At 34.3% G+C, this 72089-nt stretch overlaps 1 pseudogene; it reads left to right on the top strand.

The window, feature by feature from the left end:
• The first annotated feature begins 52234 nt into the window (after positions 1-52234).
• LOC149144214 (iron-sulfur cluster assembly SufBD family protein ABCI8, chloroplastic pseudogene) lies at positions 52235-63708 on the top strand (annotated as a pseudogene).
• Positions 63709-72089: the final 8381 nt, after the last annotated feature.

Genomic DNA, 72089 nt, shown 5'->3' with positions numbered 1-72089 from the left:
CACTCCAACCACAGACAAATGACAGACAAAAGTAGTCAACAAGAATTTGGCGTAGCTTTTGAGGGGATACAACTATAAGCATCCACAGACCTAGGATGAAAATCTGGTATATATGAAACATTATTACAACAGAGAAATTCACACTTCTACAGGAAATTCCCCATTTGAAACATGTTTTGAATATTTTCCACCTTCAACTTTTGATATTGCATATGGGAAGCAAGGAGGAGTGAGGGAAGATCTTATAGGAGATACCTTGAGGACTGAAAATTATATAGATAAGATCAAGTAGATCCATCTAGAGGTACAAGGGACATTGCATAAGTTGCAAGATAAATATAAGGCTAGGCATTATCGACATATGATGGAGAAATCATTTAAGGTGGGAGACAAATTATGCCTATAGTTGAACAAGGAGAGGCTATAGGGACCTAGTAGGAAAATCAAGGCTCTGAGGCATGGTCCCTTCAAGATACTAAAAAAGGTGGGTGATAATGCCTATTGACTCCTTTTACCACCATATATGCACATTTACTCAATTGTGAATGTAGATAATCTGAAACTCTATAAGTCTTTTAGGAAAAGGAATAGGTCCTACCTTCTATGGAGGATTTATAACTAGATGCTCAGGTAGAGTTGACAGAAGATACAATTTTGGAGAAGAGGTCCAAAACTACAATACAATGATAGCATTACCTTTGGGAAATTAGGTTGAAAGGGCAACGTATAGGCAAAGCAAAATGGTACACCAGAGAGAAGGTGGATGAAACATTTCCTCACCTCATTCATTAGAAGCTTTTGGGGAAAAATACTCAAAAATTGGTGAGGTGTGATCTGGATTAGATCATTATATATTTTTCATCCATCACAATGCATTTAGAGTGGAAAATGTGGCGGAATCAACTCAGGGGACCACTTTTGACTGGTGGAATCTAGTTTGACAAATCATGGTCTAAAACCTTCCAAGAGTGTTTTGAGGAATCAAACAACATTTTTTAGGGGTAAAAAATTTCTACTTTAGCTTCACACCTATTTTTCCTATTCTACACACACATACCTTTCCAACGACGGAAGAATGACATCAATCAGAGTTCACATGTGAAATTTAAGCCACTCATAAGTTGACCTTCATGTTTTCACAACCATAGTTTGAGAGGATGTCATGTTAGCCCCCATTATTCATTAAAAAAGAGGCTAGCCATGTTATTATGATATAGAAACCTCTAAAAGAGTCTATATTGTAACTCTAGTTAATAGTTGAGGTAGTCAAACCTAACCACTTGTAGGTTATTCGGTTGTGTCATAACCAACCACTAGGAGGAAAAGGTGTTCCATTATTTCAAGTCCATTTGTTCCATAGTTGAGAAAAAATAACCAAGAGGCATAGGAGGTAGAGCACACATAGAGGATTTGTGCACCATAGCGACCCATTGGCCACAAACCATACTTCTTTGTACTTACAACAATATTTCCTGTGAAAAATCCATGATTCTAATACGCTTGAAACTATTCTTCTAACTGATGTAGTTTATTTGTCTTATGTTATTTAATTAAAAACAAATAATGAATAGCTCACTACTGCAATCTTCACAATTAAAAATTAACATTGCGAAAAATAAATCAAGAACTAAAAAATAGAAGCACACACATAAAATGACACCAATTTTTGGACTAATGTCCCTGGAAATACTCCGCAGGGAAAAACAGTGCAATAGATAAGGGCTTATACTTTATTATCTTCAAAATGAGAGAGTACATAGATATGCTTTTCAAACACTGGAAAATCCCCATTAAATGTTCTCCACCCTTCCAACCAGAAGATCTACTTGGAAATCCTTTGCTTTACTTGTAAAATCAAACCCGACCTCCTTCAGTAAATGCACACAAAAAACGTTGTTGTGGGAAATATGCACTAGCTGGAAATTGAGATTATGTTGATCCTGCACTCACACTAGGTAAATCACACTATCCTCTAGATTTGATCCCCGACAACTAGAAATATGACCTGATTCCCAAATTTGTGCACTAGAGAACTCGCATCCACTGGTACGACCTTCCAGCAAAATAAATCAACCTTACCTTTGACACTAGAAATATGTGTAAATCTCCATTGGAAATATCTCTCCAATTATTGCTAAACCCTCTCACTGGTGCCCTATTGGATCAAACTCTTACCTCATTGAATATTATGCATTGGGAAATTCACACTGCCCTGCTCTCTGGCTCCTTCGATGTGTCTTCTATAAGCCCCATCGACTCGCTCTTATAATTCTCTTGTTGGAGCACCAATAGCCAAGATCTCATCATGATCGATGGCTCAAATCATATTAGACTCTGTCAAATTACTTTTGAGAATTCTCTAGATCAAAAGTCGATTTCCTTAATTAATAGTCTTTAACTAAACACTTTTCCTAAATTAAACTTAGGAAGTATTTAAATGATGGCTAATTAATTTAATTGAGGTGTTTTAGAGTCATATCTAATGCAACCATTTCTAGATATCAGAAATCTCATGTTCCTTAGTCTCTCTGGCACCTTAGAGACTGGAAAATTTGTTCAATGCTACTATAATATCGAAAAACTAACACTCCCTCTTAGTGAGGAATGTGTTCTCCTCTCTCCATCAATGCATTTTACATATTGTAGCCGAACTAATTACACAATGGTGTCTCACATCTGTTACACCTTATTTCTTCACATGTCATTCATCTGACTCCCTGTCACTGGAAATCACTGTGAAGAAACCAACTATTGTATCTGTGTTGTTACCATCTCTGCAACTGTGTATGTATCTCTTCGAAATGTGAAGCTTTAAGATTCCATATGGATGATCCCTCTAAATCTAGACTCCCTTTGAGTCTCTATCTCCCAGTGCGAAATCATTCTAGCTGGAATTACATATGCACCCTGAAATTGAGTAATTCGCACTACTTATGCCACTACAACTAGTTATGCATTGTCCCTCAAGTACTAATTGCAACTAGCTCTGTTAATATTGATCCTCTTGTTATTGAATATTGTGGGCCCTTGTCTCAAAGGTACTAATCCATGTGACGAATACATAACAAATGGATATGATCCACTGATCAGCCCTCCATGGTTAGATCTAGACCTCTTGCTTCTCCTCCTTACGATCCTTCCAAATCTCGATATAATAGAGTGTCACACTCCTCCATATAAAGATAATGTTGCAAACATCACAATTTCATCCTCCATCCTAGAAGAAAAATCTTTGATCTCACTCCTCCAACTAGAAAACCAATTTGGAAACACTAAGTTTCGTCTGCAAAAACCAACTCGGGCTCCTTCTGTAGGTTCACACCCTCTACTTGCAATTCGCACTAAATCCTGCAACTTGCAAAATTTCCTACAAATCATCATTGAAGCTGAGAATGTTTCTATAAATTTATTCCACTGAATACACTACCTTCATATGACCTTCAAAGCTAATGGCATCTCCTCCAGCAAGTATTACAACAACTGAAAATGGAATTATTGCTTTAGATCTGCTAACTAGGAAAACTAGCTATTTTGTTTCTTTCTTTGAACTTCTTTGCAAAATGATTTTTTCCTTCTCTAAATATGAGAATATTGGATAAATAAACTGGAAATCACTTTCTCCCCAACAAACTAAATCAGATTTCCTCTACTACATGAACTCACCCTAGAATGCACAGGTCTAGTCCTACACTGGCAGATTTGTTCTTGTACTAGCCATAAGTGACCTTCCCAAAAATCACACTATATACAATTTCCTTTTGGGAAACTCACATTTCTAGCACTGAAAATTATTGGATGGACTAGCAAGTCTACATGGCCTTCGGTTTCTACAATTTCAATCTCCCTTCCCTAGTTGGAAAAACATGAAACCCTCAGTGAAATTCTTCCCGTGTGCTTTCCTCTTACTTCCCTCTATAGATCTACTACTGCAAACCCCTGTTGTAATTATTTGCACCTAGATCTACTTTGTGAACTGAATAAGATGATAACTGGAATTACTTCCCAACAATACCACTTATTTTTGCCACAGATCTGAAGGAAAATCAAAATTTTCCTCCTCCTCAATCTGAAAATCGATTTTCTACTTCTCTACAAATCGAACCTTGGTTTGGCCTACAAAGGTCTAGATCATGTGTTTCAGATCTTCCACTAAAACTACACAATATTACTTCTTCCACCTCTAAGTCTTAGATATGATCAACCTCAGTCTGATACCATGTGAAAAATCCATGATTGTAATAAATTGGAAAGTATCCTTCTAATTGATGCATCTTATTTGTCTTTTGTTATTTAATTAATGAAAATTAACAAATAACTCATTACTACAATTCTCATAATTAAAAATAAACACTACGAAAAATAAATTAGTAACTTAGAAATAGAAGCATACATATAAATTAACACCAATATTTGGACTAATGTCCCCAAAAAAACCCTGAAGGGAAAATTGGTGCAGTAGATGAGGGTTTATATTCATTAGCAAATTAGAGAAAACCAATATTTGCTTGCCAAGCACTGGCAAAGCTTCATAATTTTTTCTCCACCACTCCCATTGGGATATTGACTTGGAAACCCTTTGTTTCCCATGTGAGATCAAACTTGGCATCCTCAAGAAAATGCACACAAAAAATGTTGTTACGGGAAATACGTACTAGCTAGAAACTGAGATTTTGCTCATCCTGCCCTTGCACTATGCAACTCTCACTATCCTTCGGTTTTGATCCCCAACAACTAGCAATACGATATGCTACCCAAATATTCTCATTGGAGAACTCACACCCACTGGTATGGCCTTCCTGCAAAAAATGTTAGCCTTCCCTCTAAATTTGGAAATCTATGGAAATCTATGGAAATCTCCCCTGAAATTCTCTCCATTTTTTTTGAACCCTCTCGTAAATTCTCTACTAGCTCAAACTCTTCCCTTGTTGAATATTGCACACTGGAAAATTTGCACTACCCTACTCTCTTGCATTTTCGATGTGTCTTCACCAAGCACCATTGACTTTCTCTGATAATTATTGTTGACACCTAATCATTAGGATTGGGTGAATAAGTGTAATTGATGTAAATAAATAATGGAAAATATTAATAGTCAATCGGAGATGAAATGAACAGTCTCTCCCTCATGTATATAATAAAGACCAACCTGAATGAATATAATGAATTGATTCAAGGAGTTACTGCCTGTTCTGACATGGTATCAGACCCAGTGCCATTTTTGGCTTCCCTCTACTTTGTAACTCCCTATTCTGCCTATGGTATTCTGAATCCTACTCAGACTAGCTAGCCTGGAAGCTCTGATGCTTTCACTGGCCTGAACGTATTATTCTATATTATTCCCTGCTACGCTGCTCCTGTCGCTACTCCACCTGCTATTCACTATTATTCTTTGACTATGTTGCTCCTACAAAACGCTCACTGACATAGTCTAATAACACTGCTCTTACTGTCGCCTGGAGGAGCCTCTGAGAAGGTCGGTCTAGTGATGGCCATTTGAAGGTTGTTCTGGTGACGGTGCCACAAAATATTCATTTGAAGGTCATTTTGGTGATGGCATTGTTATATGCAAATTTTTGTTTGACTGTGGTTGCGTCCTGCGACATTCTAGAGCTCAGCTTATACCACTAAATGATTATTGTCTATGCACGATTGAATAAACCATATACTCTCCCAAGATAGAATACACCATCCTAGCAGTTGGCTCTCCCAATATGCTGCATTTAGAATGGTATTCGCATACCTCCCCTTTGTTGTGCCTCCACCCATGACTCTATTGTCACGGCTCACATGGTAACTCCTATTTCCTGCCATTAAAACTCTGCTCTGCCCTCTGCCCGCTCAAATTTAGTTTCAGGTTCCTTTGGAATCTCGAAATGTTGAATTAAATTGCTGGTGTTGTGTTTGGGTTGAATGCTGGTCAAAATTCTTTAATGCTTTAACACAGTGTGATGCTTCTCAGCCTTTAATTGAAGATTGAATTCCAGTGTAATGTGTGGAGAGGCCGAAACTGTGTGTTAAACTTTGATGCTATGTGTGGGAACACCGTGAGAGTGCGTTGAATGTTATATGAAGCGAGGATATCATGGCATATCAATATGAAGATAAATGGTGTGTTTGATTGGTATGTTCACCTGTTGTTGTGCGTTGAAAAATGTTTTGAAGGTCGATAGTTACACTATTCATGCATTGGTGTAATGTCGTGTAATGGCTCTGCATTAAGGCCATCGTGAGACCATGTGCACAAACCACCTATTAATGAAGTGTTGCATTTTTCTGAAATCTGAGTTCTAATTATTGACTTGTGGTTGAATGAATCTTGGTGCATTAGGCCTAGTTTGAATACTCTATGTTTTTATTATAGTAATATGTTTCAATATAGTACTATCATACCAATGCCCCTTTAAATTGTAATTTTTTTATTTTTTTTGCAAAATTACCACCAGAATTGCATTTCTTGCCAGCAGAGGTATTTTTACAACACTCATTTTACAATGCATTAAATCATATCTATTGTGGGAATAGTTCTCACTGGCAAGTAGAACTATTATGAGTGGTCCAGGAAGATACAACACACCCTCATTTTCAATGAGTTGTGGAAACGAGTGTGTGTTGGAGACGGAGACAAAGAGCCAGAACAGCCTACCTCAGACAAAGAGTTCACCATTTGGGAAAATAAGAATAGTAAAGCCTATGCATTAATTGCAACATCTATAAGTGAAGAGGTGAGTCGCCATATTTCGCCATTTTCAACTGCTTTTGAAGCCTTAGAAAAGCTGAAAGAACTCTATGACTCACATTTTGCACTTGAAGTTGTTCAACTCATGATGAAACTCTTCACTCTCGAATTACAAAATAATGATCCTCTTTCTCTTGCATCTGAAGTAAAATCTATAATGCATGATATCAAAGCCACTAAGGTTGAATTGGATATTTCTCTTATCGCTTTTCTCAAGGCACTTTATCCTACTTAATCCAATTATCTTGAGTCATTGCAAGCAAATGGAAATCTCAAAGATATTACCTTTGACTCTCTTGTGAAAAAAATTGTTGCAAGAGAGAAAGCTTTTGGAAAGAAGACAACCCCTGAATCTTCTCAAGAGGTTGTGTGCCTTGCTCATAAAGAAAATAATCTTGCCCAAGATTCTTCCAGAGGAAGAGGTGGTCGAAGAGGAAGAGGAAGATATTCCAGATGTAGGGGGGGCAGACACTCTCAAGGAGAAAAGTCAGATATGCACTGCATACGCTACAAAAGAAATGGATCGCATGATGCCTCTACATGCAGGTTACCTTGGGACAAAATTGAGCAGCAAAGAAACCAACAGAAAGTTAAAACTAATGACACAGACAAAGGTAAAGCACCTGAATCTGCTCATTATGTTGTGGCACAATGTAATACTGGAGTAAATGAAGATTTATTTAATGCTTCACTTGCTTCTTGGAAAAATGATTGGTTGCTTGATTCAGGAGCAACTTGCGACATGACTCATAGAAAATATTTTTTTGAAGAATTTACTGACAATGTTGATGGAGCAGTATACTTTGCAGACCAATCAAAACTCAAGCCATCAGGGCTTAGCACAATCAGGCTTAAATTGCGTGGTCTTCTAGACTTTCTTCTGCATCATGTTCTATATATCCCACAACTGAAGAGAAAATTGTTGTCCTTGGTCCACATCTGCCAGCAAGGTCACTCCATTCATATGTTTGATGGCAAGCTTGAGGTGACAAAAGCATCTGACCACTCACTTGTCATGAGGGGAATAGAAGAAGAGAGGCTTCTCAAGCTACAACGTACCTCTGCTCGTGCACAACATTTCTCATACAACTCTCATTATGAATAAGGCACACTTCCATCAAGTTTATTATGACATGCTAGATTTGGACATTTGAACTATGATAGCCTCCGCTTGTTGAAGAAAAATGGTGTTGCTAGTTTGCCTACAATTCCTAGGAAACTTAAGCAATGTGATGCTTGTAGTCTAGGAAAGCATAGCAAACAATCTTTTCATGATTCACATTCAAGAGCACATAAAAAACTTGAACTCATTCATTCAGATTTATGTGGTCCAATGCCTGTTCCTTCTACAAATGGAAATAAATATATGATGACATTTATTGATGACTACACCAGAATGTGTTGGGTTTATTTATTTAAGAACAAATCTGATGCTTTTCAAACATTCAATAACTTTCATACATGGATTGAAAATGGTGCACAATCTCATATTGGTTTTATTTGCACTGATAATGGAAAAGAATATACTTCAAATGAATTTGAAACTATCTTCACCAACATGGGATAAAACATCAAACAATTGTTCCTTATAATCCCCAACATAACGGTGTAGCTGAAAAAATGAATAGGACAATCTTAAATATGGTGCGCTCCATGATGTTTTTCAAAAATTTAAAATTGATGTTTTGGGATGATGCAGTTCTATGTGTTGTATATATAAAGAATAGATGTCCATCTAATGCTATCAGAAACAAGACTCCCTATGAAATGTGGTATGGGCACATTCCTCGGTAAAGCATCTCAGGGTCTTTGGTTCCACATGTTATGCCTTGATACCGAAGGTCCATAGAAACAAACTTGGTGCAAGAATTCATAAGTGTATCTTCCTGGGGTATTCAAACACCTCCAAAGCATACCGTCTCTATGATGAAGTCAATAAAAATTTTGTTTTATCTAGAGATGTAATATTTCTTGAATCATCCAAAATTGATAATGTTGTTGAATGACAACTTGATCGCTTGGATAGATTCGCAAATGAAAAATCAGAAAAATCATTTCAAGAATTTGATAATCAGATTCCACATCTTGAAGGGGGGATTTCTATACTAGATCAACCTATGGAATCTTCTTCTGAAGCACTCTCTCCCCGCATGAAACTCCAACATTGGATAATACTTTAAGTGATGTGATTGATAGAATTGGGAGACTCAATCTTGATTCAGTCCCAACTCAATCAACGGAGTAGCCTGGACCATCTAAGAAAGGTCCCCCAAAGTGGCTGACAAAGACACTTGAAAGTGTTCATCCTGATGAGGTTGGAAAGACAGGAACTAGAAATTCAAACCGGAAAAATGGAGGTGATGTAGATGACTCTGATTCACCTATTGATATGGATGTTTCTTATGATTGTGAATTGAATTTGTCTACAGATTTTGAACCAACTTCCTTCAAAGAAGCTGCTTCTCATGATGAATGGAAAGAAGAAATGCAAAAGGAGTATGATGCCCTGATAAAGAATGGCACTTGGAAGCTGATTGATCCTCCATTAGGAACCAAACCAATTGGCTGCAAGTGGGTCTACAAGAACAAGTATAAAGTAGATGGCTCACTTGACAAGCACAAAGCCAGGCTTGTGGCAAAATTTTTTGCATAGAAGGAAGGGGTTGATTATGAGGAGACTTTTTCTCCCACAACAAAATGGGCTACCATCCGAACACTCTTTGCCCTAGCAGCTCAAAACGGTTGGAAAGTCCATCAAATGGATGTAGAAACTACTTTCTTGAATGGATATCTAAAAGAGAATGTTTTTATGTCCCAGCCTGAAGGATTTGATGTGAAAGGACATGAACATAAAGTATGCAAACTTGTGAAATCCTTGTATGGCCTCAAACAAGCACCGCGAGCCTGGTATGAAAAACTAATTCAGCATCTTCTGAAACTCAATTTCAAACATTATGATCTTGATGGTGTAGCATTATTTGTCAAGAAAGTTGGAAAGACGGTTGTATATCTTGTGGTATATGTCTATGATCTTTTGATGACAGGGAATAATGAAAGCTATATCACATCCATAAAGAAGGAATTGAGGAAAGGTTTTGAAATGACTGATTTGGGCTATGTTCATTACTATCTTGGTATTGAAGTAACTCAACATCCGAAGTCCATATTTCTTTCTCAAAAGAACTACATTGGAGATTTGTTGAACAGGTTTGGTATGACATAATGCAATCCTCTTACTACTCCAATGGAACAAAACTTAAAGCTCACATCCATTGAAGGAAAGGACTTTGAGGATGCAACAAAGTATAGACAACTTGTAGGAAGTCTCAACCACCTAACTACTACTAGACCATACATTTCGTTTGTTGTTGGAATCCTCTCCAGGTTTATGCAAAAGCCTTGTGAGGGACATTGGACTACTGCAAAAAGAGGTCTAAGGTACTTGAAGGGAACTCAAGACTTTAGAATCAAGTATACATAGTTGTACGACTTCAGCTTGATTGGATACTCTGATTCAAACTTCGATGGAGACAAAGAAACTGGGGTATCTCCTTCAGGTTATGCTATGAGTCTTGGATCAGGAGTTGTCTCCTAGACATCACAAACAATTAGTTCCAACAGATTCCACAACAGAGGCAGAATATGTGGTAGCAGCTGAGGCAACAAAAGAAATTTTGTGGCTCAGGAAAATTCTTGAAGATTTGTAGGTAAAAAAAGTACAATCAACTCCACTCATGCTTGACAATACCTTGACAATAAATTTGGCCAAGAACCCAAAGTTCCATGATCGAACTAAGCACATCAATACAAAATATCATCTGATTCGACATCATGTTGAGGCCAAACCAATCCATCTCCGCCGTTGTTCCACTAATGAGCAAATTGCAGACATCTTCACCAAAGCGCTTGGAAGAGAAAAGTTTGAATGATTCAGAACGATGCTTGGACTCACCAAAATCCCTTCAGATTAAGGGGGGAATGTTGACACTTAGTCATCAGGATTGGGTGAATAAGTGTAACTGATGTAAATAAATAATGGAAAATATGAAGAGTCACCGGGAGATGAAATGAACAGTTTCTCCCTCATGTATATAATAAAGACCAACCTGAATGAATATAATGAATTGATTCGAGGAGTTACTGCCTGGTCTGAATATAATGAATTTGTTGGAGCACCAACGACTAAGATCTCATCGTGATCGATGGATCAGATCATCTTAGACTCTGTCAAAATAATTTAAAGAATTCTCTAGTGCGAAAGTCAATTCCTTAATGAATACACTCTAATTAACCAGCTTTCCTAAGTTAAACTTAGGAAATATTTAAATGATGGCTAATAAATTTAATTAAGGTGTTTCAAAGTCATATATCACAGAACTATTTATGGGTGTTGGAGATCTCATGTTCCTTAGTCTCTCTGACACCTTAGAAACTAGAATAACTGTCTGATGCTATCATAATATCCAAAAACTAACATTTCCATTTAGAGAGAGAGTTGACCAGCCTCACCTTCCAACTAGGTTTTTCTTCCGAAAGGGTTTCCCATATCATATTTTATGAGAAATCTGTGTGTGATATTTTATTTCATTGCTCTCTATTTTATGCAAAATTTTAAATTCACATGCATGCATTATTAACAACAAATCTACAGATCCAGAAATCTAATAAAATTGTAATAATGTATAATTTCATACTTTAAATATAATTTCATCAGATATGTTGTGACAAACTACCCAGTGGAATATACACAACCTTTTATGAATTGAACAACAACTAGGAGAGTTGTAACAGAGAACGAGTAGCGTTCTTAAGTTCACAATAAAGAACCCTTATAGCAAAGAGGTTTCATTGAAAGTGTTCCAACTGATGTTGGAAAAAGTGGAGGACAGAGGAAATCCTCAAAAGAGTTGAAGAGAAAGAGTGAGGTTCTCGAAAGGTGAGTAGAGAGCAACATCCAAGAGGAGCAGAGGAAGCTCGAGAGGCTACAAAGGAGGTCAATCTGGGATACCAAAAGGCCAAGCCCAAGACAGTGAAGCTTTGTAAAGTTCTATGGAGGCTCGTTCATAGCTCATAGTGAGAATGGAGAATCTCAAAGATAAGGAGAAAGATATTACCATTGATGGTCATGGTAAGGGTTCAAATGAAGGCGAGAAGGGCATGGAGAAGGATTCCAAAGTAGATGGCACTAAGAGAAGGAAAATGAATGATCACGAGTTTGTTGAATGGTGTTGTCATTGATGTTAGCATTTGTTAATGAAGACTCTTAATATTTGTTTGAATTACATCAAGTTAGAATATCCACTGAAAGGATGGCTGAAAATCCTAGATCTAGGGTTTGTGTTCTCTGGACTAAGGATATACACCACTCTTGTTGAGGGTTTTGAATAAGTAGATCAATGTATTTTCCTTAGAAATCATCCTTGTTGGATTCTCCTCATCTAAATGTTTCTGTTGGTATGTGGCACGCCATGAAAGGCCCCACCATTTGTGAGTTAAGCCCTTGAAGATGAAGGACCCATCCTATGGGCTAAAACCCTAGCACCATCATGATGAGGCGTGGCATTAGAGATTGGCCTAACGAACAATTTCTCCATGGTCAAATGGAAATCAAATGAAGAAGTTTAATTAAAATTAAAACTAAAAGAAAAAGGAAATAATGATTTAATGATTAAAAATAAACATTATTGAAAATAAATAGGTCAACATTATTTTAAAGACCTCAAAAATGTTATCAATATTATAAAATATAACAAATCCTATTTAAAATAAATTAAAGTTATTAAACTCAAATGTCTACCTAACCTATGATATCCATTTCCCTAAAATATAGGAGTTTGATGCTTCAAAAAATCCCTCCCATAGTTTATAAATAAGCCACCTCTCCTTAAACAAATGTAATAATGAAATGAAAAACCTTTGGTGATATATCTCTGAAATTTTCAACCCCTATGAAGACATTGAATATCTGAAGAAGGATAAGGTTTCATTATACTTTGCTTGGAATTCGCTTGGGCACATCATTATTACAGGTTTGATCTAGGAATTGGTTGTAGGATTCATCGAAAGTTCGGTACGGTTTTTGAGCAGTACAAGAGCTCAAATCCTTGTCTATGTGGCCAAAAACTCAGTAAGAGCATAAAAATTATATAATCTCCATGTTTAAAGAACAATGGAGGTTAAAGGGTTTTCAGTTCACACTAAAAGGAAAATTGTTGAAGCAAGTTTGAGCTTGTGGTCTTAGAAATTTATGAATCTAATACAGTGAAATTAAGCCTATTCTAAAGCTTGCATCTAACATTCATTTTTTACCTATGAGACAATATTTTAGGGCATAAATTCAAGAATTGATTCAGAATCTATGGTTTTGACAGAGTTCAAACGTTAGACCAAAATTTTGTTGATCTGAAACAATCCTTTCATGAATTTCAGTGTCTCAACCTTCCCCAAATCTTCAATTTTTGTCGTTGTATCTAGGATCCCTGTTGTGCATCTAACTGAAACATTTCAAGATTGAAACCTTGTATTTCAAGCTATAATTTAAGACCTATTTGTTGTACCATTCACTGAAATATTGATCCTAAAAAGAGACCTAATATCACCTGTAGTTCACATTAAACCAACCTCATAGAACTGACTTCACTATCTTATCTCCTAGTTATGAAAGTTGGTTCAATTCAATTGTCAATTTATGAGATAATTTTAACTTGGTAGTAAAACAAATAACACCTTAAAATTGAATGTGACTCCGGTACAACGATATATGAAGAAACAATTTTGTATGGGTTACAACATGGATGATAGAAACATTTGACTTGGCAAAGAATCAACCTATATTCTTGATTGTTGAAACCTACAACGAAATATCTTCTCAAAAACAAACATGACATGGTTTTGATATGTACTTGTCCTATGCCTGACAAAAGGCCAACTACATCACATGGTCTTCTATTCACAATTGAATTTCCAAGGTGACTTGGCAAGCATATTGAGTTGGACTACATCCTCATTCTTTACTTCAACAATGCCTTCAATAGGCACCTTTTGACAGTGAAAGGTATAATGGATTATGATGATGATGATGATGATGATGATGGTTAACGTCCGCTGAGACCAAATAATGGTCTATCGGACCTAAAGAAACAAATTATCTATTTTGATTTAAGATTTTATTCCTATGCTCAAAAAGTTTGGAGAGAAGCCTCCCGAGCTCACTATAATTTTGACATTGTAAAAGACTAGGAAGGTCAGTATTGTAACAAAGATTGTGAGAGGTTCATGTTTCATTGGTTTATAGTAAGGGTAATCACATTGCAGTTACGAGTCTTGATGATTCTAAGTGAAAATACAAAGGCACTATATGTAGTGGCATTCCTCTTATTGACTGAAGTTGAAGATTTTTAGAAGAATATATTTCTGTCTATCGTAATTTTATCATCATCATAATTAGTCTCATGATTAGGAATTAATTTATATATTCTTTCTTACTTCATCAATAGTTATTCATTCTGAGATAAGGAGCAGTAAAGGTTTATGTTTCATCATTGTTGTAGCAATATGGAAAGATGCTTCATAACTAGATATGAGTAGTTATAAGATGTATTTCCGGAAGCCTCCTTGGGCATAGCTTGAGACAATTGCAAGAAGGTCATAGAGTTGACCTAAGACATCTATGACTAAGCCTCGGTCTCAGTAGCATATTGGTTAATACATCATTTTGACACCAGTGCAACAGAGTAAGGTCATAAAAAACTTGGTTTTCCTAATGCATATTCACTCCTGATCATTGTAGTGCTTGTGTCAAGGACAATAGTGGTTGATTTACATTGACAACTATGGTGATATTCAATTATAACAATGAGCAATTATAAATTACAGAGTGATAAGAGATAACAATGGTTAGTTTGGCATTGTGATTGTGTGTAAAGGTGGATATTGAAGTTATAAATTGAGGTACAATTATGCAATGGTCATATTGAGCACAATTGAGCAGTGAAGCCATCAATATTTGATATTGATATACATACTAAGTAGAGCATTAGAACTTTCATTATAGTCTCTTTATATTGATTCAGATCACAAGTGGATCCAGTCTGAAAATTGTGAAATATGGTTTGCCGACTGATCAAGGTGGCAGGGTGGTGCAAGGCAGGAGAGTGGAGCCTCATATAGGTTGAAGCCTGAGAACACTTCAGAGTGGAAGGGTGGTTCTAGGGTAGGTTGGAGCCTACATAGGGTGTTAAAGCATCCATCCAGTTGCAGCTAGTATGTAGGATGTTGGAACACCTTCAAGTTGGAGCCTATAAACTAGGGCGTTGGGGCATCCTCCCAGTTGTGGTTGGTAAACAGGGATTCGGAGTGTCCTACAGGTTGGAGCCTGTAAATCAGAGGGTTGGAGCCTCCTTCAATTGGAGCTAAAAACTTGATGTAAATCTTTGAAGGAAAATATTAAGAAGCATTAAGTGGTTTTTGTCCCTGAGGGGCTTCCACCTAAACATCTCTATGTCTACTATATCTATGCATTGTTGAATGGTGTTAATGATGTTTATATTTATATTATGCTAATAAAAATTAATGATTTGTGGAATTAAAATATATTAATTGATAAGAAATATTGATTCACCCCCCTCTCAGTATTTCCAACAATTAGAGTCAGAGCAGGTTCTTTTAGTAGCAACTTAATAGTTGGAAGGTAGATCTCAGAGTGCAGAGATGGGAAAATCAAAGAAGCAAGTCACCAAGTTTTCAAAGGAAGTTCCAGGTATTGAAATAATTTTAGATCCTACTACCGCTAACAAAGAAAATGACACAGGAAGTGTGTTATTCATGGCTAGGGATAATAGGAAGGAAGCTCCTAAAGAAAAATATGAAGAAATGAATGAGATCAAATTCCAAAGTGAAATTGTGAGAGTCATAAAGGAGCTTAAGGTTGAAAAAGAAAATGTCAAACTTCTAGAAGTCGAACTAAAGATTAAAAAAGAACATTCCATAAGCCTCAATAAGAAGAATGAAGAATCAAAGGAGATCATCATCAACCTCAAAGTGCAGATGGAAGAAGCTAGGAATGTTGAGGAATCACTTAGAAGAGAACTTAAAGAAAGTAACAAAGAATAGAAGAACATAAAAAAGGAAAATCACACACTCAAGGAAGGAGTATCTATTTTGAAACTCCGAGTGTAGGAAGCAGAAAGGAAAAAGAAATACTTTACAAGACAACTAAAGGAATCTGGTCAAAGGTATGTATCGAAGTTGATCAAATACAAAATGAATTAGATGCATCTTCGATAGAAATTAGCAAGCTAGGGAAAGAAAATGAAAGGAAGAAGGAACAAATACAAGTTTTCAACAAAGAAGTAGAATAAGTCACTCTTCTAAAGCTACAAGTAGAAGAAGCAGAAGAGAGAAGGAAAGTCTTGACAATTTGGTTTATGGAATACCTCTCTCGAAAGAAAGAAGAACTTGATTTCACCCTATCTGAAATAGATAAACTTAGAAAGGAAAAATTGTTGGCTGACGAAAGGAAGAAAAAAGACATGGCCAGATTAAAGATGAAAGAAATGGAAACAGGTGAAGCTCCATATGAAGAAGGCATAAGCTCCACGTACCCAGAAATATAAATTGATAACAAGATCCCTGAGAGGAAAATCAAAATGAAGGATAAAATAAAATCAAAAATTTTGTGGCTCCAAGAAATTATGCTGAAGCAATCAAGGACAAACACCAATAGAGGATTGTACCACTTCTAAGGAAGAATTGATACAAAAAGGACAACAAATCCAAGTATGCTAATTTTCTTAATTGTTATTGTTTTTCATGTACTAACTTTGGACATATGGCTAGGGATTCTAAAGCTTAAGATAGGTACAATTATCTAGGACATTATCAAAACCCTGGAAGTAAGATTACAGGAACTCGATACAAATTCTCCAATGATTTAGTCAGCCGAAAATATATGTTTGTCTCTCCATCATTCAGGCCAAATGTTGAATGCTACAAATGCCATAACTATGTAAACATGGCTCATGGTTATAAGTACAACATGGAACCTTCCATGAATGACAACCCTATCATTAGGTATAGGAAGGTTTGGAGAAGAAAACAGATGCAAGAAGACAAAGAAAATAAGAAAGTATCAAAAAGCATGCTTTTAAGCTTTGTAAAGGAAAAAGTGCATGATGAATCTCCGATGGAAGATGTTGAAGTTTAGGATGATCCGACCGAAAAGTTGGTTCATACATTATTGTGAAGAATTCACCATGTTGACTTTGTGTCCTATTGAACATTGAAAACAGGGAGTCTATGTAGCATTAATTATTCTTTTATGGATGTATCTTTGATATATTAACAAGACAAAAGATCTAAAGAAGCTTATGTTCAACACTATGACTAGTTCCAATGGAGTAATAGTTTTGTCAAGCAAAGTTTATTCATATTGATAGGTAGAACCAACAGTGAAAATTTGTATGAAGCATAACTTGACATGGGGAGATAGGTTGTTTATTACAGTAAGTATTAAGGAAGAAAAACAATTAAAAGAAGACAAAAGAAGGAATTTTGTAAGGGTAGCGCATGCACGATACAGGTTAACAAAATTAGGAATTTTATCAGGGGGAGTCACCCTTTTCCATTGATTTGCAAAGGGGAGAGAAACTAGGTGAATAAGTTTGAGGCATGAAGTCAAGGGGAGTTGTCTTGTATAAGGAGTATGTGTGTTTACATCAATGACAAAGGGGCATATTTTTGAATGGTGTTGTCATTTATGTCAACATTAGTCAATGAACACTCTTAATTTTTGTTTGAATTACATCAATTTGGAAGCTACACTGAAAAGATGGCTAGAAAACCTAGCTCTATGGTTTCGACTCCCTGGACTAAGGACATACCCCGCTCATGTTGAGGATTTTTTAAGAAACGATCAATTTTTTTTCCTTATAAATAATCCTTGATGGATTCTCCTCATCAAGATGCTTTCGGTCATATGTGGCATACCACGAAAGGCCTCACAGTTTGTGAGTTATGCTTACTTGAAGATGAAGGACCCATCCTATGGGCTAAAACCCCAACACCATGATGATGAGGCATGGCATTAGAGATTGACCTAAGGAAAAATTTCTCCACGGTCAAATGTCAAAGGTCAAAGGGAAATCAAATGAAGAAGTTTAATTAAAATTAAAATTAAAACTAAAATAAAAAGGAAATAATTAATTAATTAAAGTATAAAATGATTAAAAAGAAACATCATTAAAAATGGGTTAACATTATTTTGAGACCACAAAAATGTTATCAAAATTATAAAATATGTCAATCATATTTAAATTAAATTAAATTTATTAAACTCAATTGTCTCCCTAATCTATGATATATATTGTTGTAAAATCTAGGAGTTCAATGCCTCATAAAAGCCCTCCCATAGTTTATAAATAGGCCATCTATCCTTAAACGAATGTAACAATGAAATGAGAAATATTTGGCGATCGATCAATAAAATTTTCTACCCATATCAAGACTTTGAATATCTGAAGAAGGGTAGGGTTTCGTTATACTTAGTTTAGTATTCTCTTGGGCACATGATTTTTGCATGTTCGATCCAGTACTTGGTGGTACGATGCAGTTTTCTCAACAATAAAAGAGCTCAAATCCTTGTCTTTGCGGCCAAAAAATTAGTAAGGGCACCACACTTATATCATCTCCATGTCTAAAGAACAATGAAGGATAAAGGGTTTTCGGTTCACTCTAAAGGGACAAATTCTGAAGCAAGTTCAAGCCTATGGTCTTAGACATTTATGAATCTAATGCAGTGCAATTAAGCCTATTATGAAGCTTGCATATATGATTCATTTTTGACCTATGGGACAACATTTTAGGGCATAAATTCAACACTTTATTTTGGCTTTGTGGCTTTGACTGAAACAAAATGTTAGACCAAAATTTTGTTGATTTGAAATAATCCTTTCATGTATTTCAATGTCTCGACCTTCCTCAAATCTGGAATTTCTAGGGATGTGTTTGACAATTTAATTGACCTTAAATTGTTTACATAAATTATCGACCATGGATAGTAATCTGATGAAGTGTAAGTGCATTATATGTGCTAGAAGCCTTTTATTCTAAATTAAATTGAGTTATTGAAATGCACATGTCTTCTATGATTAAATTAGTTATTCCTAAAAAATAATATTACCTCTACAATGACGATCACATTCTCTTGCTTAAAACTACTTTTTCTTGTAGAAATCTCACACTCTACTTTGAAATAAAGAAAATCTCACACTTGATGTAAATGAAAATTAATTCCACACTTTGCATAAATAAGAATTATATACACACACTCAATTGCAAAAGAAAAAACTATTATTTAATCTCATCACACATCTATATAAACAACAATCATACTTGTATGAAAATAAAATGAAACAAACTCCTCCTTAAAATACATTCACACTTGCTTGAATTATAGATCACACATGCTTGAAATTTAACATCCAATTATGCAAATAAATCCTCTGTCTATAAGAAAGATAAAATTCTGTCTAATTGATTAAAGTATAACACTATGTCATTGCTGCTAAGCTCTATCCATGTGCATCTTAAATCTATGAACAAAGAAATGATTAGTAGAATGAAATTAATTCAAATCAGGAAGAAATTAGAATGCAATTACTTAATCAAACCAACAAGAAGCTATGAGAATATAAAGACAATTTCTATCTACTGAAAATGAAACAGAAATCCTTACTGCTAAAGCGGACCCTCCACAAGAAGCAAGCAATCATGGTATTGATCAAACACTTAACCACACATGAGAAAACGAAATCATTCTTTTATAAACAGAACATTAAAAACAAAGTTTAAGTCTCACTATCGCATCCTTACTTAACAACGTTTTCATTTCTGTCGAGAGGCATATTTATAAATCTCATAGCAATAAATTGTTCAGAGCTATAAGCCTAATCCCTATCAACAGAAACTATATTTAACATGAAAATATATCATAACATAATTCGCTCATGATTTGCTATTATCAAAGAAAATCACGAGGCATAAATCTCATTCTCGCTCGCCTATTGCTGACTACAGAGGTTGAACTTATCTTTGACCACATTGTCAGGGCCTACTTCCATCGATGAGAGTAGGAGGAAATCGTTGAGTGCATCAATTTCCACCTACCCATATATTTCATTTCCCATATGGCACCTTGGAACCTCTCAAACCACGAACTTGGCTAGAGAATCATGTATTAGCTACAAAATCATTGCAATTTGGTAGCTGAAGTAAAAATTAAATTAAATAATAAATAAAATTATCAATTTATAAATACAAGACAATTGTATACCTTCCATGTCATAATTCTTGTGATTTGATGCCCAATGTGTGATTATGAAGGTCAAAAAGAAATAGATAGAGTGAAAAAGGGTATAAAAAATAAGCAATTGTGAGCCTCAACATTCCCCCACATGGAGGTCATTACATGTCCTCATGCAAAAATTTTAAACTAATGAACCCTTCCTGTTATTGAACTCCTTCAGATACTTGAGCTAAAATATCCAAAAAAAAATTCTTTGCCTTCTTCTCAGTGACTTCCATCCTTTGTTTCTTCATTAGAATCTTATGCTTCAGATGTATGACTTTTTTCTTAAGGTATTTTTTCTTTTCTTTTAGCTTCTTATTCTTATCATACCATAGAGAAAGATGTAAGAAAATATTCTCATTCTTGGTCCTCTGTATTTCATTATGCACTTTCAATGTTTCATGTTCCTGTTTTAAGTGCTTGTTTAGTGTCTCCAATTCATAAATTTCTTGTTTGAGAGTATTTATAATTGGAGGTTCTTGTGGACTATCAGAATGAATTTCTTTTTCTTGATTTGAAGAGGATGCAATGGTCCCTTCTATAGCTATTTTCTCCAAATATTCTATATAACCATATATCTCCTATTGCACCGGGCCAATTTCAGGTGTTCTTCTTACTGTATTAGCAATTGGTGATGGAACTGATGATAGAACTGGTGATGGAAATGTAGACGATGGACTTGGTGGAAAAATAATTGGTGATGGAGCCTTTATCACTTATTCTTCCTCCAAATTTACAAACTCTATGGATTGTTAAGATGATTCCTTCATTGTTTTGTTGAGTCTTCCACTCCTCTTGATAGTGGATGAGGTTTTAGTAAGAGGAATTTGCTTTAGAACTTTTGTTTGTTCTGTCTTTTCTTACTCTATTTCCTCTGCTTTTCTTCTAGATATGCTTTCTTCCTTATCACCAGTTTTTCTTCTTTTAACATTCTTCTTTTTAAGATTTTCTAATACATCATCAAGGGGAGTTTCATCTTCTGAGGGCTTCTCTTGTTGTAGAGGTAGGTCATCTTTAAGGTTTAGAGAAAACTCTCTTTTACTTCTCTTTATTTTGCTACTGAGTTCTTCCTATTCTACGTCTTTAAAGTGGTTTCTGACTAGAAAATTTTCCCAATCATCTCTTATGCTTTTGAGGTGGGCTTCAATCAACATTTTTATCAGGTCGTGATGATACATGGTATTTCCAATAGACTGTATTTTTCTATGAGTATTACCGATCATTTTCTTCAGACTATTGACTAATAAATAAGGAAAATTGATTTCATTACCCTCAAGGAAATGCATAATCAAACATATATGATAGAAAAACATATTGTCGAATTGTTATGAAACCAGCTCACAAAAAGATAGAAAAGAGAGATCCATGCCTTAGAATTCAGCCTCTTCGAGGGGGCAACCTCCTTTACATTACATAAATGAGCAATTCTTGGATGATTCAAATGACAAAACCTCCTTTCTATATATAGGAGTCTAAGGAGTCACAATATAACCCAGTCGTCCTAACAATAATAATATAAAGCCACAAAAATAAAAATAGAGGGATTCTATGGGGCACAGTAATAACAATATGCGGGCAATAGGGGCACAACAATGTTAATAAGGGATACACCTACAATATTAATGGGGTAATCACTAGTATTATAGGGACCCAACATGCCCCTCTCCTTCAAAAAAGTGTTGTCCTCAACGCTTCAGTAGTTCTTTATGCTTCTGTATAAAATTCTCATCCTCCCATGTGGAATCTTCAGCGTATAAGTTCTTCCACTTGATAAGATACTCCGAAATTGATTGATTTCGTAACTGTCAAGTTCTTGTTTCTGTGACTGCTTCTGGTTCCAATATAATTTTTCCTTCCTCGTCAAGTTCTGGCAATATTGTTTGAACTGGGAGCTTGTCGCCTATAACCTTCTTTAAACATGAAACATGGAAAACTGGGTGCAATCGAGAAGCTGCAGGAAGCTCCAATTTGTATGCCATAGTACCAATCTTTTGCAACACCTTGTACGGACCATAATACTTTGGTGATAATTTATTATCCTTCTTAGCTTGCTTGAGGGACATTTTCTTATATGGTTGTAGCCGTAGGAATACCCAATCACCTACATCAAAACTTCTTTCGCTGCGATGTTGATCTGCCTGTTGTTTCATTCTATTCTGTGCCAACACAAGGTTATCCTTTAAGAGTTGGAGGACTTGTTGTTGATGTTCGATGTGATGTTCCACTGCTTGAACCTTAGAATTTTCTCTTAAATATGATGTGATGGATGGTGGATGATATCCATAAAGTGCCATAAATGGGGTCATTTTTGTTGCTGTATGGAAGGAAGTGTTATACCACCATTCAGCTAGAGGCAACCATTTGACCCATTGTGTCTGTTTATCAGATACAAAGCAACGAAGATATCCTTCCAAACATTTGTTTACTATCTCAGTTTGCCCATCAGATTGAGGATGATAAGATGAGCTATGAGCTAACTGAGTACCAAGACAAGAAAATAATTCTGTCCAAAAATTTCCAGTGAAAATGGGATCTCTGTCACTTACAATAATCTTTGGGTTTCCATGTAGCTTTTGAATTGTTTCCATAAATGCAGTAGAAACTGTACTGGCTTTAAATGGATGTGATAATGCAAAAAAGTGTGCATACTTGGTAAGTTTGTCAACTACCACCATGATGACACTCTTTCCCTCAGACTTTGGTAAACCTATGATAAAATCCATTGAAACCTCCTCCCAACGTTGGCTTGGAATGGATAAAGGTTGTAATAGACCTGATGTTTTAATTGTTTCAACTTTATTTTTTTGGCAAACCAAACATTCCACCACAAACTTTTGAATATCTGATTTAAGGCCATCCCAAAAAAATTCCTTCTTAACCCTGTGGTAAGTTTTTAAAAATCCTAAGTGCCCTCCTAAGGGAGAAGTGTGCAATTCCATAAGAATATTTTGTTTTAGATGGGAATTCTTACAGAGGTATAAGCGATCTTTGTACCATAACGAATCATTTTGCCAGCTAAATGTATCAGACGTACTGGAATCTTGTTGTAACTTTCGAATAAGTGCCCACACTTCTTCGTCATTCTTCCATTCCTCCCTTGCTTCATTTATCCAATCTGGTTGGATAATAGAAATGGCGCACAACAATGCTTCCACATCCTCATCCTTTCTTGAGAGTGCATCTGCCACCACATTTTGCTTCCCTTTTTTGTAGATGATTTCAAAGTCATAACCCAACATCTTTGTGACCCACTTTTGTTGCTCTTCAGAGGATAATCTTTGTTCTAAAAAGTATTTAAGGCTATCATGATCCGTTTTTACCTTGAAGTGTCTTCCCATTAGGTAGGGTCACCATTTCTTAAGTGCATGGAGTATTGCCAACATTTCCTTCTCATAAATAGCTTTGTGTAAAAACTTTCCCTTGATTGGACGACTTTCAAAAGCAATGGGTTTTTCATCTTGCATTAAAACAGCACCAATTCCATTTCCTGAAGCATCACATTCCACAATAAAGGTTTTTGTGAAGTTTGGTGTAGCTAAGACCGGTGCTTGGCACATTTCCTCTTTAAGATGCTTGTAGACCTTTGTTGCTTCTAGAGTCCATGAAAAAACATCTTTCTTCAATAATGTTGTTAGAGGTGCTGCTATTCTCCCATAATTCTTAACAAACTTGCGATAATACCCTGTCAACCCAAGAAATCCTCGCAGATGCTTTATGGATGTGGGGATTTTCCATTCCTTAATGGCTTTAATTTTGCTAGGGTCTACCTTAACTCCTTCATGAGATACAATATGACCCAGATATTCCACCTCTTGTACTCAAAAGAAACATTTGGATCTTTTTGCATATAATTGTAGCACCCTGTCAACATGTTCAACATGATCCTTCCAAGACTTGCTGTAGATTAGTATATCATCAAAAAATACTAACACAAATTTTCTAAGGAATGGTTTGAAAATGGAATTCATCAAACCTTGAAATGTTGAAGGTGCATTGGTAAGGCCAAAAGGCATGACCAAAAATTCATAATGACCCTCATGAGTTCTAAATGTTGTTTTCGGAATGTCTTCAGTCTTCATTCTGATTTGATGATATCCTGAACGAAGATCCAACTTGGTGAAGTAAATTGATCCATGCAATTCATCCAGTAATTCATCAATGACAGGAATGGGAAACTTATCTTTAATAGTGAGCTTGTTGAGCTCCCTATAATCCGGACACATGCCCCATGATCCATCCTTCTTGTGCACCAATACTACTGGAGCAGGAAAGAACTTTGACTCGGTTGAATTATACCAGCCTCTAGCATTTCTGCAACCATACGTTCAATTTCACTCTTTTGGGCATAGGGATATCTGTACGGCCTGATGTTTGGAGGAACACTTCCTGGAATCAGATGAATAGCATGATCATGATCACAAATAGGTGGGAGACCTTTGGGAGTCTCAAATACCTTGGAATGATTGTCCAAGACTTTTTGGAGATCTGGAGAAATAGATGATTCCAATGTGGAAACATCTAGCGAACATAATTGTGCAATTACACCTCTTTGTTCCTTTTTTAGAAGCTTTGTCATACCGTTAGAGCTGATTATCTTTCCTGGTTTCCTTGCAATACCCCTTAATTCAACTTCCTTTCCTTCCACAAAAAATTTCATGAAAAGTTCTTGAAAATTAAAAGCTATTGTACCCAAGGATTGTAGCCATTGGACTCCTAGTACAACATCAGCACCTCCCATTGGAATGGAAAGCATTGGGCTAGTCAATACATATTCTCCCATGGATAGCTTGATATTATGGCACTTTCCAGAGCAATTTATTGTTCCTCCATTTGCAACCATCACTTGACACTCTGGTGCTGGATATAAGAAGCAATTCAATTCTTTTGCTACCTTACAATGAATAAAATTGTGGGTACTTCCTGAATCAATCAACACTATTACCTTTTTCTTCTTGATTTGTCCTTCTATCTTGATGGTTTGAGGAGTGGTAATTCCTGCCAATGCATTACAAGATATGGTCGGATTCATTTCTTCTTTATCTAGGCTTTGTTCCTGGAGTATATCCTCTTCTTTTGACCTTTCTTGCTCCTTTTCTTCTTCCTCTTCACAATCTATGTAGAATAATTTCTTCTCAGCACACTTATGACCTTTAGTGTATTTTCTATCACAACTGTAACAAAGCCCTTTTGCTCTTTTTTCTTCCAATTGTTGTGGTGTCAACCTTATAGGTTGTGGAAGACTAGGGGCAACAACACTTCCATCTTTATAGTTGTGAGTGGTATGCTTCCTGGTTGCCATAATTTTGCTTTCCATTTTTCTTGCTAACCTGAATGCCTTCTCTAATGAATCAGGTTCCCAAAGGCGAACATCATGTTGGATATTATCCTTTAAAGTACCTATGAACACATCAATCCTATGCTCCTCTGGAATATTTTTTACCCTTATGTTCAATTTTTGGAACTCCTCAATGTGCTCCATTATTGAACCCTTTTGTTTGAGACTTATCAATTGGCTAAAAAAAGTGTTGCTTTTTGTATCCTCATAATGTGCTATCAATTCTTCCGTAAAAATTGCCCAAGTGATAATTTTTTTACGAGAGAAAAGCCATTGATACCATACAAACTGATTTGGTTCCAAATATAAAGTTGCAATACGTACCTTTTGTGTGTTTTGCACATTATTGAGATCAAAAAATTGCTCCATCTGTAATATCCATGTTGCAAGATCCTTGCCATCAAACTTCCTCATATCGATTTTTGGAATATGGTGGGTCTTCGATCCAACATTAGAGTCTATGGAATCATGATTAACATTTCTTTTGTTCTCATCATGAGTTTCCTTTACTACCCTTTCACCATTAGTGACCATTTCTTGTAGCAACTTATTCATATTTATCTTCAATTCTTCCATCTTATCATCCATGCCATCAATTTTAGCGTCCATGCCATTCATCTTAGCTTCCATGGCATCCATCTTAGCTTCTACGCCTTTCTTTAAACAATACATCTCTGCTTCTACACCTCTCTTTAAACCATCCATCTTAGCTTCTACATCTTTCCTTAAACCATCCATCCTAAATTCTGTTGCTTTTTGTGCAAGTGACACTTGTTGCACTTGGTCTCGTAATTTTGATATATCATGTTGCATTTCTTCCTCTTCTTCATAAGTCATGCTAGAGCTTTCAGGTTTCTTACTAGGTGTTTGCATTTTCTTTCCTCGGGGCATCAATTATTGATTCAAACTAATTTTTCAAACCAAGCTTATGCAAAAATTTTAAAAAAACTACACACCTTTTTTCACTTTGTAGAATCTTGATATTGAATCTGATGTATCTCTACAATTTCAGATCATCCAGTTCTGAAATTGTGACCTGTAGTAGCCCTCTATGTCCTCTTTCCAATGCCACCAGTCTGATCCAAGTTAGATTCTCCAAGGAAGAGTTATGCACAATCTCCCAAGATGACCTGATTATAGACTAGTTCAGTAGAGCGAACTTGTACGATGTGCCATGAGTCACTATTTCGACCTTTGGATCTAAAAGAGATATAAAAGAAACCACAGTCTGTCCTCTTTCTATACCTTCTTATGAAATTTCAATCCAATGCTCAGAAAGAAAGTTATGACGACTTTCCCCAGGTCACCTGTTTAGAATGTAATTCATGAGTCTTCAAAAAGACCAACTTCCTCAAATCATATCTCCGCAAATATAGCGCAAAACGATCTGAAATTCGGATCCAAGAATCAACGCAATTTCTTCTCAAATGGATTTTTCTTTTAGATTCAGAAACGTCACAAAAAAAAGTTATAACGAAAATTCCATGATGACCTGTTTGGAGCAGCGAAACCCTAGAATCCAAAGCTCTGATACCAAATGTTATGAAACCAGCTCACAAAAAGATAGAAAAGAGACATCCACGCCTTAGAATTTAGCCTCTTCGAGGGGGAAACCTCCTTTACATTACATAAATTAGCAATTCTTGGATGATTCAAATGAAAAAACCTCCTTTCTATATATAGGAGTCTAAGGAGTCACAATATAACCCAGCCGACCTAACAATAATAATATAAAGCCACAAAAATAACAATAGAAGGATTCTATGGGGCACAGTAATAACAATATGGGGGCAATAGGGGCACAACAATATTAATAAGGGATACAACTACAATAGTAATGGGGTAATCACTAGTATTATAGGGACCCAACACGAATCTACCTTCACAAGTAATAATTTTTTGAATAATCAATAGTAAATTTTTCCATTTACTTTTAAGAGTTGTGCTTGGGATGCCTTTCATAAAGACTGAAGTGTCTATACTTAAGTTTTTGATAAATGTCCTCCATTCATTTTCTTCAACTCCTCTATTTTTTAACCATCTTTCACAAACCCTAGGTAGCCCAATTACTTCTGCCATGAAATATTTTGTCACTAGTATTTTCACATCTCCAATTTTTGCCTTAACTCCATCAAATGCTTGGGTACAAGACTTTGTTACTTCTTTGTCATATATATTAAATTTTTCTATAAATTCCAACCATTGTACTTGTTGTAACATTTTTCTCACTTGTGGATAACCTTCCATGAATTTCTTCCCATTCGACTATGTCCTCAAAATAACCCCCATGTTGGCGAAATCTCAACTTGCAATTGCTTCTTTTGACAATGTTATGGAGCGAAAATGGCTTTGGAAAAATGAGTATGGATGAGAGTGAAATCGTCAATGGAAATGAGTGCAAATGATTTCAGGAAAACAGAGTTGAATGAGGGCGAAACTATTAATGAAACAGGGTTTATGGAGTGGAGTATATGCGTAATGATGAGTGACGAATGGGATTACGACCAACTTCGTTAATAGGACATAGTATTTATAGTTAATTATGAAGTTGGAATAGTAATTATTACTTCAAATGGTGGTAGCAACGTCTATTTTATTTCGTAATCTAATGTTTCTTACCTTTATTATTTAATCTAATATTTACATACCTTTGGATTTATTCTTCTAATGCTTTGGTTGACCTTCGTAGATTGTCCTTGGATGTCTTCAATTGCAAGCTTGATCATTTTCTTATGCCAAGATCTTCAATTGTCCCAGTTGATCCCTATTAGTATCAACTGCAGAATTATGTTAAGGCTGCAGATTCTCAATAATTGTGTAGTTTCTTATTTTGAAAAGAAAAAGAGGGTTACAAAGAAAATGGGATTAGAATGAGGTCTAAAAAGAAAATCTAGGGTGCCAAGAGTACTTGGTTTTCATCCTAAATTTTATGTATAAACATGCCAACATTGTTGGCTTTCATGTTTATACAATTTTATTTATTTATTTATTTATTTTATTTATTATTTTTTATATTATATCTTTTTTAGAGAACAAAAGGCTTTGCGAGTCAACTTAGAGAGAAAAAGAAATCCTTCCTAACCACCTTCAAATCAATATTGTCTTGCATATTTTTTAAAAATTCTTCCCTTGTCAATGGTTTATGATAAATTCTCAATCGATGACCATTATCAAAGACATTTTCAATCACATAAGGCCCAAGCCAATGAGTTTGAAATTTTCCTTGAAAATCTTTAAACTTTGAGTCAAAAATTAATGCCCAACCTCCTGGCTAAAATTTCCTTTCTTTTATGAATTTTTCATGCCACCTGAATCTTTGTTGTTAAACTATGTTGGTTCTTTGAATAGCATCATGTCTCATCTCATCTAGTTCATTTAGTTGTTCTATTCCTTATTTGTGTGCTTCACATAGATCATGACCCAATTTGACCATTGCCTTGAAGGTCTTTACTTAGAACTCAATAGGAAATAATACTTGCTTCCCATAAACAAGTTCATATGGACTATGTCCTGTGGTGTTTCTCCATGTGGTACGGTATGCCCATAAAGCTTCTGGAAGCTTTTGTGCCTAGTCTCTTCTATGCAGATGCGTAGTCTTGGTAAGAATTGTTTCTATTACATTATTGGTGGATTCCACCTATCCATTTACAAGTGGGTGATATGGAGTGGAATTTTGATTTTTGATTTTGTATTCCTCCATTATCTCCCATACCAACTTGGATGTAAATTGAGTACCCTAATCTATCACAATTTCCCTTAATCAGTGCAAACAAGAATGTACATTTTTTGTCTTCATGGTGGATTAGTTGGACCAACAACATCCAGAGCCCATTTCTCAAAAGGTTCAATGAGTACTATGGTTGTAGATGTATTTCATCTGAAGGAACAAGTTTCCCCATTCTTTGACAACTATCACATCTCTTAGCATATTCTTTGGCATCCTTAAAAAGGGAAGGCCAATAATATCTAAAGAGAAGGACTTTGTAAGCAGTTCTTTTATCAGTGAAATGTCCTCCACATGGTTCATCATGACAAGCCTTTAATATTTCTTGTACTTCATCTTCTCTAACACATCTCCGAATGATCAAATTTGACCTTGTTTTGTATAATTCTCCATTCATCCATGAGTAAGATGCATTAATTTAAATTCTTTCTTTTCACTCAAGGAGACAAATTTAGTAGAAACTTCCCTGTAGCCAAATAATTAAAAATATCTATAAACCAATGAGATTTAATAGATACTACAAAAATATATTCATCAGGAAAATTATCTTCTACAAGTACATCATTAGTATCATTTTGAATCCTAAATAGAAATCCAGCAACTGTATTTTGTTTTCCAATTCAATCCAAAATAGTAATATTGAATTCTTGTAACAACAATAATCATCTTGTAATTCTTCCATTAGTGTTTGGTTTATTCATTAAATACCTAATTGCAGGATGTTCTATTTTCATAATCAGTGATGTAATGTCTAAATTTATTAATGGCATGGACAATAGCAAAAAACTCTTTTTCTGTTACAGTATAATTTAACTATGCAAGAGTCAAATTTTTACTGGTGTAGTAAATGGCATAAGGAGCTAAATCCTTTTGTCCTAATACATCTCCTAAATTTGTATCTAAAGCATCAATTGAAATGTGCAAAGGTAGTTTCCAATTTGGTCCTCTTAGAATGGGTGTTTCAGAAATCTTTTCTTTCAATTTTTCAAAAGCTTTTTGGCAATCATAATTTCAAACGAATTCACAATTTTTTGTGAGCAATTTGAAAAGTGGAGAATTTTTTTTTGTAAAGTTTTCTATGAATCTTCTATAGTAACCAATCAACCCAAGAAAAATTCTAACATCTCTTTGACAAGTTGGAATTGATAATTTAGAAATAACTTCTACTTTAGATGTGTCCACTCTAATTCCATTTCATGGTGTCCTAAAACAATTCCCTCAGTAAACATCATAAAACAATTTTCATGGCTCAATGAGAGATTTACTTCCTTACATCTAATGCAATTTTTTCCAAATTTTTAAAAGTTTGTTCAAAGGAATTTTCATAGTGAGTAAAATCATCCATATAGACTTCCACACAATCATGAATTAGATCAGAGGAAATGCCTAAAACAACCCTTTGTAATGTTGCAGGTGCATTACATAATTTGAAAGGAAGTACTTAGTAGGCATAGGTTCCCCATGAACAGGTAAAAGTGGTTTTATCTTGATCTTCTAGTGCTACTTGGATCTGGTTATATCCACTAAAACCATCCAAACATGAGAAATATTTATTTCCTGCCAATGTATCTAAAACTTGATCTATAAAAGGAAGTGAAAAATGATATTTTAAAGTGGATTTATTCAATTCCCTATAGTCAATGCATACTCTCCATTTTCCATTCTTTTTAGGAGAAATTACCAATGGTGAAACCCGTTGGCTATATAATATTGGATAAATGAAATTCACATTCAAAATTTTTTGTAGTTCCTCTTTAACAATTTCCCTTAAATTTGGATTCATTCTCCTCTGAGGTTGTCGAATTGGTTTGGCATTTTCTTCAATGTAAATATGATGTATACAAGTATTGGGATCAATTCATTTCATGTCAGTGTATTCACATGCATAACCAGAGGAACATTCTTGTGGAATTTTTATTAAATATCTCTTTTGAAATTCTTCTAGATTATTATTGATATTCGAGGTTTTTTCTGGAAAGATTTTTATTGAATAATTGCCAAATTTTGCCATAGAATGTGATAATTGACGAGATAATAAATATTCAATATTACATTGTTTTTGAAAAGTTTGATTAGATTCATAATATGAGGAACACTCATTATTTTCCATTAAATTCAAAATCTGATCTTCTTCATCTATTTTTGAAGTAACAAGGATTGGTCGTATATCAATATCATCATCTATCCATTCTTCACTTTATACCTCTATTGTTTTTTTTGTAGGAGGATATAATGTGAATTTCTTTGTTGAACTTCCATAAAAAATGAACATATCACCAGATCTACAACTTATAAAACCATCAACTATAGCTAACCATGGTCTTCCTATAATCAATGGATGTCCTCCTAAATTACTCTTAGGTGTTAAAATCATAAAATCAACAGGATACTCCTGAGAATATAAGGATACAAATATGTCTTCTAATACACCATCAGGTTTAATAGCATATATGTCTGTTAATTACAACAATATAGGTGTATATTGAAGATGAGGAAGTTTCAACTGATTCATAGTTTGTTTACCCATGATGTCTATAGCTACTCCTAAATCAATCAATGTTTTTGGAATTTAGATACCATTGATATGTGTTTTCACAATGGGACTTCCTAGATCAAGATATGTCTGAATTGTTGTTTTTCCCATCATGATATCTCCAATTTTTCAAACTAATTGAATTCTTTTGACTTCTTTTCTCTTTCTTCCTAGCCTTTTAATACTTAACTCACTAATTTTATTTGAAAATATTTGTATTTATTTGATAGCTTGTAACAAAGGAATTTTTATGCAAACATTCTTCAATTCATCTATCATATCATAGTCAAGCAATAAAATCTGTTTTTTCTACCCCTTTATCAATTTTCAATCTCTCAGGAAAAGGTGGTGTTTGAACAGATACTGAAGGTTGTTCTATGATGGGAGTTCAGTTTATTGGAATGTCATCATAATGTATAGGGGTGGTTTATTTTTTAGATTTTTCTTCTTGATTAAGAGATTTCTCTTTTTTAGAGAAATTCTCCTTTTCAAATTCTTGAATAACAATTGATGGGGACTTCTTTTCCAATACTCTACCAGATCTAAGTTGGACATTGTTTAGATCTAATGGAGTTATCATGTAGGTTTGGAAATTTTGTCCTTCCATATCGTAAACAGGTTGTGAATTTTTATTATTATTTTGAAAGTGGTTCGACATTCCATTGATATGGTCTTTGAGGAAATGGTAATGAAAATTGTGAATTTGGATTCTGAGGTTAAGTTGGTTGAACATGTTGAGGAAAATATTGCGGTTGAAAAACTAGGTAAGGTTGTTGATATTGAGGGTATTTTCCATAAGGATTTTTCCATCCTTGTGCCCAAGGTTGAGGCTAAGATTGTCAAGGCATGGGTGCAGTCTATTTTTTTTGTGATGGTTGTGCAAATGCTTGAGTGTTAAAACATTGGGTCATATTTGTTTGTGAATTTTGCCATGGTCTCTTAGCAATAAAACAAAGGGAATCTACTTGATTTGGTAGTACTTCCTCTTGATAAACAACTTTAAGACTTGTTATTGAAGGAGATTCCTTTGTATCATGATTTTATGCACATATAACAGATGTTTCTACACTTTTTAAGTCAAGAGGGAATTCTCTCAAAGCATGTTTTTATCTACATTTGGGACAAAAGATTGATAATGTAGCATTTTCAGCCTTTTGTTTCTTTTGTATTTTAAGGGTATCTATTTGTTCACTAAGACTCCCCAAAATGTTTGTTTTAAAGTTGTCAAACAATTTTCCTAATTCAACCCTACTTACTATCCCAGCTCTTGCCTTACCTCTTGAAATGTGTATGCATAACTCACAAATTTATCCCAATGATAATTGAGAAATATCTCCCTTACCCATCAAATTGAGAAGATCAATCCACTCATCTATGATGGATTTTAATAAGAGAGATTTCAAAGTTTCTCAATCTAATCCATTATTTTTAGCTCTTTTAACATTATAAGAAAATTATCAATGAAATCTTCAAGATTTTAATCTTCTTTTTGCATCAGTTTAAAGAATTCATCCTTAAGATTATGGGGCATAGAGTAGTCCTTATATTTATCTAAGAATGTAGTTTTCATTTCTTCCCACATTCTTATAGAATTTTCTCTTAAGACCATGAACCATTTTAATTTCGCATCCTTAAGAGTTGCTAGAAACAATTTCAACTTTTGAGTGTTAAGAAAGTAATCATAATATCTACACAAGTCTTCAAATTCAAAGAGAAATGTTTTAGGATCTTCATTTCTTAATCCATGAAAATTTGGAAGGATGGAGGGTGAGATGTTTTTCATTGTAGTTGTTGTCTCTTCATCAAGGATAGGAAATCCAAAAGTTTCTGGATCACCTCTATCTCTTCCTCTCCCTCTTCCACCTCCCATATTTCCTTCTCTTCCTCCTCCAATCCTAGGTTTTTCACCATTGACATTATGTACCTCTCCTTCCCCTTCTCCAACCATTGTAGATTCTTCAGAACTAATATAAGGTTCCAAAATTGGATAATTCCTCTTCTAGTTCTTCTGGTTCTTCTATCAATGTTAATTTAAAATAAGTTTCTTCCTCCTCTTCTTCACTGGGGATTTCTAGTTCTTGTCCTAGAAGTTTCTCTCTAGTTGAATATAGGAAAATTACTCCTTTTATTGGGGATGTAGGATCTTCTTCTTCTATTATTGCTTCAGTTGATGAGGTTGGTGAATCTCTAGGTTGGATTTCGGATCTAAGTACCTTAGGAAGTTTATGTTTGCCTGAAAATGATGGAATATGAGTTTAAGTGGGTAGTGTGGCACTACGAGGTCATGGTGGGGTGAGTGATGATGTTGGAATTAAGATTTTACCTCTACCTACAAATCTACCTCTAGAATCTCTTTCCATATGCATATCATTTTTGTTTTTTTAAGTAAAAAGAAAAAAAAACTCCCATATACACTTCCCGGCAATGACAAATTGACTTTAAATTGTTTACATAAATTATTGACCAGGGCTAGTAAGTTGATGAAGTGTAAGTGCATTGTATGTTCTCAAAGTCTTTTATTCTAAATTAAATTGAGTTATTGAAATGCACGTCTTCTATGAGTAAATTAGTTATTCTTAGATAATAAGATTAACTCTACAATGATGGTCACAATCTCTTGCTTAAAACTACATTTTCTTATATAAATATCACACTCTACTTTGAAATAAAGAAAATCTCACACTTGATGTAAATGAAAATTAATTCCACACTTTGCATAAATAAGAATTATATACACACGACTCAATTGTAGAAGCAAAAACTACTATTTAATCTCATGACAGCTCTATATAACAAACAACCATACTTGTATGAAAACAAAATGAAACAAACTCCTGCTTAAAATACATTCACACTTGCTTGAATTATAGATCAAACATGCTTGAAATTTAACATCCAATTCTGCAAATAAATCCTCTATCTATAAGAAAGATAAAATTCTTTCTAATTGATTAAAATATAACACTACGTCATTGCTGCTAATCTCTATCCATGTGCATCTAGAATCTATGAACAAAGAAATGATTAGTAGAATGAACTTAATTCAAATCAGGTAGAAATTATAATGCAATTACTTAATCGACAAATAGGAAGCTATGAGAATATAAAGACAATTTATATCTACCGAAAACGAAACATAAATCCTTACTGCTCGAGGGGGCCCTCCACGAGAAGCAAGAAATCACGCTATTGATCAAACACTTAACACACATGAGAAAATTAAACGATTCTTTAATAAAAGAGCATTAAAAATAGAGTTTAAGTCTCACTATCGCATCCTCACTTAACAATGTTTTCATTTCTGTTGAGAGACATATTTATAAAGCTCATAGCACTAAATTTTTCAGATCTATATGCCTAATCCCTATCAATAGAAACTATATTTAACTTGAAAAGATATCATAACATAACTCGCTCATGATTTGCTATTATCAAAGCAAATCATGAGGCATAATTCTCGTTCTCGCTCGCATGTTGTCGACAACAGAGGTTGACTTTATCTTTGACCGCATCACCAAGACCTTCTTCCATCGATGAGAGTAGGAGGAAATCGTTGAGTGCATCAATTGCCACGTACCCATATATTTCCCTTTCCAACGGGCACCTTGGAACCTGTCAAACCAAGGACTTGGCTACAGAATCGTGTATTAGCTACAAAATCATTGCAATTCGGTAGCTCAAATAAACATTAATCTAAATAATAAAGAACATTATCAATTTATGAAATACAAGACAATTGTATGCCTCCCATGTCATAATTCCTTTGATTTGATGCCCAATGTGTGATTATGAAGGTAAAAAAGAAATAGATAGAGTGAAAAGGGTGTCAAAAAGAAGCAATTGTGAGGCTCAACAGGATGTATCTAGGATCCCTGTGGTGGATCTAACTGAAACATTTCAAGACTGAGCCCTCACATTTCAAGTTGTAGAAGACCTATCCAATGCACCATTCAATGAAATATTGATCCTAGAAATAAACCTAATATCACCTGTAGTTCACAATAAGTCGACCTCATTGAACTGACCTCCTTATCTTATCTCCCAATTACGAAAGTTGGTGCAATTCAATTGTCAATTTATGAGATATTTTGAACTTGGAAGTAAAACCAATAGCACCTTAACATTGAATGTGACCTTGGTACAACAATAAATGAAGAAACAATGTTGTATGGGTGATAACATAGGTAACAACAACGTTTGACTTGACAAATAGTCAGCGTAGATTCTTGATCGTTGAAACCTACAATAACATATCTTCTCTAATACAAACATGACATAATTCTTATATGTACTTGTCCTATGTCTGTCAAAAGACCGACTTCAGCACATGGTCTTCTATTCACAATTGAATTTTCAAGGTGACTTGAAAAACATAATGAGTTGGACTACATCATCATTTTTACTTCAACAGTGCCTTCAATAGGAACCTTCTGACAGTGTAAGCTTTAGTGTATTATATAGTAGTAGTGAGAGGTTCATGTTTCATTGTTTTGCAGTAATGGTAATCACATTGCAGTCGTAAGTCTTGATGATTCTAAGTGAAAGGCCAAAGGCACTATGTGTAGTGGCATTCCTATTATTGACGGATGTTGAATATTTGTAGAAGAAAATATTTTTTGTCTTTGAGGTTTCTGCGAGTCTCATGTTTATGTAGATTTACTTGCGGATCCATCGCATTCAAATTCTTTTTTTGATCGATGTTTTGAACTAGCAACAATGGTTCATCTTCAGGATATGAAAGAATATATTTTTGTCTATAGTAAGGTTACCATCATCAGAAATAGTTTCACGATCAAGAGATCATTTATATTGTTTGTCTTAATTCATCAACAATTCTTCATTCTGAGATAAGGGGCAGTAAGGGTTTATGTTTCATCATTGTTGTAGAAATATGGAAAGGTGTTTCATAACTATATTTGAGTAGCTATAAGACGTATCCAAATAAGACTCCTTGGGAAAATCTTGAGACAATTGCAATAAGGTCATAGAGCTGGCCTAAGACATCTAAGATTGAGCCTCAGTCCTAGCAATATATTGGTTAATACATCCTTTCGACACGAGGGCAACGGAGTTCGGTCATAAATGACTCGGTTTTCCTAATGCATATTAATTCGTGAGCATTGCAGTGCTTGTGTCAAGGACAATAGTGGTTGATGTACAGTGACAACTATGATGATCTTCAGTTACAGAAGTGAGAAATTACAAATTCCAAAGTGGTCATAGATAGCAATGGTTAATTTGGCATTATGATTGTGTATAAATGTGGATATTGAAGTTAGAGTTTGAGGTACAATTGTGTAATGGTCAGATTAAGAAGAATTGAGTAGTGAGGCTTCTAAGACTTGACAACGATATACATACCAAGCATAGTAGTATAAATTTCATTGTAGCATCTTTATATTGATTCAGAGTACAGGTGGATCCAGTTTGAAAATTGTGAAACGTGGCCCACTAGCTGATTAGGATGCCATGGTGGTGCAAGGAAAGAGATGGGAGACTCCTTCAGGTTGAAGCCTACAAACACTCCAGGGAGGCAGGGTGGTGCTAGGGTAGGTTGGATGTTGCATAGGGCGTTAATGCGTCCATCCAGTTGCAGCTAGTACACAAGGTGTTGGCATACCTTCAGGTTGGAGCTTGTAAACTAGGGTGTTGGGGCATCCTCCTAGTTACAGTTGGTCAATAGGGCATTGGATTTTCCTACAGGTTGGAACCTATAAATCAGGGGGTTGGAGCCTCCTTCAGTTGGAGATGAAAACTTGATGTGAATCTTTGAAGAGAAGTATTAAGAAGTGTTTAGTGGTTTTTGTCTCGGAGGGGTTTCCACCTAATAATATTTGTGTCTACTATCTTTGTGGATTGTTGAATGGTGTTGATGATGTTTATGTTTCTATTATTCTAATAAAAAATATGGATCTATGGAATTAAAAATATTTTTATTGATAATAAATATTGATTCACCACCCTCTCAATATTTCCAATAGAGTTTGACAAAGAAATGGTTGAATTAAGAGAGAGACTTAGTGTAATAAGCATGTTGTTGCAAGAGAGGGAGAACAAATACTAGAGTTATGGATGGGATCTAAAGAAGAAAATCCAATGGTTTGTTAGACATTTATATGTCACCCGGAAGTTTCATAAAGAAGAAGTGAGAATATTTTAAGCATTTCAAAATATACAAAGAAATTGTTGAAAATGAAACTGATTTGAAGATAAAATGCTTAAGATTGAACAATAGAGGTGAATTTACATCCAAAGAATTACAACAATATTGTGAAGAATATGGCATAAAAAGGTAGTTCTCAACAGTTAGGGCACCTCAATGAAATGGATTCGTAGAAATAAATAATAAGATTGTAGTTGAAATGGCCAAGACCATGTTGACTGACTCAAAATTAAGCAATACCATTTGGGTCCAAGCAGTTGAAGTCACAATTCATATTCTGAACAGAGGAGTGCTTAGGAGTAACAATGACAAAACTCCTTATGGGATATGGAAAGGAAAACTAACCAATGTCAAGCGCTTCAAATTCTTTGAGAATAAATGCTATATAAAGAGGGATGACTCTAAGATTGACAAGCTAGATTCCTGATAGGATGAAAGTATATTTGTTGGGTACTCCACCAAAATCAAGGGGCATAAGTGTTACAATATGAGACTGAAAAAAATAGTGGAAAGAATCATTATGACATTTGATAAAGGTTGTAGGAAACAAACCAAATAAAATTCAGCAGAACAAGAAATAGAAGAACTAAGGAAAGAAGAGAAGGTGAAGGAAGAGCCATTGGAAGAAGAATCAGAAGAACTAGCAGATAAGAAAGGAGAGATTGGTCAACAAACCTCTCAAGCACCTTATAAATCACCTAAGAAATGGTATTATAAAAATCACAAGGTGTAAAAGATAATTGGAGAAATAGATGCAGGAATTGGAACCAAAAGAAGACAACAAGCACATGTGGAAAGAGAAAGACATTTTTCCTTTTTATCCACCTTTGAGCCTAGAATATTTGATGAAGCTAGAAATGATGAACATTGGGTCAAAGCCATGAATGAAGAACTTGATAAAATTGAAAATAATGACACATGGGAACTGGTGTCAATAACAAAGGACAAAAATGTCATAGGTACAAAATATCTCTTCAGGAACAAGATGAATGAAGATCAACATGTTACCAGAAACAAAGTCAAATTATTAAGGAATTTAGACTTCTGTGATCCATAACATTGTTTAGAAAATCTTCGGCAAAATCACATAATCAATCTTTTGTCGACGCGTTTCGAACCAACCAGTGTGGTTCATCGTCAGGACAAGTTGAAGGACTGATCTGGCTAAGCTTGATTAAATAGAGTGTGCAGAGATCCCAACGGTTATATTGCAACGGCTAATTTTTGACTTAGTCAAACTAATAATTTTATTATTAACCGAAACCTACTATTATTAGTTAATTGAATAAATATAATGTTTAAATATAATATTTAAACATTATATTTATTCAATTAACTAATAATAGTAGGTTTCGGTTAATAATAAAATTATTAGTTTGACTAAGTCAAAAATTAGCCGTTGCAATATAACCGTTGGGATCTCTGCACACTCTATTTAATCAAGCTTAGCCAGATCAGTCCTTCAACTTGTCCTGACGATGAACCACACTGGTTGGTTCGAAACGCGTCGACAAAAGATTGATTATGTGATTTTGCCAAAGATTTTCTAAACAAAAGTCAAATTAGTCTGTAAAAGACATGCACAGGTGGAAGGAATCGATTTTGAGGAAACATTTGCTCCAGTAGCCATAATGGAATCCATCTGGATGTTCTTGGCATATTCTTTCTCAAGAAAGATCTAAGTATATCAGATGGACGTCAAATCAACTTACTTGAATGGAGAATTGGAAGAAGAAGTTTACATAGAGCAGCCTAAAGTATTTACGCTTACCGATAAGAAAGATTATATTTGTAGGTTAAAGAAAGCACTTTATGGTCTCAAGCAAGCCCTGAGAGCATGATATGCCCACTTGGACAAATATTTGCAGAAGCAAGGCTTCAGGAGAGGAAGCACTGACAACAAGTTATATATTTAGATCAAATAAGACAATTTGACACTCATAGAAGTATATGTGGATGATATCATTTTTGGTAGTTAGGATGACATGTTAAGTAAGAAGTTCATTGGTGACATGCAGAAGGTGTTTGAGATGTATTTACATGGAGAATTGAATTTCTTCTTAAGATTTCATATTTCTCAGGAAGAAGATGGAATATTCATATCTCAATCTAAGTACAACAAAGACATGTTGAGGAAATTTTGAATGGAGGATTGCAAACCTGTTAGCACTCACATGGTGATAGGTTGCAAGCCAAGCAAGGATGAAGAATCTAATGAAGTTGACAAAATATTATATAGATTAATTATTGGTACCCTACTGTATGTGACAACTTCTAGACCAGATGTGATGCAAGCAGTTGGACAAATTACACAATTTCAAGCAATGCCAAAAGAATCTCATGTCCTTGTTATAAAAAGGATCTTCAGATACCTCAAATGAAGAACTACTTTTGGCCTATTGTATCCTAAGAGAAATTAATTGGTTATTACAACTTATATTGATGCATATTGGGAAGCTTGCATTGATGGTCTCAAGAGCACTAATGGAGCATATTTCTACTTGGGTGGATGTCTTGTGTCTTGGTTGAGTAAAAAGAAGTCCTCAGTCTCCTTATCTACATCGGAAGCTCAATACATAGCAGAAACAACATGTTGTACTCATGTCCTTTGGATGAAACAAACGTTGAAGGATCCACAGGTGAAGTTTGATGAGCCCATCTTGATGTTTTGTGACAGCACTAGTGCCATAATTATCTCCAAGAATCCTATCTTGCATTAGTGAATAGGTTGCAGGAAAGAAAATAAATGTAGAGTACATTAGGACAAAGGAGAAAGTAGTTGACATATTCAACTAACTTTTAGCTCGTGATAATTTTTAGTATCTTTGATAGAAGTTTGAGATTTTATCAAGTCCACGTTGATCTTCATCTCTTTCAGTTTGACAGACAGGGAGAGCATGGCATATCATTAGAGGAAGGAAGTAGGAACCTTGTCAGGGGGAGTCACCCTTTGCAATTTATGTCAAAGGGAGATGGAATTCAAAGGAAGCAGTTTATAGGCATGCAATTAGGGGGAGCAGTGATCACAGGGGGAGTTTGTGTGTTGTCATCAATACTAAAGGGGGAGACTGATGAACTATGGTTATAATTGATGTAAACCCTAGAAGAAACCATTGGATCCCCACCTTTAAGGAAAAAAATGACAAGGTATTTCCAATCTAATGGGCTCTAGAACATCACGGTTGGATACTCCTCATCATGATGATTCCAATGGTATATAAAATGTAATGATATTCTTCACAGTTTGGGAAATATGCCTAGTGAAATATGATGCACCCTCCTTGTGGAAAGAAACCCCAAAAGAGTGATGATGTGGCAACATCGTATTGGCTAGACAAATGACACATTTCATATGAAGAAGGAGGGAGTTAAAATTTTAATTTATTATCATCAAATTCTTTGAGGAAAATGCCTAAAGAGAAATTGGTCTTGCAAATTTTACATGTCCTAAATTAGAGAGAAATTTGACTTCTATCAAAAGTAAAATTTAAGAAGGGGTTTTTAAATTTTAAATGTTTTCCCTCCCTTTTAGATTTAGACATGCCCTCTTAGAAATCTTTATTGATACTATAAACAAAGACCTTATCTCTCCTTCATTTGTGTGAACTAGGATGCCAATACTTCAAGAAACCTTATGAAATATTCTTGAGGCCCTGTGGAGTTTTGAACATGTATTAGGAGAGGTCGGATATCTTAAAAGAATTTGGTTATGGCTTGCATATTTTAGAAATGGGTTCATTTTGTTTGAATTTTTTTACAGGGAGCTCATATATCTAATGAAACCATGGAGAAATCCAATGAACTAGAGCCACACATCCATGATTATTTGACCCACTGATTAGGATAGTCTTATGTATGTTTATGAGAAAGAAAATTGTTTATTTTATGAGCCAAATCTATAATAAAAGACAAGAAAAATACCGTTGATATGGAGCAGGTCATAAGGTTGAATAAGGTCATGATTTTGAGCCCACTATCAAGGCATAAATTTGAGGCATATGCGAAAGTTTGAGCATAGATCGAGGTGTATTTTAGGGCACAAAGTTAGGTATATCGAATGCTATCAAAATTCAAGTGTTAATATCACAACTCCAATACTATGAATGTATGTTGGCCTAATCGAAATCTAGCCCTTTCAAAGGACAAACATCTATATTATATGCAAATTTTTATTTGAGGGTTTCACTGGCCTATCATACTCTCAAATTGATAGAGGTCTACAGTATGTTTATGGTCTTCTAGGGAAAATTACTGAACCAATCTAAACAAGATGTATCCTCCAACAATACTCTACTAGTCATGTGTGTGGCCCTACATAACATTGTGAATGAAGAAGATGTGATTGTCAAGGAAGCCCAAGTCATCTGTCTCTAAATAATACATTGCAATCTTCTAGAGTGGGATCAATATGTAATTCCTTTATAATATGAGCATTTGTTGGTCTCTCTTAGTAGATTGAAATTTGATCTGTAGCAATTACATAAGCGTAGAAGTTTGTATTTAGTGATGGAAGAATTCTAAGTCATTTTATCTTCATTTGGGTCTTCTTCTCAGCACATCTTCAACACCTCATCTTTATGTCATGGTAACAATACTTATATATCGATTTAAGTTTACTAAAGTATCATATATTTTGGAACAAAAGCGTGTGCCTTGAAAAATGGTACAATTGTTGCACTAATTACTAAGTAAACAAGGAATGATTTTCTAATTGACTCCTCCAAATCTTGTGAAACTTATAATGGTTTATGAAGCAACACTTTTCCTATAGAGTAGTGCTATCTATAAGGTGAAATTTTGACTTAAGCATCAGTAAGGAACTTCCACAAAGAGACAAAGAGAAAAGGAAACATTGCTCATTTTTCATTGATACAATATCTAGCAGCAAGTTGAATCAATTTGTTACATCTACAACAATAAACATCTTGACGAGAAGGTAAGAGGTATAGGAACATTCTCTTAGTACACTATTTTTGGTCTTTTGTGTATGTTGATTTTTAGTGAAATATGGGATATTTTGCAATAAAGTTTTTGTTATCTGATCATTATGTAGCAGTTGAAGAAGTTTGGAAGTACGGGTTACAGTAAAATCTTTGTAAGTGGGCCATTATCCCTAATAAAAAAGCCCACAATTGTTTATATGTCTTATCATTATTTTCAGGGTAGTTGGGTGGTGCAAGGTAGATGATTGAAGTGACCTTCAGGTTGTAGTCTAAATAAACTTCAGGGTGGTCAGGTGCTGCTAGGGGCAAGTTGTAGCTTGCAGGGTGTTGGAGCGTCCTTCTAATAATTGTTGGAAAAGTAGGGTGTTGTAGCCTCCTTTTAAGATTTGGATTTAAGGTATTGTACTAAAAAATTATAATAGAGAAGCATTAACACTACAACAAAATAGGAAATTTGCGCCAAATTTAGCACCAGATTTTAGTGAATTTTTTTCTCAATTGGGATGAGCAGCGTGGCGCTAAATTTGGCTCTATTGTACAATTTTTAAAGCGTCCTTTTTTGCACCAAATTTTGTATCTTTTTTTATGCCAAATTTTGCATCATATTTTGTACCAAGATTGGCATTTGGTTTTACAACAGATATTGCTTCTAGTTTTGTGCCATTTTTTTGCATCATTTTTTGCTTCCAGTTTTGTGTCATTCTTTGCTTCTAGTTTTGTGTCGTAATTTGCATCGAGTTTTACACCATATTTTGCATCTGATTTAGTGCCCTTTTTTCATCTAGTTTGTGCCAGTTTTTGCATCTAGTCGTATGCCATGTTTTGCTTCTAATTTTGTACTTATTTTACATTTATTTTTGTGTCAGTTTTTGTGCCCTTTTTTACACCATATTTTGCATCCAATTTTGCACCATATGTTGAATCTGATTTAGTGCCAAATTTTGCATGGATTTTTGCATCCAATTTTGCATTTTATTTCTCCCCCTTTTTTGCATCCTATTTTGCATCTAATTTTGCATAATTTGTTTCATCCAATTTAGCATCATTTTTAACACCATTTCTTGCATCCTTTTGAGCATCTAAATTTCATCATATGTTGAAGCATGTGTTGCGTCCAACTTTTCATCCCATTTTGTATCTAATGTTACATTCAATTTTGAGCCATCTTTTTGGTCTACTTTTCCATTTGTTTTTGCACCAAGTTTTGAATCGTTTTTTGCACCTCATTTTGCATCAAATGCTGCATCTCAATTTGCATCCAAATTTGAGCCATTTTTTGCACCATTTTTTCTACTTTTGTGTCCAATTTTGCACCATTTTTATGTCCAATTTTGCATCATTTTTGGTGTCTAATTTTGCATCCTTTTTGGCATCTATATTTTCATCCTTTTGTTGCCACATTTTGTGTCCACATTTGTGTCTCATTTTGCACCTAGATTTTAGCTTGAATTTTCATCTAGTTATGCATCATTTTTGGCATCCTTTGGTTCACCCTTCTTTAGTCCCATTTTGCATCTTGTTTTGTGTCTTTTCTTACATCCTTTTGTACCCAATTTTGCATCCCTAATTTTACATCATTATTTGCATCCTCATTTTGGTGCCCATTTTTTGCATCTGTGTTTGTGCCCAATTTCGTGTCCTTTTGTATGCCCTATTTTGTTCCCTTCTTTGTGTCCATTGTTACATCCTTTTCTAATTCTACTTTGAAACACTTTTTGTGTCATTGTTTGCATCTTGTTTTGATGGCTAGTTTAACATCCAATTCTACTCCCAATTTTTCATCCATGGTTACATCCACTTTTGGCTTCTTGTTTAGAGTTTTACTTTTATTTCCATTTATGACCCCCTCTACGGGTTCATTTTACTAATTTCAATTACATAGTGAAATATATTACAGTTTCTAAATATCATTTTGTTGTAGGATTTAATGCACAGTTAGATGAGCATAAAAACATCTTAATTTATCCCAGAAACCTAGGAGAGACTGATTAAGAGAAAGGTTGTTTTAAGGCTCAGGATTCTTAGTAGATCAAGATGTAGAGTATAGATTAAGAAAAACATAAGGAATTCTTGTGAGTCCTCGTATGAAAGTCTTATTGGTTATTTTAGTGTAGTTTGGAAGTGCTCCTAGCTAGCTCCAAAACTTGGTCTTACACATAAGAAAGAGAACAAAGAAACCTTCACAACTTAATATCTTGATAATCGAAACTATTAGAAACATATAAATATTACTGAATAAATAAATATAAACCAAAATCCCATACATTCATTAGTTAAATAGAATAAGTAAAGAATGAATAGTAGCATATGGAAGGAAGAACAACCGAGCTATATTAATAAAGGAGTTGGAGGAAAGTTACAACCATCGAATGCAGTTGCAGCAACACCTCCCTCAACTCCTATCTCCAAAACTCTCCCTCTCAAGATAGGTCTTAGCAGTGTGATAATACAAGAATTCCCATCATTTTATCAATGGCCAAGCCTCCAATATATAGGAAAGTGAAGGATATGAAGATTTCCCAAATTTCTCATTATTTCAATTTGGGAAAAAGCTTTTCGGTGAATAATGTTTCCTCATATAGAAATGGTCTTTTCCATTTTTTAGATGCTTTTGTGCTTAGGAAAAAACTTCCCCATGCTTTATGGCTCTTTCCCGCTTTTGTATGCTTTTCTTTTTTAGCAAAAAGCTAAATATGAGGATAAAAATATCACATTCCACCACATGAGTTTCCGAAAGTGAACAAGAGTGTCAAATTCTAGTAAACTCAAGTCTTTTTCCTCGTGACTGAGTGAGAATTTTGGTAACAAAATTTAGATGAAGGGAACAACTTGTTATAGACTAGGATAACGTGGTCCTCATGGTACATAACTTGTATTATAGTCTTATATAGTCTAGGAGAAAGGGGTATTTCAACCAACAACATAGTATTTTCCTCCAAGATGATGAAGAGGTATTTTCATGTATAGCATATTTAAGAAGCTATCACAATTCAAATTGATAAGTTAATATTTGTAATCAAATTTAAGGGTAATTGAAAACATTCGTAAAAAAGATAGCAGTGTCCTCATATATAACAATTCTCCATCAAAAAATCATTGACAATTTTCAATATACATATATGACTACTAAATCAACACTTATCATAGATATCATTATTCCAAGGTAAATTCACAAAATTACATCCAAAAATAGTAATATCATCATACATAATGATTCTCCATCAAAAAGCATTGACAGTTTTCAACACATTATAAAGTAACAAGATAATACTAATAATATCCTCATCATCTTTAATCAAATCAACTAAGATTCAAATGTGTGATTATCAGATCAAAATCTTTCGTGAACACCATTATTCTAAGGTAAAATCGCAACACCCATCAAAAGATAGTAATATCATCATACATAATAATTCTCCATCAAAATAATGTTGATAATTTTCAATATATAAATAAAATAACAAGATAAAAATGACAATATCATCATCATATTTAAACAAATCAACTAAAAGTCAATATATGATTACCAAATAAAAATGTTTCATAGATATCATTATTCTAAGGTAAATTCACAACATCCATAAAAAAATAGGAATCTCATCATACACAATAATTGTTTATAAAAAAAATGTAAACAATTTTCAGCATATTCATAAGGTAAAAAGATAGTACCAATAGTATCATCATCATTATTCGAATTAACTAAAATTCAAATGTATGATTACCATATTAAGACATCCCAACTAAATATAAAAAATAATGCATGGCTAGCTAGAACCACAAAAATCATAGTCAAGATCATCCTCATGATCATTTCCATGATCATCATCCCAACCATCCTGATAATATCATCCACATAATCATTACCAACGCCATCGCCATCCTCATCATCATCATCTCTGATATATGATGTAATCTAAACATAATCTGTATCATCATCTTCGTGGTCATTACCTGTAGCGTTCTAGAAAAAAATCAATATTACATGTTAGTACTAATTCTATAGAAAAATGCATATTTTTATTACAATGCTAACCATAAAATGAGGTAGGACATAATAACATTTAATAGTACTAAAAAATAAAATGAAAATATGGTTTAAGATATATTGGAGATCCAACTAAGATTACACTTGTAATTCACATTAAGTAGTTGAAGCATTTTTTAATGCATATGAAGTAGGTACCCATTTGTTCTTCATATTATATTATGAAAGTTTCTTATGATGTCCATGCACAATTGGTAAATTAAGAGTTACTGGAAGCTTTATTTCAAATTACAATTCTAATTCAGATTATAAATAGAAGAAATTTTAACAAAAAAAGAATGTCACATGAAAAAGTAAATTGTTTTTAATGAAAAATAAGTCACATACAATATGAATGTCACATGAAATATTGAGTTTTTTTTAATGCATGTACTTTTCTTTATGATAAAATGGATCCTAATGTTCCTTCGAGAAAAAATTCTCACAAATAATTACTTCATTTTATCCATTATCACACTTAATCCATTATACCTAGTGACGGCAATCACTAGTATAAAATGAGAAATTAGTGACTAGGTGACTAAAAAATTAGTCACCACAGCGTTTCCAAGTGAAATACTACAAAAAATGAGCAATCTTAAGTGACCGAACTAAAAATGATTAACATAAATCACTAATTTAGTCGCGGGTTAAAATATGTGACTAGTTAATAAGTAATACAACTAAAAATGACTAGCATGAATGACTAATTTAGTCTAAGAACAAAAATACAACTACCTAACAAGTACTACAATAATATGAATCTGTTTTTTATGTTAGCCATCTTAATTGTTGTCAAGCAATATAAACTTACAAATGATAGGGGATTGAAAGTATATTAAATATTTGGTTGAAAGGTTATCCTTCCTTAAATATTTCTTCATCCTGACATGGTGTATAGGTGAGCCAACTTTGCATTATGCATCTCTAATAATTTGTAATTTTAAAAATATATTTTTTAATATAAAAAATTAGCTACATATTTTTTTAAAATCTATTCATTGAATCTAATTGGATCTAGTTCCAATTTGAAATTAATTTAAATGGAAATTTTAATGTTTAAGACTCTAATATCAAATAAAAACTACTTTAATTTCATATTAACCAACCTACATCCATCTTAACCAGGATCTATCACGCGTTGAGAGGGATCTCGAGGTCCAAACTTTTTTTTCTAGTGTAAAACTTGAGGAAATGTTTTCACCTCGAGAGATTGGATCCCTCTCGGCACTTGATAGTTATAGGGTTAATATGGATCTAGGTTGGTTATATAATACTATATAATATATATATTTGTATTTGTGTCTCTTTTTTATTCCCTCTCTCTATCTCACCCCCCAAACATACACACTCTCTCTCTCTCTCTCTTCCCCTTCTCTGTCTATCTCTCTCTTCCTCTTCTCTTCCTCTCTATCTATATACTTCTCTCTATTCCCTCCCGCTCTCCTCTCTCCCTCACTCTCTCTCCATGACTCCCTTGTCACCCCCTCTCTCTCCACCTTTCTCCCTCTATATTTTTCTTGTTCCCTCCCTCTCCTACCCCCTCCAATTCCATCTCTCTCTCCTCATCTCTATCTTCCTTCCTCTCTATCCCTTATCTCCCACCTCCCTCTATATCCCCTCCCCCAAATCTCTCTCTCTCTCTCTCTCTCTCTCTCTCTCTCTCTCTCTCTTTTCCGTCCAACTCTATCACTATCTCCCCCCCTCCCTGTCTGTATCCATATCTATGTCTCCATCTCTCCCCCTTCCCCTTCTCTCCCTATCTCTATCCTCTCCTCTTCTTTCTATTCCCTCTTCTCCTCTCTCTCTCACTCTCTCTCCATATCCACCTTCTCACTCATCTCTCTCTCCACCTCTATCTCTCTATGTCTTTGTTCTTTCCTCCCTCTCTCTCCCACTCCAACTCCATCTCTCTCTCTATCTTCCTTCCTCTCACTCCCTCTCTCCCACCTCATTCTCTCTTTCTCTCTCTCTGTCCTCCAACTTTTTCACCATCTCGTTCCCTCTCTTTACCCCCTCCCCAACTCTCTCTTAAATTTGATCACATTGTATTGTGTTTAAGAAATTATCTAAATTAGAAAACCTTATTTGGTTGTAAAATATTAAACCTATATTTTGGATCAATCATGTCAAAGAAAATAAAATAATGAAAAACTTTAAAAAATCATGCACTATATTTAATCTATTATAATTATTCAATTTGCTTGCTCTCACCCCTTGGATCCTTAGCTAATATGGATCGTGCCAATTCTTTATATATATCCATCTTAGCTTACTTTTATTAAAACCTTAATTTAATTTCTATGGGAATATTTTTAGTAGTGGTGAGGATAGAGGATTTAGATATATCTCAAATTGTAACATTTTCCCTCTTAGATTCAATTAAAAAAATGTTGTAAAATTAAATTAAAATAAAATATTTTTAGTATGAAATAAGTTATGCTTTTTGGGTATGTGGTATTGATAAGCCATGGTATTGGCCCATGATATTGTAACATTAATATCCATGGTAAAGTGAGGGTGAATATCCATGGTTAACAATCTTGTCATATTGCTATAAAATATTTGAGTTTTTTGGGCATGTGGTATTGTTATAAATATTTTGATTGTGAAATAATTTATGTTTTTTGGGCATGTGGTATTGATAATCCATGGTATTGACCCATGGTATTATAACAAAGGCTATTTTTTACAAGTTAATAACATCTACCATAATGTTTAAGAATCTTGTCATATTGTTGTAAAATATTTTAGTTGTGAAATAAGTTATGGTTTTTGGATCAATCATGTCAAAGAAAATAAAATAATGAAAAACTTTTAAAAATCATGCAGTGTATTTAATATAATTAGTCATGAATGCTCTCATCCCTTGGATCCTTACCTGAGATGGATCTATTATAATTAGTCAATTTACATGCTCTCATCCCTTGGATCCTTACCATATCTATATATCTATATATATATATATATATATATATATATATATATATATATATATATATATATAACCCACAGAGTCCATCTTAGCTTAATTTATTAAAACCTTAATTTAATTTCTATGGGAATATTTTTAGTAGTGGTGAAGATAGAGGGTTTAGATATATCTCAAATTGTAACATTTTCCCTTTTAGATTCTATTAAAAAAATGTTGTAAAATTAAATTAAAATAAAATATTTTTACTATGAAATAAGTTATGGTTTTTTGGTATGTGGTATTCATAAGTCATGGTATTGGCTATGGTATTGTAACAAAGCGGATTTACAAGTTAATATCCATGGTAAATCGAGGGTGAATATCAATGGTTAACAATATTGTCATATTGTTATAACATATTTGATTGTGAAATAATTTATGTTTTTTGGGCATGTGGTATTAATAATCCATGGTATTGTAACAAAGGCTATTTTTTACAAGTTGATAATATCTACCGTAATGTGGGGGTGAATATCCACGGTTAAGAATCTTGTTATATTGTTGTAAAATATTTTGGTTGTGAAATAAGTTATGGTTTTTGGACTTGTAATATTGATAAGCCATGGTATTGGCCCATGGTAATGTAACAAAGCCTATTCACAACTTAATAACAAAATAAAAATATAACAAATTAAATTTGATTATTTTTATTAATTTAACTTTTTATTATTAATTGAAGTCATATTTAAATGTTTACACTCATCCCAATATCATTTTTAACTTCTTCTTCTTCTTCTTAATTTAGTGTCTTACACAAAAATAATAAATTCTTATTAAAAATAAATCATTTAACCTAATTGCAATTTATATATTTTATTTTATATTTTAAATATTTGTTTTATTTTTTCTATTATAAATATTTCTTTTCTTTTTCATTTCCAGTTTAACTTTCAGTTCAAATAAAATATTCACAGATTACAAAATCACATTGTAGCACTGTATTTTTCTCTGCCTTGTCTATATCTACCTGGAAATTCTAGAAGAAGGAAGACCATCAACATGATCTATGGATTTCATGGGATTCGAACCCCAGATGGAGTTTGCATGGGAAACACCTTAGGAGAGCATCAACGATTAGATGGAGGAAGGGCAAGGTCACTGGGCATGGATATTTTGGTAATTTGTACATGGGTATGAATTTGGACTCTGTTCTTCCTTTTTACTAAAGAGGATTTTTGTTCTTATGGGTAAATAATTTCGAGGGTTTATATGATCATAGAATAAATTTTATTTAGAGTTGAGGGTTTAATGATTATGATACTTTAATAATTTGTACATGTGTATGAATTTGGTCTCTGTTCTTCCTTTTTACTAAAGAGGATTTTTGTTCTTATGGGTAAATAATTTCGAGGGTTTATATGATCAAAGCATAAATTTCATCTAGAGTTGAGGGTTTAATGACTATGATAAGGGCAAGGTCATTAGCGTGGATATTTTGGTAATTTGTACATGGGTATGAATTTGGACTATGTTCTTCCTTTTTACTAAAGAGGATTTTTGTTGTTATGGGTAAATAATTTCGAGGGTTTGTAATTTGTACATGGGTATGAATTTGGACTATGTTCTTCCTTTTTACTAAAGAGGATTTTTGTTGTTATGGGTAAATAATTTCGAGGGTTTATATGATCAAAGCATAAATTTTATTTAGAGTAGGGTTTAATGATTATGATATTTTGGTAATTTGTACATGGGTATGAATTTGGACTCTGTTCTTCATTTTTACTAAAGGGGATTCTTGTTCTTATGGGTAAATAATTCAAAGCATAAATTTTATTTAGAGTTGAGGGTTTAATGATTATGATATTTTGGTAATTTGTACACGGGTATGAATTTGGACCTTGTTCTTCCTTTTTACTAAGGAGGAATTTTGTTCTTATGGGTAAATAATTTCGAGGTTGTATATGATCAAATCATAAATTTTATCTAGAGTTGAGAGTTTAATGATTATGCTGATGTAGATCGCCAACAATTCATCAAAAGACAATGCACAAGTAAGCATTTTGCATGTCCTTATTGTACAAGGGGTTTAATGATTATGATAATGCACATCTTGATTACGTCCAACAATTCATCAAAAGGCAATGGACAAGTAAGCATTTTGCATGTCCTTATTGTACAGATCAGTTTGCTCCTCCCTAACTTTTCTAGGGTCAGAATGCATGAAATTTTAATTTTTCTTTTCACCTTTCTTTTAGTGGTTGATTGTTTGTGTAATGGAATCTATCATGCCCAAATTAAAAGGCCCGATGCAAGAAAATTTTTCGGTAGGATGCAAATGCTAGACCTTCCTCAAACTTTGTTACATGAAATTAAAATTTCTTGTAATCATGAACATAAAATATTTTATGTTTCATCCTTAGATTCTCATCTCAATGCCTACAGTTTTAAACCATGTTACTATATTTTAAGTAGAATATACTTAGATCCATTAAACCTTACAACTCTCCAAAGCTTATGTTAATTTCAGCTAAAAACAAGGAACCTGAATGACTTTTTCAATTTAGATTCAATTTTTACAAACAATGATTACAAATGGAAGAACTCAAATGGTCTGATAACTTTACCCACCCATCAATTTCCAAGACCTTTGGTATTATTCTGAACCTAAACAAAGAGAGTAGAAGAAGCAGAGGAGCCTGGATGAAGTGGACCCTGACATGCTTGATACTTTCCAAAAGTTGGGCATGCCCTTGACTAGAAGAAGAGATTGGCCAACGTTGTTGTAGATGTTGTTTTTGACAGTGTTTTCATTGCTACCATGCATAGGTAGACTCTATAGGTAGTTGAGGTTATCTTTTGTTCATTATAAAAGGTAATTCAAGAGTATCTTTATCTGGTTATGAAGTAGCTTGGTAGGGTTGTTCCTCCTGCTCATAACTATTACGTTGCATTGTATTTTTATTTTTTTATTGATAGCTCCTTCTATTAAATCTCCAAGCACATTTTGTCACCCATGGAAAAATCCACTTATTTCAGGATGAATGAGATGGAGACCAGGCATTTTGAGAGGACCCTTACTTTTGTAGATGAGAGGAGTTTTGTGAGGTGAGAGGATTTATGTGACATATATTGAAGGATGTACTATACCATTATATGACACCAATAATCTACATGCCACAATAGTGGATCTCTATTGCACTGAGGGAGCAATGATAAAGTATTCCACTGTAAAGAATTGGTATGTCGGGGACGAGGAATGCAGATGTGGGATTTATAATTTTATTACGAAAAGAGGTTTGTGCGATGGAGACAAATCAAGGATTTCATAGACCTAAGTAGATACTGGTTCAACAATCACTTGGAAATACTCAAGGATTTTTTTGAAAGGCGATGATGCAATTGGATAGTTTTATTCTGTTGCCCTGAAAAATAACTATCAATAAGTGGGGGGACAAAGATAATCCATATAGGGAAGAATTTTAGTAGTAGGATTCTTTCTAAAATTACATCTATATGCAAGTCAAGGGACTACTACAGAGGATTAGTGTAGGTGCACCCAAATTATCACAATGCAAGGAATTTTTCACAGTGTGATTTGATGCTCATCGGTGACCAGGAAGTTGCAAATACTTATCATTACGTTCAAGTAAAATTGGGTTTGATTCTAAAGTCTCTAATTTCATTTATTGATAGTCCTTCTTGTGTCCTTGTCTCTCTTAATTTCACTGCGGTAGGATTGGAATGGGTTAAAAAATCATGCATATCATTGAGTAAAATAGACACCCACATGTCACTAGATGTCATTGTGTATACTCTTTGTTTTTTATACAATTAGAAGTGAGAAATATGATGTGTGAACAACTAAAAATCCTAGCATGCATGATGAATCCAGTCTTAGCATGGAAATCAAAACCAATAATCATAAAATATCAATAAATTTGTGACATGGAGTAAAAAACACAATAAAAGATTCTAAGCCAACGTTGTCTATTTAGTGCAAGATACTACTAATATTTCATAATTTTCAAATATGGTGGATGTCATGAAGATTCCCTCAAGCAAAGTTACTGACTTGAAGATAAGATGGTCAATGCAACTATTTACTTCAAATAGGTTAAATTTAGGTAATTAAAACAAGCTTGAAAATCACTAGAAACACAACCCATGTTAATTTTTATTTTTGTTAAGCTTGGAAGGACCTTTCATTTTCTATTTATAATGGGAAAATATACACCACATAGATTGGCTAGGTGGCCTCAACTTGCCCAATGGGAAACCAATTTTGTTGGCCACCTATCCTCATTGTAGGCCATCCAAAAACAATAGAGTTTCAATCTCTCTAGCCAAGCTATATATGCCTCTGTTTCATGACTAGACTCTATATATCTATCTATCCTTATACTTTCATAACTAAAATTAAATTCTAACTGCATACATAATGAAATTAAACATGGTAAACTCACTATCCATTATGCTCCTCCTACGTCGATTCCACAGGTGCAGGATCCTTGACAGTTGCTTCGGGCATCTCAGACAATTCCAGGATGCATGGAATGTGTCTTTCAACTCTGTCCAGTCTAATGTCCTGCTTATGAAGCTGAAATTGAATTCTCTGCAGATCGTGTTTGTAACTCGGCATCCCTTGGAGAGAAACTGCTATCCCCACCAAGATTTGTTCCATGGCTTTACCCAACAGGATTTTCATTAGCTAGTAGAGGTACAATGTCTGCTTGAATTGGTTTATCCTTCCTCTGGTATTCCTAGGGTTCGAGGCGAGTGTCCTCCAATTCTCCATATCCTCCTTTGTCTCACTGCCCTGCTTAATTCCTCTTCCCATTCTTCTAGCAAATTCTGGATGCCTTCATATGTTCCCTCTCAGTATGTCGCGGCTAGTTCACTGGTAAGATGATCTACCAATTTCCTTCCTCTGCGGGGCTCTGATGTGCTCGGGTCCTTAACCTTTTGAGGCTCCCAGCCCCGTCTTCCATGTCCCCGTCCTATCGCTAAACGATCCATATCAACACTATTTGATGCATGTTCACAAGAAAGATTTGTTAATCGAGAGCACTATAACATATTATAGAATTGGTTACTGTCCTCACTAGAATTGTCGTTGTTGTCATTCTCCCCGTTCTTTGCCTTTTTCCATTTGCTAACAGTACCGGGGGTAAGATGGCCGAAGGGCCAAACTCCATGTCCCTTCTAACTTCTCATTCCTCCCTCCCCATTGACTCACATACTCAGTGTGGTTGACAATCCCAAGCCAAAGCCATGCGAGTGAGCCTAGCCTCAGCCCGAAAAGTTTCCCTCCATGGAGTGCAGTCCCTTTCCCCTCTGCCCAGTAAGCCAGACCAATTCCTATGCCCTTATCATGCCTGACATCACCCACAAGGGTCCTAGCTAGTCTCTTAGCACAATAATTTCTCCCAGTTCCCCAGAATTTGTCGTGGATATGGTAGTTGGTCCATCCTCCTACCTAACATACTCACCGACCCTCGCTACCCTCAGCCTCATATGCCAAGCTTCTACCTACTAGACCCCAACGACTAGCCCCACTCAGCCCAAAGTGTGCAAATCCTAGGTTACCGTTGCCACACAATGCAAGGTCCACATAGCCAAAGGCAAGGTAAATTCTCAACAAGATCAAAATAAAGACGCATATCCATACTATTGCAGCTCAACGCCTCCTCCATTTCCCCCAACATTTCCCCTAATTACCCTTCCCAAGTATCTCCCTCTCCCCCTCAACAAAAATTAAACCAAGTTGACATTGCTCCAAGGTTGATTCTGTCGGTGCCATCGCCTTCCCTTGCTTATGTTCCAACTCCTTACTCCACAAGCCAAATAACAATCCTTACTCGTCTATCTCGCCTTAATTTCTATACATCCTACCTCTCCCTTGCAATCTCTTCCACCTTTCCCACCACCCTTGCATGTACTCATGCCAAGGGCCGCCGCACCCATCACTTTGAGTGTGTGCGGGATAGTGGTACGTAAATCAACTGTACGCTTCATTAATTCCCGCAAGCACTTCCATCCACCTACATGTTCCCCAATCAGGATACCACCCCTGTTTATTTTAAATAGGCTAAATTTAGGTAATTAAAACAAGTTTGAAAATCACTAGAAACACCACCCCCACATCATTTTATTTCTAGTTGTACAAGATAGTATTGAATAAAATTATGAGCACTTCCATTTAAATTGACCATAAATAAAATAACAAACACAGTTGATGCTTTTAAAAGTTATATCCTCACTAAATATAAGTGACCTGAAATGGGGGTTTGATAACTTGTTATGCTTACAAGAACCTCCCACTCAGTTAAACAAATAAATGATCTAGCTTATATATGACATTTGCGGAATTAAATACTTGAAATAGGTGTATGTTTTCTTTTAACTACTTAAGTGCTTTATGTCCATTTGTTTCTGTTGATATTAAACACATATAACAACCATATAATGCAGCAAATAAACAACCACACATAATAGCAAATTTAATCTAGGAGTTCACCTGAATATCGTGGGCTACGTCTCCTTGAGATTTTGTCATCTTGACTTGGCTCTTTGGGATTATGGCAAAGTTTCTTTTACAAGTTCCACACTTAACTCCAAAGGTTACTGAACTGAACCAATGGGCTTAGAATACCATCTATATCCCTATCATGGCTATCATCACTTTGCAAACAGATGTAAGCTCCCTTAAACTTGACTCCTTCAATTAGTGCACTGAGCTACCCTAAGTTTCTTTATGGCACTAACTCCTTCATAACTATTTAACTATCACTGAAACCTCATCTAGTGTCTCCAACACATATCAAACACTGAAAATAAACTGATAATTTGCTCAAAATGAGCACTGCATCGCCAAACTAGGCCTTCCTCCACGGTTAGCACTGGGCTACCTGAAAGTTCCCTGTAGCATCTCGGCCTTTAGAAGTATTCAAATGCTTCTGCAAATCCCTAAAATTTATTCATAAGGCTCATTACAGTTAGGAATGATTGTTGGTTAACTAAGAACGAGTACTAGTAGCTCCTACAACTGCCTCCAACTCCTAGTGGCCCTTAACTCCAAAATCTCCGTGGATGAAAATCTCTATGAAGATTACTTCTTCAGCTTCTCTGGACTATTCCATTGGCTTCAGAAGGCTCCAATTAGCATAGCTAGCCTCTTGTTTCACTCTCTCTAGTCGAAAACTTATCTTGGAGTGCATTTAGTCAATATCCCCTAAGGATACTCCACCAAATTTGGTGAATTGCACTTAACTCTGGATAAAATGGCATATCCACCTAAATTTATCTGCTCTGCCAAGCTGACCGTCGGAGGTGAGCCGTTACATTAAATTTCTGGCGTGCATATGGGGCGGGGCAGTATAAACCCAACAATTAAGGATAATGTTGTGGTCGTATTAATGTGCAACCGCGTGTCAATTGTTTGCAACTGGCGGTTAATTCGACATCGTTGGAACATGTGAACAGTTTTTGGGGACCGTTGCAGGTAAGACCGCTGGTGGTACTAACCCCCAATCCTCTGACCATTACCAAATAAATATGCGCCGCAACCATTCCCTGTTAAGAAACACCGTCGGGCCAGTTGGTACAACATTGTCTTGTCTTGCCAGAGGTCGCAGGTTTGATTCCATTGAACCTATAAAAAATTTTACATAACCATTCCAGGGCCACGTGGCAGCCCGTCGGCACCTAATTGGTCTCCAAAATGGAATATTTTAGGGAATATTTCAAGGAATATTCCTTGGAATATACTTTTTTTAATATTTCCAAAAAAAATATTAATCTTGGTCAAATGTCCATAAATCGCAGTTTACTCGACTTTTCAAATTGTGATAACTCCTTCATACGGTGTCGATTTTTCGAACCATTCACGGTAATGCAATCAGGAAGACAAGATATATCCGATCGCTCAGGTTTGACACTTTTTTGAACACTTTATGATCCGGATCTTTGGGGGAGGCCCCCAAGATCTAAAATATAGAAATGGATCTTAGGGGAGAGGACCCCAAGATCTAAAAAATTGAAATACTAGAAGAAAAAGACTAGAATGCCCAATAATCAAAACCACAAAGAATTTTTTATTAAAACAGAGAATAATTGTAAAAGCTACATTGTGGTGGACAAATTGTCCTTTTACAAAATGTGACTTGTTACTTATAGTATTTTTCAGTTACAATACCACGGGTCAATTCCACAAGTGAATGAATACCATGGGTGGATGTCACAATACCACGGGTTAATTCCATGGGTGAATGAATACCATGGGTGGATGTCACAATACCACGGGTCAATTCCATGGTTGAATAAATACCATGGGTGGATGTCACAATACCATGGGAAAATACCATGGGTGAATGAATACCATGGGTGGATAAATACCATGGGTGGATGCCACTTACAATACCATGGGTTGATGCCATTTTCCATTCGGATCACTTTGAAATTTGAGCTATCACTTAGGTCATGGATCAATATCTGATCACTCCTCCCCATTAGGAATCTTTTGGACCCCAAAAGATTGATATACTGATTTGTACAGTAGATGAGAGTACAACACCATCTTATTTTAGCTTCCATACACTTTTATTGCATGGCTAGTGCCTTTGAACAAAAATTCAAAGGTAGTCAACACTTCCCTTCCTGGATGCGCTTGTCCTCCTGTTAAGAACTGTCTTCCTTGAACCCATTCAGAAGTTGAGAAGTTTACAGAAGGTAACTGAACATCGCTTCCTTGATCATCGACCCAAGGTGGCTTAAACAAACGTGAGATTACATCATAAATATATGCATACTTAACTGAAATTTGCATATGTGCCAATGAAAGTATGTTTTGTTGTTGTCAAGTAGTCAAACCACTTCTTACCAAGCCACTTCTATGGTGACTTTTGCTGCTGCAAATATTCTTCTAACATCTTGTCAAAAACAACATAATGCAAGAAACAACTTGAAAACATAAATTCACATCATGTGAATCATCATCATGTCTGTTACATCTTGTGTGCAAATGATCGACTAAATCACAAGCCAATAAAAACATACCTTTTTCAAACAACTGACTGTCCAAGTCAAGCATGTACAAAAAGAACTTGACGATTTTTTTTCAAAGTAGAAAGAATTCCACCTCTTGTGAAACACTTCATCATTGTCTCCTTTTTTAATCTTGGAGACAAAATCAACCTTTCCTAGTCGATATGACACTACATGCATGTTTAAACAAAGCAATCAACCATCAAGTCAATTACACATACATGTTCAAATACAATGAAATCATCAACATTCCTTTGTTCATACATACCATTCTCATGCATGTATTCCATTCTTCAACTTTCTCTCAAGCACAATCATAAGTACAAGATCCTCAATCATATGTAAATGTACTTACAAAGCTGAAATGAACATATTTTTTCTGCAATAAAGCGAGTTTCATACTCAACTTTTTCCATTCACCTTTTTGGTAAAACCCTATAACTTGCATTCCATTGGCAAAGAAATCAAAATACATGCAACTTTAATTGGATAAGAAATCTAACCATTTCTTACCAATCCACATCAAAGGTGCTTCCTTTAACTGCACATCGACATCAACATGTGAATCATCCTGAAACACATCAATTATGGAAACTTCCTTTCCATTCCCACCATTCTCTTTTTCCACTTTCTTCAAATTTCATGGAAGCATTGTTGGATTCAAAAGCCAACACTTTTCAGCAATATGTCCTTGCTTATGGCAATAATTGCAACACATGGTCATCTGATTTATAGCATAATTTTCCTTGTCCAATGGACCTTTGGCTTCTTGCCTCCTTTTCTTCAAAAGTTTATTGTATGTGGCCATTTTCTTCCAACATCTAGAAACACTATGGTTAACCAACCACAAAAGGAACATATCGTTTTTGTCTAATGCTTATGTGGAAATTTACCATGCTTAACATAATCGAAAGAAATGTGATTTAAATCAAATTTATACCTTTCCCTTTCACATTTGTTACCTTCATGAGAAGGTGAATCAAATGAAGAAGTGGCTCCTTTCGGAACACCATCAATCTCTTCAATGATTTTAGAGCTTTCACAACTCCCTTGTTCGAGTGCATGCTTATGAACACCTTCTTCTTGAAAAGTATGTTTCAAACAATTTCATTCCCCATGAATATAATCTTTACAAACTTGAGGTAGAGAACCTAAAATGAAACTCCTTCTAGGAACTATTTCAATTGCCTTCATGGTTGCTTTGGAACATTCTCCATAAGATTGTCCATAGCAAGACCCAAATACTTAGGCCTTTCCTCAACCATTATTGGCTCAACAATGCCTTGTGCATGTTTTCCCAATCCTTTTCCTTCGTATCCCATTTTTGACATCAACTTGGACTCTATGCCTCTTGTATATTTTTCAAACGAACCAACATAAACATTCTTATAGGAAAATGAAGACAAACTAGGATTGTTTACCTCTTTGTCAAAATAATGCTTAAATAAGGCTTCTTTGGCAACAAGGAGCTATGTCTCCAACTCATGCATCATTTCTAGGTTCATATTTGCAATATGAAGTTGGCTCTCCATTTCCTGCAACTTGTCAAAAACAACTGCTTCTCTTCCTTCATGGAATTCAACTGCTCTCGAAGTTTTGTGCTCTTTCGTTCATCTTCATGCATTTGTTTCACCATATCCACCATGATGAACAAGTATAGCTTCATGTCTTCATCAAAGAATCTTCTGAAGGAGGAGGATTTTTAAAACTCACTTGTAGAAGTTGTCATTATAGAAATGAACAAAATAACTTCAACAAAATTCACAAAGCTTTCAAAATCTATTGACAAAATTTCTGAACTAAATGGCTGTAGAGTCGAACTCTTATTCAAGCAGCATTTTGCAAACAAACCCTCTTGTGCTTCAAGTTTTGCCTTGAGGTCCTTTGGGTAAGGAAATGCCTTTAGCCCTTCTTCCTTCTTGTCATTTCCTGGACTTATCTATCAGTAGCTTTCCCTTCACCTTCGCAAACACAAGCAACAATTAGTTTATAAACAGTCAAACATTCAAATCCTTTGTACCGTTTAAACACCTTTCAAGTCAAACAAGCAACTTATTGCTCTGTCAATAAAGAAACTTGCTCTGATACCATCTAATCTGAAATGGGGGTTTGATAACTTGTTATGCTTACAAGAACCTCCCACTCAGTTAAACAAATAAATGATCTAGCTTATATATGACATTTGCGGAATTAAATACTTGAAACAAGTGTATATTTTCTTTTAATTGTTTAAGTGCTTTAAGTCCATTTGTTTATGCTGATATTAAACACATATAACAGCCATATAATGCAGCAAATAAATAACCACACATAACAACAAATTTAATCTAGGAGTTCACCCGAATATCGTGGGCTACGTCTCCTTGAGCTTTTGTCATCTTGACTTTGCTCTTTGGGATTATGGAAAACTTTCTTTTACAAGTTCCACACTTAACTCCAAAGGTTACTGAACTGAACCACTGGGCTTAGAATACCATCTATAACCCTGTCATGGCTATCATCACTCTACAAACAGATCTAAGCTCCCTTAGACTTGACTCCTACCCTAAGCTTCTTGATGGCACTAACTCCTTCAAAATTATTTAACTATCGCTGAAACCTCATCTACTATCTCCATCACATATCAGACACTGAAAATAGACTAATCAATTGCTCAAAGTGAGCACTGCATCCCAAATTAGGCCTTCCTCCACGGTTGGCACTAAGCTGCCTGAAACTTCACTGTAGCATCTCAACCTCTAGAAGTCTTCAAATGCTTCTGAAAATACCTGCAATGGATTCATAAGGCTCATTACAGTCATGAACGATTGTTGGTTCATTGAGAACGAATACTGGTAGATCCTACAATTGCCTCCAACTCCTGGTGGCCCTCAGCTCCAAAATCTCCCTGCATGAAAATCTCTATGAAGATGACTTCTTCAGCTTCTCTGGACTATTCCATTGGCTTCAGAAGGCTCCAATTAGCCTAGCTAGCCTCTTGTTTCACTCTCTCTGCTCGAAAACTGCTCTTGGAGTGCATTTAGTCAATATCCCCTAGGGATACTCCGCCAAATTTGGTGAACTGCACTTAACTCCGGATAAAATGGCATATCTGCCTAAATTTATCCGCTCTCCTAAACTGACCATCAGAGGTGAGTCGTTACATTAAATTTCCAGTGCACATATGGGGTGGTATAACCCTGGCAGTTAAGGATAATGTTGCGGTCATATTAATGTGAAACCGCGTGTCAATCATTTGCAACCGGTGGTTAATTCAACATTGTTGGAACATGTGAACGGTTTTTGGGGACCGCTAGTGGTCATAACCCCCAATCCTCTGACCGTTACCAAATAAATATGCATCGCAACCATTACCTGTTAAGAAACACCGTCGGGCGGAGTTGGTAGAGCGTTGTCTTGTCTTGCCAGAGGTCGCGGGTTTGATTCCGTCGAACCTATACAAAATTTTACATAACCATTACAGGGCCACGTGGCGACCTCCAAGCTTGCCACGTGTCAGCACTTGATTGGTCCCCAAAAGGGAATATTCTAGGGAATATTGCAAGGAATATACTTTTTTTTAATATTTCCAAAAACCAAATTAATCTTGGTCAAATGTCCATAAATTGCAGTTTACTAGACTTTTCAAATTGTGATAACTCCTTCATACGGTGTCGGTTTTTCGAACCATTCGCGGCACCAAAATCAGGAAGACACGATATATTTGGTCACTTAGGTTCGACACTCTTTCGAATACTTTGAAATTTGAGTTATCAGTTAGGTCATGGATCAATATCTGATCAATAAGATATGACAAGGATGTCTGATAATTTTAAAGGCTATACCCATCACCAACTATAAGATAAGAGTTAATGAGATGAGAAAAATTTTGCCTTGATATAACATGTAAACGTCATATTACTTATAACTCATGCATATTGTATCAATTGTGCATATGTTAATTTTATAACTTCAATCTAGGTAATTTTTTACATTTAAATTGTCAAATATGTAGAAGTTACATTACACTAGCTTAACTCCGCACACAAATAAAATATCATAAATATGGCAGGGTAATGAGTAAGCATTTTCACACTGTTTTAAAATTTCCCCTTGGTTGGTGAAGAACCAATTCAATGTTATTTTTGGTGGAGTATTAAGTTATTAACCAAAGATAAAGAAAATGTTAGTCTCTTAAATGACTGAAAAAAAGGATATTTAGATTGTTATGTAGAAGTTACATTTCACGTATCTACCCTTACGTAACTATAATATTCCAACTCCATTTTTTATATAGAAGTTACATTTCATGTAGCTATAAAAGTTACATTTACGTGTTTTAGATAGAAGTTACATTTTACATAGCTATATCTACCCTAACATAACTATGATATTCCAACTCCATTTTTTTCACACTTTTCAACATTTTAAAGATTTGTCTATTTTAGTGTGATTGATGATGATGATGATGATGATGGTTAACGTCCGCTGAGACCAAATAATGGTCTATCGGACCTAAAGAAACAAATTATCTATTTTGATTTATGCAATTAAATAGTTGATATTGTTTAAGACATCTCCTATTTCCAAAATTTTGAATTCCTAAGTGGGATATTGGGTAGGTTTTTGTTACTATCATATATCATGTTTTAAGTACATGGTCTTTAATAATTCACCCAAGAGACTTTAGGAGAAACCTTGAATTGCATGCTTGTTTCCATTATACATCTAATATTTGCAACCTTTTCCACGGGAAGAACCCAATAGCCCATGTTGAACATGAAGCAAGTACCTAAAAAATTGGGGAATATCAGTTATTCTATTTCTAGAGGGGGATAGATCGAGAGAATGCAATGAAAACTCTCATAAATGGCTTTTGTCAGGTTGTATTTAATGAAATCCCACTATAATTTGTTGCTAAAGTAAATAAATTGATGAATTTGAAGCTTGAAGGTAGTGTTGAATAGGTGTTGCAAGATATATCTATAATATTATCTACCTACATGATTCTAATGCCATGAGATGGTGTCTCAATAACACTATTGTCCAGTGACGGGTGCTAGATGTAGATAGCTTTCTCGTGTCCAAGAGGTAAATCGTATCATTATATTTCTATGAAATATCGGAATGTATTCAAAGTTTGTCTCAGGTAAGGAAATATGTATGTACTCTTGAATTTATCTATGTTATAATAAGATCAAGAATAAAGTTGTCATTGAAAATAATTGGGATCTACCATGTAAGTTTACTTTACTACATGGAATTCTTGATTTGTTAGATCCCAACTAGTTAGGGTTGAATTTATTTTTGTTGTAATGAGATTAAGAATAAAGTTGTCATTTTAATCAGTGAGTCTACTATGTAAGATTTATTGACTACATGAAATTGTTTATTTTTTAGAGCCCAACTTATTAGGATTATGAAGAGTCCTATTTCATGAAAATATTTATGAATGCTCTATTCTTGCTCAAAGAATTACACATTACAGAAAGGTGGAAAATAAATGAGATGCAGCTAAATGGTTTCTGTTTTAAAATGTGTGGAGGGAGTATAAAATCATTCTCAGTGGCATTCAAATATTTTGGAGCACCCATTAAATTGCTTCATTTTCCTCCTAATTAATTCCATTTCTACTATCCCAATGCCTCTAGAATTCTTTCTCCAACGTGATCTCTTAACTATCTTGGAGGGAAATTGATTACTTGATTGGAACCCACTGATTACAATTTGATTAGGAGAAAGGGATGAGAAAGCTTCATATTCTTCAATATATTTCGTAAGTTAAAATCATATCGAATGATTTCCATTCTGTTTAATTGATAAAACAATCACTCAAGCATTTGCTAGGATTTTGAAACCTTTTTCAATGATTTTTTATTTTTTTTTAAAGTTATGTTATCAATTAAAGAAATTAAGGAAAATGTGAAAATGATACAATGGAAGGATTTTCTGTTTTAGCATTTAAGAATGCCTTGCTAATGTGAAGGGCTTGGTATTTTCTTGAGTCAAGATTAGTCGCATTTGACTTCCTCGCATTTCTTTTAATTCCATTTTTGTTGTGTTTATATTGCTATCCTTGAAGTTGGTGATCTAATGTGTGTGTAATAGGAAGTATTAACTACTAAGCACTCCCAAAGGTGATATTGATGAATGACTAACTTTAAATTTCCCTACTTGACACTTTAGTATTACAAGATCATGCAAAGAAATTATTAATCAATATTAAAGGGAAGATGATTAACGTGAAATGTTTCTTGGCTTGTCATATAATTACTGCATTTTGGCCCCCAATAATATATTTGAGGCTACTTTTTGGTTGTTAATTGTGGAGCTTCCCTTTGGCTCGGAAAAACATCGAGGATACATGTCCACTGCATTGACATTGGACATCATCAAAGAGGAATTCACCAAAAGCAGTAGAGGACATGGGAGCAATTGGTACAATGAGCGGATAACCACTAGAGAAACACCAATGCACCATCATTTCTTGTGTACGTAGATTCACTCGAATTAACTAGTCACAAAAAGTACCTTTTTTTTCTGAATATTTTCATGTATACATAAATACTAAAAACACAATTTCAGACTAATTATTCATACCAATAATTATTTGATAGTCATAATTTATAGTTAAATAATATAATATGATTAATATTATAGGACACAACTATAGGTTCTAACTGTGAGGGGCATTGTGACAATATATGTACACTCCTCATTGTATTAGACACTCATCTCTCAGAGTGTGATATCCATCCAATGAAATGTACTCCCAAAGGCCATTATGGGATTGAAATTTTTTATTTCAGTGGACAAGTGGTGATATATTTTCTTAGGCCTTAGTGTTCTGCTTCCCCAAGGGTTTGACACTACTCACAACTAGCACCTTCATTCAACCAAGTGAGGTACTCATCTTGGAAAGTTGAATCATTTTGTCTCCACAATGCAATATGATGTTGGACCAATCTTATGATCCTAAAAACATAGGTCATAATAGCGAGGAACTTTTACTGTGGGAAAAATAATATCCAAATTTAAGGAACATGACTCTTTTAGAACAAGCAATAAGGATGTTTTTTACACTGATTTTTTTCTTTTCCATTTGTTTTCACAAGTTATCTATTGCTTGGTATTCTTAACATGTAACTTAGTTGGTATGATTATGCCTAAGGTTTTGTTGAAGGTTGAATATGAAGTTCCTAAGGTGTTATTTTCTATCATTGTTTATATAGGTCATCTAGCCACATAGTGGCCACTATCGAATGTTGAGGTATATGTTGTATAAATCTTTTATAGTCTACTTTATTTTATATTCAAGTATTCATCGTCTTTCATGTCTTATACTCTTCATTGTATATTCTTTCATTTTCAAGAGAGGAACTCAATATTGATGGTAAGAAACAATAATTGAAGAAAGAGGAGAACAATAACACGGGAGCAACAAATGCAAAATGAGAGAGAGAAGATAATCTTTCTAGTGATACCCTTAGAGTCAATATCTTGCATAAGACACACTTATAGAGACTGATAGTCAAGCCTTCAGAGTTGGTGAATTCACTTGCAATTCTTTGGCAACACAGTGATAATGTTTTGAAATGATGAAATAATATTTCATGTGTAAATTGTAGTCCAACCCATATTAAGTTGGAAACTCAAATTGTAATATTTGATATTTTATATAATAAAATTTATATGGTTGAAAATATTTTTATTTGCACTTGATATTATCTAGCCTTGTAATTAACATATGTAACTTTTTGTTATCATATTAGACAAACATGCACATTGTATGCCATTTTCTTGAAATTTAGTCGCAAAATCATATTAATTATTCTATGGTGATTAATAATAAACACATAAAATCAATCTAAAACTACTAAATTAGTAGTTTATATTAATTAATGATGAACATGAATAAAATGAATATATGACTAAATTAGTCATTTATAATGATTATGAATGAAATTAAATGAAATGAATAGAAACTACTAAATTGGTCGTTTATATAATAAATATGAAAATACCAAAAAAAGACAAATGACTACTGCAAATGATAATTTTTTTATTAAAATGATGACTAAATTTTTCATATATACGACTATTAGTAGCTAATTTACATCATCTTATAACACGACTAAAATTTAGTCATATTTCTTTGGTCATTAATTGGTTTTAAATGATGGCTAAAATTTGCATATATATGACTATTAGTAGCTAATTTACAGTGTCTTATAACACGACTAACATTTTGGTCATATTTCTTTGGTCATTAATTGGCTTTCACGAGAATTTATATAGTAATATATTTTGTTATATATTTGGTCATTAATTGCGACAATTAACACCTAAACCAATGAAAAATTAATGACTAAATATACTACTTGTTGGTAAAATTGAGGAAACCAATTAATGATTAAGCTAAAAATGACTAAAAGTTGATCGCGTTATAAGACGCTGTAAATTAGTTACTATTGATCACCGACTAAAAAATGGTCGTTTATATGCAAATTTTAGTTGTTTTTTAGTAACTAATTAGTCATTTTGTACTAATGAATGATTCCATTCAAATTGCCTTGAACTCCCTAAATATAATGTAAAAGAGAAAACTTCATGATCACGAACATGAGGCAATGAACTTGGAGTTATGACCATGATAGCAACCCCTCCCTATCCTTGTGTCCACCATCAGAGGCATTGAACTTGGAATTAAGACTACTCATGTTTTATTTGTTGTAATTAATCTCCTAGGAATCAAAACTTGATCGATATATCAAGGACTCCATCAAGAAATAGATATATCCCAGCGAAGCTTAATAGGCTTTGCCAAAAGAGTGTGAAATAAAACTTATCTCTATTTTATGAAATAACTCAAGTGAGTGGAATGAATGGTGGGAAACACTTACTAGGGAAAGGAAGATTTTTGGTCCGTCCTTATTTCTATTATTATTTTTGCTTGTTAGAATGGAGGAAAGTGTTTAAAAAAATTCTAAAAAATTATTTTGAATTAACAATATATATATATATATATATATATATATATATATATATATATATATATATATATATATATATATATATATATTTCCTTATGTTTTAGTTTTTTTTAATATATATTTAGTTTTAGTATTTTTTTATTTTCTAAAAAAATATATTTATTTTTTGGTATTTTTTTATATCAAAAATTATATTTTGTTTTTCTAAAAAATGGATTTTAAACATTCCATTCATGATAAATTTGTGATTTTATGATAGAAGTAAATTAATATATAAAAAGTAGCTTAATTCCATGTGTCGTGTCTCTGAGATGGGTTTTATACATCTCTTCCTTTCTAAGTTATAAAATTTGCTTAGGTTTTCTTAATGCAATAAAATTAATTCTTCTATTCATTATATCTTGAAATTTTCTACTTGCACCTAATAAAACAATAAATTTAAAATAGTTTTTCCTTTGTCCTTTGTAAATCTTTGTCCCCATTAATCTTGATACTAATAAATTAATTGTCTTATGGTGGCCTTGAGTGGTCACTCCCATTAGTTGCGTGCTTTTTAGTTTTTTGTTAGTGACATTTCTTAGGCTTGATAACATGTTATTTAATTTATAAAAATGTGTTATTGTGCATTTTATTGTTAGTTATTAATATTAAATATGTTGGTTTCGAAAATGGTTTAACAAAAAGTTCCCAAAAGGTTTATAGATTGTATTTTATAATGTAATGATTCATTGCTTGATGAAATTGTTTTGGATTTATTTTTTTAATGATTCATTGATTGATGAAATTTTTATGGACATATTTTTTAGTATATTAATTTATATGTGATAAAGTCAAAAGTCACCTCTTTTTGAGATTTTCATTGGTCAATTGCCCTTATGGCCATCAAGTTTACCATTCGGTCCCGGGTTAAGGAAATATAGGAGTCATGAAGTGGCATTTTCCAAGCACTTAAATCTTGAAACGTGTTTTTTTAAGTCACATTATACTTCCTTTCAGTGTAAATTCTCCATGAAAATAGTCTCATGGAACATGAGGGGCCTCAACAATAAAGGAAAACAAAGACTCCTAAAATAAAAATAGTACGAAAAACACCCATCAATAATGTTGATATAAGAAACAAACATATTGAGTGAGGTTCTACCTCATATAATTAACAAATGGTGGAAGAATTGCCAAGTAGTAGTGATTGATGCTTAAAGATACTTGGGTGGAATGATTATTATTTGGAATGATGAGGACATCAAGGTTACCAATATGTTTACCTCGTTTTGCATTATGACAATACAATTTTAGTTAATTAACATCAAGGACTACTACCATGTATCCAATGTCTATGACTCAATTATCGCAAATGGGAAAACCTCTATTTCTCAATTCTATTTCCATCACCAGTAATTTATACTCCCCATCTCCATGGATTTTTAGGTGTGACTTCAATATTATCAAGTGTCTCGAGGAAAAGAAAGGATGAATCACAATGTTTACCAAGAGATTTTGTAAGCTATACCATCAAAGCCCTAAAGTGGTCTCCCTTAAAGGTCTCAAGAAATGAGTCTCCAACCCACAAATGTGGCTCAATAAGATGTAATACATGTGTGTTTGGTGACTAACTTAATACACTATTCTAATAACTCCATAAACTTCAGTATTTCTCTCTGTCACATAAATTGATTGTAGTGTGACATAAGTAAGCCAAGAGTAGACATGAAACCCTCAAGCAACAAACATTCCCTACATCCTCAATTAGGTGCTTAAATGATCAAGTGAAAATGCAAGGGGGAAAGAGCACTTCTTGATTTAACCATCACAAATATGTGATCAAGTGTGACTAGGAGTGTATACATTCATATGTTTTCCAAAGAGGGAGTGAATACATGAGTTACCATTCATTGGACCTTATTTTTCTTTATTTTTCTTTTTCTTATATATATAAGGTTTTCATAAGTTTGGCACAACTCATAGATATAACATTTACATGAATTTTCACTTCAACCTTAGAGTTTAGACTTAGATAAATCATTATAGTGTATCTTTAATGATTTTGGCTTTCACTTTTTGATTTTCTTTCATCACAAATGACAAAAGGGGAAATATTTTGCCACAAATATATGAATGCTTAATCATAAAAGCTTCATCCTATGAAAACAAATTAATGATGGTATTCTCTATGAAAATCATGGGTATTCTTGACAAAATCTTATGCTTGTGGATTTCTTCTCCCTGGTTGAGAGGGAGTGAGGATCGACACCATATTATCCATGTGTCATGTACTATGGCTAGGACTAACAATCGCAAGCCTAGTAAAGACACCAGTAGGGAGAATGGTGGATTGGATAAACATCTGGGACTAATATTCTTCGAGAATTTTTACTTTGACTAGGACTAACCGTCATAAGTCATGTACATTAATCCAATATAAGAATAGTCATGAGGATCGACATTTACTGACCTGTCCAATATTATGACAGCGGATTAGGAAATGATCATGTGATGACACACCTGGTGAACATCCTGGTGGGGTAAGTGCCTAGAGAGGTAGTGGTGTATAAACTTATGCCTCCCAACATTGTGCTCTGATCTAATAGAGAGATAGAACTTGTTAGTCAAAGCCTTGCTATTTTTACAATCTTGGCTATGATCGTGTAAATCAATGTTGATTCTTATCAATCCAGATCCATTCTTATATAAATATTTCAACTTGAGAGTACGGTTTTGTCTCATTATGAGTATCTCTGTAGTTTAGAGAGAGTGTCATAATCTTCATAATCTTCATCATTGCCACCATCATCGTCATCATTATTGTATCATTTCATTATCGTCATAATCACCATTCATGTTGTCATCATCATCAAGATTATGGACATTGTTGTCAATTTTTCATAATTATAGGTGTCGTAAGAAATATCATCAACCCAAAAAATGTTACAAGTGCTCAAAAAGGGTTGTTAAGACACATGATATATGTAAGAGAAATAGCAACTTTATTTTTGAAAGATGATCATCATCACTACCATTATTATCGTCATTATAATTTTCATCATCCCTTTCATCATAATTAATGTAATTTATATCATCATTTTTTTCATCTTCGTCATAAAGATCATAATCATCATTCATGCCATTATTGTTGTTGATGATGACCAAGATGAAAATAATGATAATGATGATTAGATGATGATCACTTCGAAGACGATGCCAAAGATAACGATTATGATTATGACCATGAAAACATTTAAAATTTGGGAAGATTGGCCAACTTCCTTAACATCATCATCATCATTTTCATTATAAATTCAAATGTCTTTATCATCATTGTCATTATCATAACAATCACGATTCATGTCATCTTCATTATCATCATCGTTATAATTATTGACATTGTCATCAGTGGTTCATAATTGTCAATGTCATAAGAAATATCATCAATGCAAAAAATATGATGAATGTTGGAAAAGGGATGCAAAAGTGAACAAAAAAATGGGGGCAACAATAGACATAAAATTGGATGAAGAGTGGACACAACATAAGTAGATGCAAAATAAGACGGAAAAATTGACACAAAAGTGGATGAAAAAGTAGATGCAATAGTTTATGCAAACTTGAACACAAAATAGGATGCAAACATGGATGAAAAAGTAGAAGAAAAAATGCGTAAAATAATAGGCATAAAACTTAGCATGAATTGTGGTGAAACAAATGTGGATACAACAATGAACGCAAAAAAGAACATAAAATTTGATGCAAAAATGAGGTAAAATGGGATGCAAAAATGGATGTAAAAATGGATCAAAAACACGGGTGCAATAATGGACACAAAATTAGATGCAAAATTGAACACATCAAAAGTAGATGTAAAAGTAGATGCAAAATAGGATGCAAAAAACATAAGCAATATTTGATGCAAACTTGGACACAAAAGAGGATGCAAATGTGGAGACAAAAGAAGATGCAAATGTGGGTTGCAATGATAGGCACAATATATGGCACAAAAAAAGTGGATGAGAAAGTGGATGTAATAACAGACACAAAAAAAGACACAAACTTAGATGCAAGACAAGATGCAATAAGAGATGGTAAAGTGGATGCAAACATGGGTGCAACCGTGGAAACAAGATTTGATTAAAAATATGGATGCAATGGAAGTAGATGCAAAATGAGACGCAAACCCAACACAAAAGTGGATGCAAAAATAGATTCAATATTTGATGCAAAAGAGGATGCGAAGTTGGAAGCAAAATTGGAAGCAAATGTGGGTACAACAGTAAGTACAAAATATGGCTCAAATTGTGTCACAACAAAAGTGTATGTAACGATAATTGCAAGAAAAGAAGCAAATGAAGATGAAAAATAAGATG

This window comes from Pinus tabuliformis, chromosome X (genome assembly GCF_031772625.1).
Source record: "Pinus tabuliformis cultivar Carrire ecotype Pingquan chromosome X, CPIR1, whole genome shotgun sequence".
Classification (NCBI taxonomy): Eukaryota; Viridiplantae; Streptophyta; class Pinopsida; order Pinales; family Pinaceae; genus Pinus; species Pinus tabuliformis.
The sequence above is the reverse complement of the archived record's forward strand: the minus strand, read 5'-3'. Positions and strand labels throughout refer to the sequence as shown.